Here is a 70,132-nt window from a genome sequence, read left to right on the forward strand (position 1 = left end):
GATCTGATTTTTTTTTTTTAAAAAAAAAAATAATATTTTACTTATTATTTTTTTTTTAAAAAAAAAAATAATATTTAATGCCTAAAATAGTGTCGTTTTGAGCTGTGATGGGTGTTGTAGTTTGGGGCTCAAAATTGTGTAGTTTTCAGGTGAAGGTATAATAGGCATAAAAAGTCAAAGTGTTTGAGTTTAACGTTGAAAACTATCAGAAGAGTCATAAAGTGAGAGTAATTCAAAGTTTAGGAGGTCCAAAGTGATAGATTTGAAAGTTGAGGGGAGTTTGTAAAATTGGCTAAAAGTTCAGATGATCAAACTGAAGTTTTTCCATTTTTTTGAAAAGCGTGCTAGTAATGGGGCTATATATAAAATCCTGATATTTGAGAAAAGTTCTCGGTCAAAAATGCTTTTGAAAAGTTTACCACACATGAGGCTTCAGTGTGGTAATTAACTAATATATAATGAAACCTTGCAGATTTGGAGTAATGATATAAAAAAATTAGAGTTTTTTTAGAGTTCTCCCAAATGTGATATGTCATTTAAAATTACAGATAGATCAATATTCAATAATGATCATCACAAATTTAATGATAATTTTAAAAACCAAATCACATTTAAGAGAACTCTAAAAAATTTATAATCCTCCTTATATCATTACTCTTCTTTTTTGTGACCATCCAAATTCAAACAACTAATCAAACCGTTAGAAATTAATGCTCTAAACTTGGATCAATGGGCTTGCGCCCACAGATTAAGGGCGTTGCCATATATACGGATACTATATATATATCCAAGTTAATTATTCTCTACATATTCATAAAATACCAGTAAATTGTACATACGGCTACTAATACTCTGCTCTAAATTGCTCGCTAGCTTATGTAATGACGCGTATGGCTACAGGAAGGGAACATCCCTGCAGATCGATTGGCTCCTAGGCCCTAGCTGTTGCTTGATTCCCCGGAAGGCCTTCTCCACTTTTTCCAAATGATGTAAGAGTGTTTTTTTATTTTTTATTTTTTAGAGTGTTTATAAATTGATAGGAAATAAATATTTAAATCCAATGTGGTCGATCAAAGTATTTATGTGCGGAAAGAAGTTACAAAAAAAGTTGTATGAAAGATGAAGAATTAATTTATTCATATTTGTGGAGGATCTTCAAGACAAACGGGAATAATGGCAGTTGTTTGTTCATGTTAATCTTCTTAAAGAAAGAGGAGTTAGCCTGGTTTTTTTTCTTTTCAAAAAAAAAAAAAAGTATAGAGATTTTTTATTAATCCTTTAAACTTACTTTGTTAGAATATATTTTGATTTTATATTTTTTAGTATAGGAGTGGATTTATATTTTTTTATATAAATTAATTTAGATTCACTTGTATATATTCAGAATATACTCTAACATACTTGATAAGTTTATTATAATGGACCACAATAACTAAATATTTACGTAAAATAGAATAATTAATATAAGCTTGGATTCCCTCTCTTTGCTCATGCTCGCATAATATTGTCACGATAATTTGATTTACGGACCTGACATTAGTCAAATTTGAGGAGATTAGATCCTACAAATAAGATTTCAAAGCCTGCTAATCTAGTGTACGTGTTGACCAATGTTCGAAGGTGGAATATTTGTCTTGCAACCCCCAAAAGTCTCGGTGACAAAGACGTCATATTTAAAATATTTAAAAAATGTTCAGCATATGCTATAACTCTAACAGGTCATATTTAAAATATTTAAAATATTTAAAAAAATGTTCAGCATATCCTATAACCCTGACAAAACTTACGGACCGATTTATACGACTTGTAAACTTGCACGAGTTAAATATGAATTTAATAAGTTAGAATTGGGATATCTGACTCGTTTAGTTAAATATGTTAAGTTAGAGTTGACTTATATATATAGTCTTATACTAGTGATTTAACACGATTGATATGCGACATACAAACTTATAATTTTTGACACGACCTACAAAGCCTAACACAAAATTAGCTGATTTAGGTTAATGGGTCTTGATGCAGGAGAATCAATAACTGAGTTATCAACTTATCATACTGAATTAATGGAACTAGAATATTTTGACAGAATATATTATAACAAAAATGACAAGAATCAATAATAATATTTGAAGATTATTTTTTTGTCTACAAGAATTTGCATAATCTGTTTAATTAAATTAATCGAGTTAATTAAGGTTAAATAATCTAAGGGGTTGTTTGCCAATGGACCCAAAAAAAATCCCCAAACTATTAATTTCAAATTCAACTCCAACATTTTTACTTTTTACATCATATTAATCACATTTTACTATTATTCAAATAAATAAAAAACTACAAACCTTTTTTTTTAATATATCAAGCATTTTTATCTTTTTCATACGTCAATCAAATCTTGCTATAGTTGTATGCCACTTTTTTTTCAAGCCGATAACAAACATAGTCTTATATCCTTATCTCGACACGATCCCAACACGGCACGCAAACACGCTATGAGCATGATTTGTCAAAGGAATTTATCCATCCTCTCCGTGTAGACGGTGGGGATCGAAGTTTGGGAATGTTTTATATATATGATAAGTCAAATTAAGGGACAGCGATCAACGATCGTGGTGGCTGTGTTGACTCTCTTGGTTGCTGCAGGCGATGGAGTAAAATATTATCTTGGACCCGCCTCCTGTCTGGCTGTCTTCCATTATTACCAACCTTTTTGAAATCTTTCTTCTTTGTTCAGAAGATGTTGTATGCATGTTGAAGTCTAGACACGCGTGCAGGAGACACTGCGATTATCTTGATGCTCAAGCAACCCAATGACTACGATATAAGTGGAAAGTGATCATAAATAACCACTAATGTGGAAGCAAGCAGTTTCAGACTTTCAGGGGGCGTCAACGTCGACGACGTCTTCCATCAAATTAACTACTACAACTGAAACTAAAACTACGTCGTTTCCTAATGCTAATGTAGTTTTAAGTTGATTAGAATAATATATTAAAGGATTAGGATTCAAACCAAGGGGTAGAGAGAAACTATCCCTTCATTTCCTCTTAATTACCTACTTACTCTTCTAACATTTTTCTTTCTAATTAACTTAACCTACTCTAGCTTTAAGACCGACAAGACACCATATATAGGGGTCTTTTGTTTTTTTGTCGTCTTACTTACTGCTAGCTGGTGAAAACCATTGAAGGAGGACATCAAATGAGCCGACCATGTTTTTTTTTTTTAAAAAAAAAAAAGAAGTTTGTAATTGAATGAAGAATGAAAGAGGAGAAGGAAGAAATAAAGAAAATGAAGATAAAGATTTAAGGGTGGTTCGATGATAGATACATGTGTTTACCATTATGGAAGAGCACAATATATAGGATTACATTGTGCTTTTATTAATCTAATTTGTTTGTGTACAAGGTTTTATTTATAAAGCTTACAAATTGTTTGAATAATCAATTAACTCTCTTCACTTAGAGTAATTCCATTCTCTAACTGCATTCTTTCTAGAATTTTTTTTTCTCTTTTCATCTAAACAACACTAAGAATAACTTCAAGAGGAGTGAAGATCTAAATCTAGATCTTCTCTCTTCCTCTTTCATGATAACAGTGCTTGACATTTTCTCTGTAAGCTCCACTGGTCTCTGTTTCTGGCGAGTTGCTTTAGATCTAGTTTATAGATCTAGATCTAGATCCAGATCTAGTCTCTTCAACCTTAGATCTGATCGTTTTCTTCAGCTAAGACGTATCTTTCGAAGGGATGTCTACGATGCCGTGCTTCTCCATTGCTGCTTGTGGGGGTTTTGTTTTTGCTTTTTTTTTTTTTTGTTTTTGTTGTTTGTTTGTTGTTATTGTTATTGTTTTTATTTTATGGTCCTGGCCGTTGGGCTGAGGACGTGAATAATGCTTCTGACTTTCGAGTCGAGAGGGGAATGGTTTGGGTGTGAATTTTTTGCTCATACCTGGGAAATGGCTTCCTGTGCTCCCGGAATGAGTTTGCGTTAGTAGATCTGTTCTATAATCTGAATATTAGCCTGGGATAGCAGATGTTTGACGTCATAAATTGGTTTTTCATTGTAAGATCTGTTATGTTTTCGATTTTTTGACGTGTAATCTTTTAGCTTTAGCTATGATTTTACAGAACTGTATGTTCTGTGATTATAAGAGCTTTTATGCTTACGACCATTATTAATGAAATCAAATTGAATTTCCCCCTAAAAAAAAGAGTTTAATTTCATCCTCACTTATCACAAAAGGCTTCTATCATTATCATATACTCCAATATTTGCAAAGTGAATGTTTGGGGAAGCTTGATTTTGAAAAGAGAAATGATTAATTTATTTTAAAATTTTTTATTTTTTATTTTTTTTGTTGAAACGGATCTGGTGCGGTAAGGACCGAATTCTGAATGTGGGCTCGGCCTTCAGATCTGTTGATGAAATGATGATGCACTAATGAAGTAGTAAAGATTGATCCTGACTGACAGAAGCAAGATGGTGATGTGAGTTCGTGTAGGGCTGGAATCACGTGGGATTTGCGGCAAATCAAACAGTGGGCTCGATCAACGGGTGACCAGAAATGGTGGCGGCTTGAAAGCTGCCGAAAAAGTATCAGAGACGGCGACGACCTAAAACTTGCCAGAGATGGTGGCGGCCGGAGATGAGCAAAACAAATTGGCCGCAACAATAAGCCAAACACACATTTGATCTGTTTACATCATGTCGTTTGACAGACGATGAAACACGCGCGAGGACTAGAAGTTTACGTTTCTGTTTGGGGTAAAACAAAACATTGCACTGTCGTGCGCGGCACGTGCTCCCAATCAGTGCTCGTCTGTTTGTAATGGGAACAAAACGACCAGTTCTTTAGACACGACCGAACACACATGGATCCCACGGTCCCACCGAAGACAAAACGAATTTTTTGAAGAAGAAATGCGCGCTTCCGCTCATAATAAAAAGGGGAAAATGCAGTTTACCCCTCTGAAGTTTCAGGAGTTTTTCAATTTTAACCCCAAAGTTCAAAAATTGGCAATCTACCCCTCTGAAGTTTCAAAAATTGGCAATTTAAACCCTCCGTTTAATTTTTCCGTCTAAATGGACGGAAATCTGTGAAATTACATCACTACCCTCAGTCTTTTTAAAAAAAAATTCCGTCCAATTTAACGGAAAAATTAAACGGAAGGTTTAAATTGCCAATTTTTGAAACTTCAGGGGGGTAGATTGCCAATTTTTGAACTTTGGGGTTAAAATTGAAAAACTCCTGAAACTTCAGGGGGTAAACTGCATTTTCCCCTAATAAAAACATTGCAACAATGTTAGGTTTTTTCTTGTGTTCTAGTAAAACTATATTGTTATTGGATGATTTTTGTTCCTAATTGCATTCTCTTTAGAATTTATCTCTTTCTCTCTTTTCATCTAAATAACACTAAGAAAAACTTCAAGAAGAGAAAAAATCTAGATCCTCCCCTTTCATGGTAGTAGTGCTCAGCGTTTTCTTTGTAGGTTCCACTGATTTCCGTTTCTGACGGGTTGCTTTATATATAGTTTGTAGATCTAGATCTAGATCCAAATCTAGTCTCTTCAACTTTAAATTTGATCGTTTTCTTCAGTTAAGACGTGTCTTTCGAAGGGATGTCTACGATGCCGTGCTTCTTCACAGCTGCTTGTGGGAGTTTTTGTTTTTGTTTTTTGTTGTTGTTATTGTTATTGTTTTTATTTTATGGTCTTAGCCGTTGGGCTGAGGATGTGAATAATGCTTCTGGCTTTCGGGTCGAGAGGAGAATGATTTGGGTGTGAATATTTTGCTCATAGCTGGGAAATGGCTTCCTGTGCTCCCAGAAGGAGTATGTGTGTTAGCAGATCTGTTCTATAATCTGAAGATCGGGTTGGGATAGCGGATGTTTGATGTCATAGATTGGTTTTTCATTATAAGATCTGTTATGTTTTCGATTTTTTGACGTGTAAATTTTTAGCTTCGGCTATGATCTTGCACAACTGTATGTTCTGTGATTGTAAAAGTTTTTATGCTCTTGATCACTATTAATGAAATAAAATTAATTTTTCCTAAAAAAAAAAAAAAAGCACTGCAACGTGGAACATACGTGGCGTGGGTTTGATAAATAACCTCCAACTCCCCGCACAAGACCACGAATAACCCAAGATGCACAACGACAACAGCTATGTAATGAGCAACCATCGGATAATAACGACGGCAGGCAAGAAAATCGAATTTTTCTAATACCAGAGAAAAAAAAAAAAAAACAGATGAGAATTTGGAGTCCACGAAACCATTAGGAACCTTCCCTTGTAACGTTTTTCTTTCTAACGTAACCTACTCTTCTCTTTAAGACCAACATAACACCATGGAAATTCTTTTGTTAATTTATTATTTTTAACAAATTAATAATTTGCAATACCATTGCTAAGATGGATTTTTTCTGCCAAAGAAAAAAAAAAATCTATAGCATACTGCTGTACTGCTATAGGTATACGACATGATTGCGACATTGTCCCAGAAACAATTAAGATATGACACAGTCCTGATCTACAGTCTACACCATATGTTTTTTACATGTTTATAACGAGGGAGAGGATTTAGCTTTCAACGACAACACTTTTCTCAAAAAAGTTAGACACTCAACCTATTTGCAAAAGATTTTTTACTCTTCCGGCAACCAAAAGCCGCCACTAGCTGCCAGGACTGGACTGGTGCAATGAAACAAAGAATTCAACATTCTCTATTACTTTCTTTTTCTTTTTTGTCCTTTTTGGTTCTCTACACGATTATATTGAAATTATTATTTTTCAGTTTTGTACACGTACAGTTTCTAGCTATCACCTTTTTTTCTTTTTCTTTTTTCAGTTTGGATGAAATTAATTAGCAGATTCCATTTTCTTGATCTTCCTGTTTCCATTCCAGGACATGAAACAAAGAACAAATTCCAGGTGCCATCGATCGAGTCCACCATTAGCCAAAACTAAAGAAAACTCAATAACTCATATATATCTAAGACGTTCGACTCTCACCCCAAACAGTGACAGCTAGCATGCATTTCAAGAAAAAAACTGCCCAAATGTTTGATTTGAATTATATATATGGTTGAAGTGCAACATCAATGCTGCTTTGCTCATGCAAACAGCTCTCAGAATATACCTTGTTAGGTGCAATTTTGAATATTGCATAAGCACCAATTAATTTCAGATGAAGTGGTAAAAAATCTAATTCAACATCTACGCATTACGTGGCCATCTCCATGTTCCACCAGTTTACGTAAGAAAAATTTCTGGCCCCTTCATGCACGCCTATCGTCATAAGTCTTTTAAAACGTTAATTGTTCAAACCACGAGGCAAAGACGTTGTCCGTAACTCGTGCTGGTCTATAGTTCGGTCTAACATCTCTTCTATCTTGATTGTTGGAATCCTACTTGGCTTAAGACTAAAAAGCTTACTACTTTTTTGCAGGCAGGTATTTAACGATTGTAAAAAAGGTTTGCTTAATACCCCTTCAGACTAGGGCCGAAAATTTAATCTACGACTTGTGAATATGACATGTAATTTTAAAGTTAAGATTTAGGTTAACTAGGTTCGGGTCATAAATAAATAACTCATTTAATAAATACGTCATGTCGTGTCAACCCACGGGTTCACAGGTTGACCCGTTTATTATTATTATTTTTAACTTAAATTTTTAACCCAAAAAATAAATAAATAAAAGAATTGTCATTCATTTGTTTTGTAGTGCATGCTATAGATGTCAATTGGAATTAAACAAGTATCTTAAAATTGAGCTAAATAAATTGTCCATATGTTTGTTGAAATTATTCAAGTTATTTTAAGATATGTTGAGATATACATGCTCAAGCTCAATCAACACTAAAAATAGATCCATGAATTAGTTTTTGTTGTTTCAGAAGCTTTCTATCAATTCTCTCAACCACCATTCTTTTTCAATTAAAAACTGCCAAATTATTGCTTGAATTTTGTCACTTTTGTTAAGCTATAAAAATTAAAATGACTTCACTGCCGTTTAGATTAAGTTGTGACAGGTCATGTCGAATTAAAACCTATTAACAACTAAATTAAACGTGTTCATAGATTGGGTTGTGTCAACCCGAAACGAAAGGTTTATCTAAATGAGTTATATGTGTCGTATTTTATTACCCGTTAAGAAAACGTGTTGTGTTCGGGTTTGAGTGTTTCGGATTGACATAAACAAGTTCGTGAGTCAACTGGGTTAACACAAACCCGACACGCCAACCCATTTTGCCAACCTTATTTTAGACCCTTCTCATTTATAAACATACATGGAAGGTATTATGTCACCTTATTGATGTGAGTTATTTAACTATTGTATTTAATTATGATGACAAAATTAAAGGATGGATTATCGTATGTTCTTTTAGTGCATATTATTAATTTACTGTGAAAATCATGATCGATAAAAATTTTGGGAATTATAGAACATTAATGTAGATCTGTTTTACACATTTCACTGAACACTTAATTACTCACTAGCCCTTTCCAAAGAAATGTTCTATTTGTAAGCACCCTTGTGACTGCAAGCGACTTGTCTTAGCTCCATACTTGCACCTCTTTGCTCCCACTGAAGTCTCCTTACCATCCTGCAGAAATAGTATACATAGAATTGTTGACGCTAGCATAAGCACATGCACATGAATAGAAAAAAAAATGCACATGGAGACCAGGCAAATATATACCAAAACACAGGCTCAGCAGTGCAAAATATTAACATTGTTTACAAAACCTGTCTATATTGATAGATTAGTGAGATATTAATCCCCTATAATCATAGATAAATACACAAGGACAAGACTACAACAGCATGATCGATACCAAAATAACATGAAACAGTTACGTTGTATTGATTCTCAAAATCAATCGCCATTAAACTAGCAAATCCACTCAAGAGTATTCACCATCAGATTGGTAAATGCTACAGGAATTTCAAAAATTACATTTTAGAAAAAAATAATTAAATTAAAGATATGGGCACATAAACTCACCAGTGAAGATTGGTTTGGAGACCTCAGAACCTTGATTCTACCACCTCTCCCATCAGCTCCAGCAGCAATCAGGTTACCCGTATATGAACCTTGCTTTGCTAATGATCCATTGCTTTGGCTCCGCTTGCACCATTTACCCAGATACCTGTGTGTTCCATCTGGGCCAAGCAATCCGCCAGAAAAACATATACCCCCTGAAAAAAAAAGTTCACAGTTTGAGTTTCTAATCATTTAATGTCTTCAGGCAATTGTTAATCGTTTCATGTCAAGCTTAATCCAAACTCAAATTGCACCAACGTTATACCTGGTTCAGAAAGTGGTAGTGGGGATGGAGACTCCTTTCTAATGTTAAGCGTGGGTGGCTCAACTTCTATAACATCATCAAGAAGCAATGTCACATCCTCGTCCAGGGCAGCAGGAGTCTTTCCCATATCATTACTGATACCACTTCTTGAACCCGAATGTTCTACCAGATTATCTAGTCCATGCACTCTAATTTCTTTGCTCATGTCAGAAGCTACCTGTGACCTCAATGGAGTGGACTTCTGCCCAGTTATATCTTCACTGGTTTGATATTTAGCATTAGGATCTGAAAGTCCAAGTGGAGCTGTAGAAAATTTTGAATCATCCTCATCTATTAAGAAGTATTCATCTCTCTCTTTATTTAGAGCCATGGAGCTAGTAGCTTTTTCAGTATAATTTACATCCATATTGTTAGTGAAACTGAAGTTTTCCAGTTTCCTAGAACACGATGGATTACTAGTCAAGCTTCCTGTCTGAACTGAATTAAGCATGGGTGCAGAAAGTTGTTTCTCTTGATCTTGCGATGAAAAATCATTGGCGGGCAAAGAATTAGAATTAGAGCTACTATTCACACCATTTTGAATAACCCCTTTGCATCTATTTTTCTTTGAAGCTTTTAGAGACCTCAAAACTTCGTTATCTTTCACTTCGAGAGCTGTCTCCAATTCTTGTAGCCTTGTCTGATGGCAAAAAAAAAAAAAAAAAACATATTAGGAACCAATCATTAAATGAGATTCACCTACAATCCCATCGTGGACTTACCTTTAATTTATTAGTCTTCTCTTTAGACTTCTCAAGTTTTCTGCAAAAGCGAGCCTCTCCTCTTCCAAGGAGGTTGCACTTTGCCATCAATTCTTTGTAACTCCTATCAGAATGGCCAGCAGAGATTTATATTAGAAAAGCATAATTAAGAGAGAGACAATACAAAACCAAATTATTATTACATATAAATATTATACAAGCACAAGGCTCATCAATATCCATAGTGATGTTAAATCAATAAATCTTAATTGAGAGCAAATCACTCAACCAGAACTAGACAATTTTCTCCATTCATGTATTGAATCAATTGCAAAATGACATTAGATAATCTACCTATTACGCACTACTAAGGATTTCCGTAGAATGTCTATGGTATCTTTGTTGTTGGCAGCATTACCAAAAGAGGCAAGCTTTAAAACCTCCTCTTCATCGAGATCCAGATCAGAAACCCTGCATTATGAACCATATAACCATGTGAGCAACAAAAAATATATAATATAGCCAACCAAATATTGAGAGATTGATTTGCACATAGTGCAGATGCACTCACAATTTGAATGCTGCAAGCTCTTTGGCCAAGCCCATATTCCTTTCTTGCAACCTCAAACATTCCGAAGTTGATTTATCAAGCTCCTATGACAGAATTGACCAAAACTTTAATCCAAAATGTAATAAACAAATTGAACACAGAATATATATATATATATATATATATAGAGAGAGAGAGAGAGAGAGAGAGAGAGAACAAAAACTAATAGCTCACCTGAGATTTCAGATGAAGTAGCTGTTGCATGGATGTTCTTTGTTTCAGGGCGTCATTCTTTAATGCTGCTTCCCTTTTTGCCTGCTCTTTACAAGAACAAAGCTAAAGAAAAAGAGTTGTCTCATAAGAACCAGTTGAAAACAAAAAACAGTAACTTTAGGTTAGAAGGCTATACATATAACTGCAAATTTGGATGTTGTGAAACTGAGAAGATGAAATCAAGACAACTTACTAATTCAAGTTTCAAGTTGAAAGTATTTCTGGGGAAAATTTTCCAATAAAATTAATATATAACCAATCTCTCCCATCAGTCGAACAGATGCGATATATATATAAGGGAAAATTTTGCAGGAGAATAACAAATGCCAAAGAAGAGTACAATATTTGCTCTGGCTTCGACCAACCAACAATCTGTTTCAACGCTAAAACAATGGAAGCAGATAAATTAAAGTTTGTTTCATTTCATGTTTCCTGCCATTTTAGCTTTAAGATATTACCTCACTCAACTATGACATATCTTTGTACGAGCAACTGTAGAGGTTTTCTTTGGAGAAACTACCCTCTCAAATTACCACCAAATTTGCAATATCCCTCAAACTCCAAAAAGTTGAAATATACTCTACCAATCTATCAAGCCCTTTCAATTACTCACTCCATTAGGACTTTCTGTTAAATCCTAACAAAGGAAGCAAAAATGATAAAAATACCCCTTTGGGAAAAAAAAAAAATTCAGAAAAAAAAAAAAGCAAAACAAAAAAAGGGACCCACGGCTTTAATTTTTTTAATTTGTTTAATCTAAGGGCATAGTTATATTTTCACAAACTTTATAGGTGCATAACGAACAAGAGTTGACAATCTATTAATAAACTACTAGTTGATAATCTATTTTTTAACCTCAGTCTATGCTATTAATAGAAAACTACACTTATCCCCTTACTACCCAATTTGCAATCTCCCCCCAAAATTTCAAAAAGTAAAACAGGGGTTGATAATCTATTAATAAGATAGACTAAGGTTAAAAAATAGTCAACCCAAAATTTGGATGGGAGACCAGATTGGGCTAAAAGAGGTAACCCCATAGCCATAATGTGTATGTGTTTCCTTTCAGCAACTTCATTTTGCTTAGAGGTATGGGGGACAAATGAGTTTGTAAAAAATCACATTTTGACTCAGATAGGTTTTGAATTGATTGGAGACATACTTCGCACCATTATCAATTTGAATTTGCTTTATCACACTAGAAAATTGTTTTTCAACAAAAAGTTTAAATTTAACAAAACATTGAAAAACTTCAAATTTATGAACTAAAGAATACAAACACGAAAATGGACTAAAATCGTCGACAGAGCGTACGTAAAAATGACAACCACTAAGAGAGGGTACAAGAGATGTCCACACATCTGAGTAGATTACTTGTTAGGGTTAATTGGAGGTCCTAGTAGAACTAGAGAAAGGTCATTGCTTTGCTTTCCCTAATTAACATGACACATAGACATTACTTATATTGATAGAGCCAACTCCATGCAATTGTTGTTGGCTCACAAGACACCAAAAAAAAAAAAATCTGAAGGATGGCCCGGCTGAAGATGCCACATTGAACCGATTGTCTTGAATCCAACAAGAGCAGCCAAATGTTTTGTTTTATTGAGTGACTGGGGATTAAGATGGATAGGATACAAGCCATTCTCGCTCAGTGCCTATGGGAGCATCGTTCCGGTCTAATTGTCCTTCACAGTGAAATCATTGTTGGCTTAGTTCAAAGAAACAATCATTGTTTAAGCAAAATTTGTTAATGGAAAAAAGATTAGCAGAAGCATTTGGACAATGGAGAATATTGTAAAGAAGAAAATTGGCTTTCGGAAAACAAATGAGCCAGTGTGTTGGATGGATATACCTACTCCAACAGTGTCATCACCTTCAAACGGCTATAGGATTGTGATATTATATGCATTAGATGTGATGTGAGTGTTGGCACCACTTTCTGCAAACCACTCCCAATTCTCAAATTCTGCATTTGTTTGGACAACCATAGCAGCAAGTTGTGTAGGTGGATGACGTCCTTGATAGGAGCAATCCATCCTATGATAACGATCAAGAGCTTTGTAATTGTTTTTCCCACAAATTTGACAGGGGAATGAGGTCCTTGAGCACTGTTTGAGGCATTGGAGAAATTATTGGGGTAGGAATTCGGTTTAGACATAGCAGGTGGTCTACATGAATCCCTTTGGAATTCATATTCAACCGAGGCTTCCTAGGACGACCAGTAGAAAAATTTGATGGGGTTGGTTTGTTGGTATAAAGAGCAGAAGAGCCTGCTTCTGGTAGTTCCATGTGATGTTACTGACTTTCAAGTAAAATCTCATGATAGACTAATTTAGCTTGAAAATCAGTAAACATCATTTCTTGATTACGAACAGCAAAGGAAACTGTTGTTCCTTGAATTACAAATTCCTTTCTCTTCTTCACCTACACTTTAGTGTGATAATGTTGGGGCCATTGCCTTAGCATTCAATCAAGTCTATCTCAAGATTTGGACAGGAAGGCGGTAACAAGAGTTCGAAATGTAGAAGCATCATCCAAATTTCAAATACAAAGAGTTGAAGATAACTCAACAGTGGAAACAGGGAAAGCACTATCTGAAGTTCAAAACCAAAGAGTTGCTGATAATCCAACATCTATCTCCAAAAGCTCAGTGACTTAGAGTGCAGCATTTGAATTTTTAATGCAGATTGTTATGTTTTGAATGTTGAAGGATATCATCGTGCACAGCTTGTATTCTATTTTGATTGTTGTATATCACGTTTTGTAACAAGCTCTCTGTACTCATCATTATAAATACAATTACATTTACTTTCTATTTTCATAACTTTCATTTCGATTAGATGTAGCTATACACACACAAAAAGACAAAGCTGACCTCGATTGAGCCAAATATACAAAAGAATAAAAAACTTTCTTGCCGTCCTTCAAATTCTTCATAAATGAAAAAAATCTAAACCAAGCCAAATAATCAATAAACTAAGCCTAATTTCTTCCATTTTCGCAAATTTTCTCAGCAACCAAACATAATCACAAAAAATTAATCAATTACCTCCTCATTGACCTCTTCGAGCTCCTTCACCTGGCGCTCTAAAACCGAAGTAAGCCCTGACACCTTTGTCTCCAATCTCTTAAGTTCCCTGCACAACTCTTCGGTGTCTTTCTCGCAATTGATCGGCTTCTGAGTGAGGACCGTATCGTTCGAGTCCCCAACGGACTGAAAATAGAGACGACTGGCATTGTTTGCCGAGCAAAGCTGCTTGCACACGGGGCAGGTACATTTCTTCGAGTTCGAACAGTACTCGAACCACTGCTGTAGACTAGGGTTTCAACCACGCACACAATCAACAAAAATAGTATCAATTTCAATTTGTGACTTTTCATTGGACGCACATATACATGTTCAAATGTGAGCGCGCGCGCGCGTGTGTGTAGAGAGAGAGAGAGAGAGAGAGAGAGAGAGAGAGAGACCAGAGCTCGTGGAAGACATGGCCACAAATGGAGATGGCTTGGATATCTTCAACAATGGGCTTGAGATCTTCGTAGCAGATCGAGCAAATGGTCTTGGCAAAGGAGGTGCCACCGACCATCTCTCTCTCTATCTATCTATCTGTGCTGAGTGCTCTGGTTCTTTTATCGCCAGTCCCGCTTTCACTCTGGTTAATCTCGGGAAAAAATGGAGCGAACTTTGAAATATGTCTGAGCGGGAAGAAGAGGGAAAATCGAGAAAATTTTGCACCCAAATATTACCCTTTTGATCGTTCTGCCACGTGTTCAATTGGCACGTGTACACTACCTTTCCTAAGCAAATCTTAAGGTACTTGGCGTTGAACCAGGCTTTTACCAATAAAGGTGAAGGAAATGAAAGGAAAATTTATGCTAATGATTTTATGGCCATGACCACCAGATCTCAGAGCACCTGCTTTACCGGAGCCCGGAACTCCGTCGACTTCGTGGCCTAAACATTATAAGCCTTATCGTCTGTTTAACGGCTGTACAGTGAACATTACCTTCGATCGACCTCATTTGTTTGGAACCCTCCGGTGTGGTTTGATCGGGGAAGTGAATCCTTGTGGATTGCGAAGCTATGAACAAGTTGGTTTGGTTCCTTTTCTTCCCCCCCCCCCTATTTTCAGGCCTTTTGCTGGGAAAGAAATTGGAATTGGGAAACAGAAAAGATGGAACACGTTTTCCTATCCCAAACTTTGTGATTTAATAATATAATTTTAAGGGTTTATTTTGTTTGTAATTTCAAAATGCTTTTTTAAAATGCGTTTTTAAACGCATGGTTAAGGTTAAAAGATATGATTGAGATTGCGTTTAAGGGGCCTAAATGTATTTAATACTTAAAAAATTCGTTTGAATAAAAAAAATACTCATTTAGTAAAAAATTAAAATCGTTTTAAGGGTCCAAAAAACTTAAAAGTAGTCAAAAACACATTTTTGACAAAAATTTAAAAATAAAATTTTTGTCAAAAAATATTTTTTGACTTAAAAGTTATATTTGTCAAATGCAATTTCAAGTTCAAAATATTTGATAAAATTAAAACTTGACCATTAAAATAGTATATTTTCAAAAATACTTTTTTGCTTATAATTTGAAAATGTATAATTTATAATTCAAATTACTTTTCTTTTTTTTTAAATGCACTCCAAAATTATATATTTAATGTGATTTGGTTTAAACTCTCACTTTTAGTATATGAAATTGTAGACTCACAATGCCAAACACGCTCTAAAACATGCAACTTGAAAGCGCAAATGTTTAAAACAGAATTATGGCACGGTAGATTTTAGTGTAAAATATTTTTTGATATTTAGTATGATCGAAAATAATCGACAAACTTCAAATATTTTTAGATTGACCTAAAAAACTTATTTACTTTTGAAAAATGGTTTATATTCTAAAAATTTCGTAAACCATTTTTGAGTTTGCATTTTTTTAATTTTTCAAATTGTTGGAGTATCACACCTTCTCTGAACCACTACTGAAGGTTGTCAGTTGTCTTTTACAATAACCCATTTTTCGTTAAGCCAAACATCAAAAAATATTTTTAAAAAAATCATTTTTTTATATAATTTAGTTGAAAACATTTTTTCCGACCAAAAAAAATATATATTACATGGAAACAAATGGAATTTAAGGGTATATTAGCAAGTAGCAACCATCCCTCTCCCTCTCCTTATTTTAATTTCTCCAAAAAAATAAAAAAGGTAAAAAAATCTTTTAAAAATTACTTTTTAATATTTACCAAACATACTCTATAAGTATTTAGTAAAATTATAATTCGACATTTAAAATCGCTATTTAGCATTAAAAACGCATGTTCTTGCTTATTTTTTGAAAACACAAATTTTTTTACTGGTTTTTGAAAAGCACTCCTAAACAAGCCTTATGCAAGCATTCCAACAAACCCTTGAAGCATGTGAATTAACGGATTTGGGTTTTACGAGACCTAAATATACTTGGAGTAATTGTCAAGAGGGCACGACACTCATTAAAGAACGGCTTGATCGCAGGGTTGCAAATCCCGCATGGAGGAGTCTTTTTCCTGAAGCAGAAATTCATGTGAACGTTGCTACATGGTCAGACCATGCACCACTTACTCTCCATCTAACTTGGCCTAAGGGGAGAACTTGAGGTCATTCTCACTTTTTCTTTGAAGCAGGTTGGGCATCGGAGGTGGGCTGTCAGGAGATCATTAAATCGGTCTGGGGGCAGAATCTGTCACACGGACCAAGTTGGGATCGTTTGGGGGCCAAACTCAAGGGCTGTGTACAAGCTCTGAAGGCTTGGCAGAGAAACACCAATAATAGCATGCACGGAACTATTCTGAAATTGCAACAAAAGTTAAAAACGCTGCAGGTCAGGGAGGACACATCAACCAACCTGGAAATAAAAAACATTCAGACCGAATTAAAAATCCTGTTAGACAAGGAGGAGATGTGGTGGCGCCAACGGGCAAAAGAAGATTGGTTGAAAGGGGGTGACCGAATTGTGCATTGTATGGATAAGGTGTGGCTGTATGACCCGCCAGAATGTATACAGGAGTATTTGCAAGCAGATCTTTCTGCTCTGCAGCTTTCAACATAAATACAAGACACCAACTATTGTCAAAAAAAAAATAAAAATACAACTTTATCTAAAATTACATTTTCCATGAAGAAAATCGCAACATGGAACCCACTTGAAGAGTACCATGTACAATCAATATGTCGACCAACTCTACTGAATAGGCTTGCTTTATTAATCGGACAGAATCACATGCAATGAACTTGTTTTACTCCACTGCAATTGTGATAGCCTCGTTGGAATCTAAATCCTTATTAGTCTTTCAACTCATAAATGAGTTGCACGGCACATGCGCAACACACTATGCAAGTTCATGCCCTTTTTCTTTAATAATTGTCAAACATATATATATATCACATAATTTCATCCTCCATGTATATATAATTGCAGAAAATAGGATAAAGTTTCCCCCAAACTGGATTGGAAAATTTTTTTTTCAATCTAATCTATAAAAGTGACATGTGTTTATTTTTTTAATAACATGTGAGATGTACGAGTTTTTAATAAAATGTATTTTAACTTTGTTCATACTATTAAAAAAATATGTGCATCTCACATGTTCAAATGACACATGTCACTTTTATAGACTAAATTGAAAAAAAATTTATCTTACCTAATTTGAAAAAAAACTTTATCCTATAAAATATATGTAATTATTCGGGAAGTTGATTGCAACGCTTCTTTCCCTTGCTTCTTGCATAAGATCTGACACATTAAAAAAAAAAAAAAAAATCCCATGAATATGATGCAAATATCATATCAACTATCAAGTTGTCAAAGTCGTGTTTGGTAGTAAAAATAGAAGGAAATAAGGTAATTAAACTATGTAATTTTTTTTTAATAATATCAATAATGTAATGAAATATCTATAGTATTATCAATAATAAAAAAATAAAAGATGGAAAGAAAAAGAAAATGGTATATAGAAACCAAGCTAAATAACAAACAAATAGGAAATAGAGGAAAATAACAAAGAAGTCCAGCTCGGTTGTCTGGGCATTCCAAATGACCACTTTTATCCTCCCTATCACGAACCAATAGCTAAACCATTGGAAGGTTAAAGTCGTCATTCGGGCAATTCCATTTTCATCGTAGTCTTCGTTTGGCGAACAGCCTGGTCTTTCCAGTTTCTCCCTCTACGTCGATCTAAACCCATCCAAGCAGTGAAGGGGCAATCAAACTCTCGGCGACCGTTTCTGCCAGTGTCTCTCTCGTTCATTCAGGCATCATAGAGGTGCTATTTCCGTTTTTGCCCTCTACGAGATCGGACTAATTAAAGAAAACGTTTATTTTATTATATAATTATCCCATTATATTTAATTTTGTCACGAATTTGTTATCTTTGTTGAAGGAATTGCCAGTTTAGATTATTTTCAATTGCATTACCCACGAGCTTCAAATTGTGCGATCCCATTCTTATGCTTCTTATGAGTTATTTGACTTGTTACAGATGAAAGATAGCAGAGATGCTGTCAAGAACGATAAAGCCTCAAAATCCTCAGCTGTTAGCTCTCTCCCACTCATTCTTGATGTGGATGACTTTAAGGTAGGCTTCAAAACGCATCAATTTATGTTATGCAGATTTGCTTATTGTCTTTCAGGTTTTCAATTTCGGCTAGGTCTTGTTAGTCTTACACATTTCTGATTTGGTAATTAATTCGATGATTTACTGTGAGAGATGTGCTTAGAGATTTAGGTTTGGAACTTGTAGGGTGATTTTTCATTTGACGCGTTGTTTGGGAACTTGGTGAATGAGCTTCTGCCGTCTTTCCAAGACGAAGAAACTTATTCATCAGAAGGGCATGGCAGCGGCGCTGGTGGGAATGATGCTTTGTCGAATGGACATTTACGAGGGGATGCCGCGAAATCGGCTGCCCCTTTGTTTCCAGAAGTGGATAAGCTCTTGGGCCTATTCAAGGATTCTTATAAGGAGTTGGTTGATCTTCGAAAACAGGTATGTTTTTGAAACAGTAGGTTATGGAACGCGGAGTATAAAAATAATCGTTGGTTTGATGAGGTTTTCATTTTTCTGTTTCTTTTCATATTGGTTGAAGGTTGATGGTAGACTCAACAATCTCAAGAAGGAGGTCTCTGTCCAAGATTCTAAGCACCGCAAGACACTCGCTGAGGTTAGTTAACTGAAGTGTTGCTTTGAATTGTAATTCATGTAATGAGTTTTCCCATGAATCTGAAAATTGAGTTACATATGATGGTTATATGTCCCTTGTGCTTTTAATGAATTTGCTTTGCTTATAAAAAAAAAAATGATGGTTGTCTGTATCTTTTCTTTTTCAGCTGGAAAAAGGTGTAGATGGATTGTTTGATAGCTTTGCAAGGTTGGACTCACGTATTTCAAGTGTTGGACAGACTGCTGCAAAGATTGGAGATCATTTGCAGGTAGAGTTTTCCCATGCTTCATTGCCATATGCTTATGATCCTTGTAGTTAATACAATTTTATCACCATCTCTATTGAAACTTTGTTATTTGATGTTTTCATTTATATGGCGTTTTCTTGTCAGAGTGCAGATGCTCAGCGAGAAACTGCTAGTCAAACAATAGAGCTTATAAAGGTATTGTCAATTGATCATTTAGTTTATGATATCCTTTGTTAGAACGTGCTAACTGCATTATTAATTTAATCCCTGCAGTATTTGATGGAGTTCAATAGCAGCCCAGGAGACCTAATGGAACTTTCACCTCTATTTTCTGATGACAGCCGTGTTGCGGAGGCTGCTTCAATTGCACAGAAATTGCGTAAGATGGCCTTAGTTACCCATAAAGTTATTTTTCATAATTTTCATGAGAACCTTTTATTCATTTGCATAAGCATGATGATGTTCTCTCTAAACTTAACAGCTTTTCATGACAGAATCAGGTATCATTCTGTTGTTACTAGAATTAGTTGCGAGCTCCATTTCAGTTAAAGCCAAAAGAATTTTGAGACTTACTTTGTTTGCATTCTTGTCAAAAACCTCATGATACTTCATGCTTTTTGAGGGTTTGCTTTTGGGTTGGGTTGGGTTGGGGGGGGAGAATCTTTTTCATAAGTTTTACATAAAATTTGGGAAAAGCATTAAATAAAAAAAAATTCGGTCTCTTTGTAAGTTGTTGTAAGACTGAGGAGGGCTGAAAACTAACGGAAAATGAATGTTTAGTAGAAAAATGTGTAACATAAACAGAAACAAATGATCTATCATTTTACTTTGTTGGAAATGAGTATGGTCTTTCATTTCTGGTAGGGAGATAACTATTTATCAAATGCTTATGGCAAGCTACAGTTCATATCAAGAATGTTAGAGAAGTTGCCGATATTATTTCTTCATAGACGAATTATCTGTGTGATACTTGTATGCTCTTCACTTCTTTGTAAACAACTTGCTATTTCTATTGATTTTAGGGTCATTTGCTGAGGAAGATATTGGAAGACAAGGAGTAGGTGCACAGCCAGTTATGGGGAATGCTGCTGCTAGCAGAGGATTGGAAGTTGCGGTTGCTAATCTGCAGGATTATTGTAATGGTAGGGTAACTTTTACAGAATAATGGACGTATTGACTCCTCAAGAAAATCAAAATCATATATTGTACTCTGCATAAGAGATCTAAGAAGTCCAGTGTCTTTTAAAAATGTTTAGAAAACCAAATGTTTTATAATTGCTATTTGATACAAGGTCTTTTGAAATTTAAGTTGGAAGTTAAAATTATCTTTTTACTTATAAGTGTGTGTGCGTGCTTGGAGTCATAGGCTTTCTTATCCTTTTTAGTGGTGTTTGTCCTTGTGTAGAACTGGAGAACAGATTGCTTGCTCGTTTTGATGCAGCATCACAGCGGAGAGAATTGTCTTCAATGGCTGAATGTGCTAAAATTTTATCTCAGGTAAATACTTTTGTTAGGTCTGATATGTAATAATTTAATTATTATTGATTTTAAACTTAATAGCTTCGTTAAGTAGCTCTTCCTTCCCTCCTTCCCACTCTTACTTCATCTCTCTCTCTCTCTCTCTCTCTCTCTTCATGGTTTTCTTATATACAAAGACTGAGAGAAGTCGATTGTGGGCATTTAGACTAGTTTGTAACGTGGTGAAGTAGTGTTAATGCATAGTAGTCTTCTCCAAGAGGTGTTAAACTTTTAAACTTTGCCTGTATTTATGGTTTTCAGCTTGTGTTTGCAATGATAGGTGTCGTTTTGTAGTTTTAAGCCACTATTCATGATATGTTCTGTACTTTCAGTTTGTTGAAGGTCCTATTTTCACTATAAGACCATTATCCGTAGTCTTCTTTTTTCCCCCTCCAAAGGGAAGCTTCTAATATCCCAATGCCCAAGTAGTCTTAGTTCATAGATGTCTAGACCATGCTGGGTGATTTTTATTGTTTACCAAATGGGTCAGCACATTAAAATGTGATTAAGTAGTTTTAATTTGGCTACTTGTACCTTCAAAACATTGATGATTGCCTTTCTAATTCTCTAAAACTTGTATAGATGTAATGTGCTCTACAGTTTTTGGATTCTGATGTTAACCATATTTTGTTGTTGCTGACTGCTTCATCAGCATCATAAGAATTTATGTAAAATGCCTGTAGATTTCCTATTTCTTCTTTACTAATGTTGTTGTCGTTGATTTTGGGTTTTGGGCCTCCTTCTGTATTTAGTTGGTTATTTCATTTTTTAAGATTTTTATTTGATGCATTTTCATTTTGGGCAGATAATTTGAATTTAGGATGTTGTAACATCATCTTAACTGAATTGGAATAATTTAATGAAGTCAGTTAAGGGATTATTTATTTATTTTTCCTTTCCTTTTTTCTTCATTATCTCACTGGTCTGCTTCTGCACTGCAGTTTAACAGGGGTACAAGTGCCATGCAACATTATGTAGCAACACGTCCTATGTTTATTGATGTGGAAGTCATGAATGCAGACACAAGATTAGTTGTTGGGGACCAGGGTGCACAAGCTAGTCCTAGCAATGTTTCTCGTGGGCTTTCTTCATTGTACAAAGAAATTACAGGTTTGAAGGATTGCCGCTGATCTTAATGCAAACGATTGAATTATTCAACAGAGTTGTTATGTCTTTATTGTTTGTCTTGCAGATACCGTGCGTAAAGAAGCAGCAACAATTATGGCCGTATTCCCTTCTCCTAATGAAGTTATGTCAATTTTAGTACAGGTATACAGGCAGTGGATTCATTTTTTTTTTCCTAGTTTCAATGAGTTCAGGTTGTGCATTCAAACTTTATTTTAGCATACAAAGATTGTATTTGTTAGTAAGTTCATAAATATGACTAGTTCTTTTTCTGTCGTATGCAGCGAGTTTTGGAGCAGCGAGTAACAGCTCTCCTGGACAAATTATTGGTGAAGCCATCTCTTGTGAATCTACCTCCTATGGAAGAGGGTGGACTTCTATTAGTGAGTATAACTACTAGGGCTTTGCTTTTTCTTCTTATACCAATCCCAGGTTGAACTAACAATCTCATCTTTATTTAATTCACATTTAACTTGATTCCTCAGTATCTTAGAATGCTAGCAGTGGCATATGAGAAGACACAAGAACTTGCTAGAGACCTACGAGCCGTGGGATGTGGTGACTTAGATGTTGAGGGTAATGAATTATTTTTAAATTGCTTGTGCCATTGTGCATTTTACCTGTGTTTGGATATCAAACTTCGGTAATATTGAAGGAAATGTACTAGAATATTGTGCTAGAGGAACATGAAATCATACAGGTTTTTCGTGGTATCTTATATGAGGATATTCATAACTCAGGATGCCTGCTATGGAATTAAGGAAATTCCATTGTTATGGTGAGTTATGTTGCAATGGCTGTGTGGGAAACTATTTAGGTGGTTCTGAATTGGGTATGCAAAGCTTCTGTTTTTATACCTGTAACATGCATTACCTTGTAAAATATACCTGGCAGTGTGTGATTTAATTCTAGCTGGCTCAATTAATTGATTCTAGAAATTTTTAGGTTTCATTTCGTAGCATTTGTATTCTGGTGGTAAAGATATTAAGTTAAATTGATGCACTATTCTATCTGGGAAGGGCTTTCCCTTGTGGGGAAAGAGTTGAACACCTTATTTAAAAGTAAGTCCAGAAGGGTGAAAAATGGCGCTTTGTGTAGAGTTTTTTTTGGGGGGGGGTCATATTTTAACACATTACTAGTGGATATTTCATTTGTATAACGTAACAAAGCTGCCAATCTTGAATTACTACTTATTTATTAGACAGCAGAGTAACTGCTTTCAAATGATACACTACTTTTAGTTATTTGCCTTGATTCATGTACAAGTTTTACTTTGTTATCTTAATAACAACTCTCTCTGTTGGTTCAGGCCTCACAGAGTCTTTGTTTTCTGCTTACAAGGATGAATATCCTGAACAAGAGCAGGCCTCTCTTAGACAACTATATCACGCAAAGGTCTTCTTCAATTGCATCATTTCTTGATCTAAGTTTTTGACTGTCATCTTGCTTTACTGGAAAAAAACCTGTAACGTGATAATACTACACAGATGGAAGAATTGCGTGCTGAAAGCCAGCAGATCTCTGAGGCAACTGGGACAATTGGGCGCTCAAAAGGAGCTTCGTTAGCATCTTCACACCAGCAAATATCTGTCACTGTTGTCACAGAGTTTGTGCGCTGGAATGAGGAAGCAATTTCCAGATGTACTTTATTTTCATCTCAGGTAATATTTGATCCTGCAATTAACATCATATGTAATTAGTGGGAGTCCTCATTTTATAGCTCAACTTAACTGGGGATTCAATATATAATGCTTGGATAAGTACCTGTTAAAAAGTTTGAAGAAAAAATAATAAACTGTACAAATGTCTCCACTTGCATTTAAAAGTCCTCCATTATAGTCGAGCCCTTTGGATCTCCTATGCCCTCACTGAGAAGGTTCTTTCACTTGTATCACAGTTCTCTTTTCTTTTTTGTGAAATCAGATAACGCATTCTCCAAGTTCCATTGCTTTAAGCGAAATTTTGGATAATTTAGTGGGTTTTGAATATCTGTTCAAGCTTTTAAAAAATAGGAATAGGAAACTCCTAAAATGACCATTGTAAATCAAAACAAGGATGAGGGTTGTTTTAAATGGATGGGCGGGAAGATTAAATAATTGAAGTTTTGGTAGGTAATAGAAATGATGTTTTGAAATTATATGTCTCTTTTGGATCGATGGTAGAAATTATACCAGTCAACAAAGCAGTGGTTCCCTTTGTAACATGTACCAGTAATTTATCTTTGCTGTATATTGTTGCTGGTGGTTAAGGTCTCAAGCTTCGTTTCTACTTTTTTTTTTTTTTTTTAATTCCTAATTTCCACACATACCCAATGAGTTTTGAGCCTATGAGCTCCCCCTCCATTCCATTCATATGGGAGGAGGTATCGTTTGAGCTCTGCTCATTGGTGAAGCTCTTTTCTACTTTTGATTGGTGTTAATTCATATTTTTGTGCCCTGTGGCTGGGTGAATTTTGTAGCTGATCTAGTAATAGATGTCTTTATGCTAAGATCAAATTAGGATGCCCAAAACATAATAGTAAAAATAAAGAATGGAACAGACAAGAACTCATAATGGCTTATGAAACAGACCCTATCTTTGATAACACTTTTCAAAAAGTGTAACGATAATGTGGCTGGGTAGCTGGGATTCGGATTGTGGGGTTGCGTCCCTGCCCTTGAAGTATCTTGGTCTAATATTGGGTCATCTAATAAGGCCAAGCAGATATGTGACAATGTTATTGAGAAGATAGAACGTCATTTGACTAGTTGGAAACGGTTGTATTTGTCTAAGGGTGGTAGGATTACCCATATCAAGAGTACCCTTTCTAACTTACCTACGGACTTCATGTCCCTCGTTCCTCTCCCTACGAGTGTTGCGAACCGTATTGAGAAGCTCCAATGCGATTTCTTATGGGGTGGGTTAGGTGAAGAGTTCAAATATCACCTAGTGAGTTGGCCTAGGTTTCTACATTGATCTCTGACGGAGGGTTGGGGATTAAGAACTTGCTGAGGTTCAATCATGCTTTCTTAGGTAAATGGCTTGGGCACTATGGCTTGATAGAGAGGCTTGGTAGAGAGTGATGGTGGACTCTAAATATGGAAGTTTATGGGGAGGGTGGTGTTCTATTGAGCTTATTGGGGCGTATGAGGTGGGTTTATAGAGGAATATTAGGGGGAGTTGGGGGAAGTTTTGCAACCACACCAGATTTTAGGTGAGAGATAGCTTCAAGGTTAGATTTTGGCATGATCTTTGGTGTGGGGATATGGCCCTTAAAGAATGCCTTTCCAACTTTATTTGGTATTGCTTGCACAATGGATGCTTCTATTGCGGCTTGCGTGGAATTTTCTGGAGGTGCCATTCAATAGAATGTGAGCTTTGCTAGAGCAGCTCATGATTGGGAGGTGGATGCCTTTGTCATGATGGTTTTTGTTTCCCTTGGAAGAGTGTTTGGTTGTCTAAGGTTCCATTGAGGGTGACCTTTTTTGTATCGTTGCCCTAGGAAATATCCTTTTCATGGACAATCTTCTGAAGCGGCACGTCATTGTGGTTGATAGGTATTATATGTGTAAAAGGAATGAGGAGTCCATGGATCATTCATTTCCCTTTGTTTTGTGGTGTATATAGAGGGAAATGAATGATAAACGTTTTGAGGATTGTGAGAGGACTTTGAATGAGATTAAGTCTTTATTTTTCAACACATTATCTTTGGACAACTATTTATGTTTTTCCTTTGGCGATTAGTTATGATTTTCTTTTTTTTTTGCTCATACTAGCTAGGTGGCTTTTCTTGTATACTTCTTGTGTACATAGGGGTGCCTTACACTTTTAATGATATCTCGATTATTTATAAAAAAAGAATGATGAAAATACTTTTTAGACATAGTTATCCAAACAAGTTTTCGGATGTGGTCCCCACAGAAAACACTTTTTAGTTTTCCTTTCAAAGACACTTTTCATAACACAAAACACTTTTAGAGAACTTTCCTCACCTTCATATAAGAACTTTCCTCACCTTCATACAGAACATCTTTCAGTTTTCAAACATTGAAAAAAAATTTCAAAGTACAAAACAGAGAAGAATTTTCAAAACCTCACCCAAATGCACTCAGAATCTTTCGGGAATTTAATGAAGGTTCTCTAGGGTTTGAGACTCATCAATATTGAGGTGAAAGCATTTAGAATAAGCTAAGAAATTTTCTGGATTTGATGTTTCATATATTTTAGCACTTTCCTGATTATTAATGTGTCCTTGTGCAGCCTGCTACCCTTGCAACCAATGTAAGAGCGGTTTTCACCTGCCTACTAGACCAAGTAAGTAGTTAAATAACTTAAAGGTATTCGTTGGATTTGTGTCATAGGTACTCATACTTTTCCTTTTTGCAGGTTAGTCAATACATAACGGAAGGGCTCGAACGGGCTAGAGAAGGCCTGACTGAAGCTGCTAATTTGAGGGAAAGGTTTATGCTGGGCGCAAGTCTTAGTAGAAGGGTGGCTGCTGCAGCTGCATCTGCTGTAATTACCAGATCACATAATTTGTGCATTCTAAACTGTGTTTGAAATTCTTCTGTCTAAAGTGGAATGTAGTGAACCCAACATAAGAGTGATTGATTGATGTGTAGGCAGAAGCTGCTGCTACTGCTGGTGAAAGCAGTTTCAGATCATTCATGGTTGCTGTACAACGTTGTGGTAGTAGCGTGGCTATAGTTCAACAAGTACGTTGGGTTGTATTTAATCACTATAAATATAGCTCACCAGATAGTGGCTTGATATAACTGAAACTTTCAATGATTTGTACATTTCCCTGCAGTATTTTGCAAATTCTATTTCTCGGGTTTTACTGCCCGTTGATGGAGCACATGCTGCTTCATGTGAAGAAATGGCAACTGCTATGTCCAGTGCAGAGACTGCTGCTTATAAAGGGCTTCAACAATGCATCGAAACTGTGATGGCTGAGGTCAGTTCTGAATATAATATCTTTTATGTAGTCCACGTACAAAGCAGCAAGTAGCTAGGCACAAATCCTTATCAGTTACCTGATGATGGAACCTCCTACTTTGCAGGTAGAACGATTGCTTGCAGCTGAACAAAAGGCAACGGATTATCGGTCACCTGATGATGGAATCGCTCCTGATCATCGACCTACAAATGCCTGCACGAGGTACATCCTGCTGACTTGGAACTTGTATTCTGAATTAAGAACTCTGACATTTTTGTGGGTTTTTCTAAAACGGCATGGATGCAAGTCAATATATGTATAATTTTTTTTTCTAGAATAATTTGAAATATAGTTTTGGTGGGTTTCTTCCTCCCCTTTAAAGTTGTGGGCTGGGTATGGGATTTCCTGTTAAACCCCAAATGAGCTTGGGCCAGGGATGAATTTTAATCGCCGTCTTGTTTATATTGTAAATACCCATATAGTTTAATAATACTTCAAAATATAAATATATATTTTAGAGTTTCCTCTTCATTCTCAACCACCTCCACCTCCGCCCCTGTGCCCTGCCCCTCTCTCAAGTTGATGGCTGACCAGTGTAGGAAGTGACATTGTCCACGGCGTTGAAGTTTTCTTTGTCCTTGTCTGATCGTCTCAACCAGGCCACAGAAACCTCTTTCCTCACCAGAGGGTTGGAACATTAGGGGCAAACTGATTTGAAAATGTCCTGCATCAGTAAGAGAGTTTTGATTCATAGAGCTTCAGTAGCCAATATGTGGGAATTATTGTTTGGATAGAGGCTAGGGTTCAGTAAGGTTGTTTCTGGTGAGTATGAGAGAAAGGTGGTGGAAATTAAGGGCTCGTTTGGTTTGCGGAATAGACCTAAGGAATGGAATGGCTATTCCTATGGAATAGTAATTCTTTTGTTTGGTAAGAGTCTATTCCTAGGAATAGTTATTCAAGTGGGAATCATTAATTTGTTACACAGGAATAGCTATTCCTCTAAAAAATGAGTGAAATAGCTATTCCTGAGGGAAATGACTAAGTTTTCCAGAAAACCTTTTTTTTTTTAAAAAAATATCTCCAACTTAAAAACAAAAAACAAAAAAAGAAAAACCTTGGGGTGGCCGGCCACCCACAGCAGGATTTGGGGGTTTTTAGTAATTTTGGTTCAATTCCAATTATGAAATATGTGTTGCTACCAAGCTAAAGAATTGGAATAATTATTCCATTCAGACCTCTTTTATTCCCAGTAATACCTATTCATTTTCTTACTGGAATACCTATTCCGCAAACTAAACGGGGCCTAAGGTTATGAGTGGGAGATTTGGGCTTGTGGAAAGTTGATTTGAGAATGAAAATCTCCAGGTTAAGGCTGAGTTGAACCCTTCCCCTTTTTTTGGTGCAATCAATGCCATACTAGGTAGAGGAAAATGTCAGGGAGAGAGCTATAGTGGTGGTGGGCTGTGCCTGATGAGGATCTATTCTTCAGCATATACATGGGGCGGGTATGGGCACCTCATTAGAACCCAATGCAAGTTCAGGACAGGGATGAGGGTTTTTTTCTTGGCAGGGTGGGACAGGGAATGCATGCCCTGTGTATTAAACCCTTCCCGTTGCTATCTCTATCATTTTCTTCACCATTTTAAAGTATATAATAAATTTGAGGTTAGTTTTTCACTTATGTTTGTCTTTCAGTGGTGACTCCATGTTATAGAACAAATCTGGCTACAGTAATTAAAAAAACTAATTTGATTACCATGATGTTTCTGGTGAGTAATGTTTTCTTTGCTCTTTGCTAGAGTGGTGGCATATCTTTCCCGTGTGCTTGAGTCTGCATTCACTGCACTGGAAGGTCTTAACAAACAAGCGTTCCTGACTGAATTGGTATGACTTTCATTTCCTGAGGTTTCTTTTGGCCATTGATTTATTTAAATCTATGGCTTTGATCCCTTGATTCTATCTTCAACCTTTCCTGGTCCAGTTTGCTTTTGTGCAAACGATTTCAAGCATGCATATGGTGAAATAAACAAGTGTGATGTGCATGGTAGTATGCAAAGAAGCTGTCACAGATGTAAAATCAGATAATTTTGTTACCTATTATTGTTTCATGATATGCAAATTTGTTGTATATATATATATATACACACACACACCTTAGACACGGAAAAGAATGAATGCTTTTAACTATTACATTTCTTCACAGCATGTACCAATGTTATTGTAAGGAAAATTATCCATCTGGTTGGTTGATTTTCCAGCAGTCTTTTTTTTCGGGGCGGGGGGGGCATTGGGTGTTGGTTCAGCAACATTGAAACAGTAATATCTTAAGTATTAACATTTCTGTTCAGATTTGAATTGGTCTCTTTTTTATTTTAGGGGAACCGGTTGCATAAGGGGTTACTTAATCATTGGCAGAAGTTCACTTTTAATCCCAGGTAACTGGCCTGACCCTATGGTTCATACCTTGTTAATTATTTTTTAAAGTTTTCACTTAAATGGCAAATGGTTGTTTTGCTTTTTGACTATAAGCTGCAGCTTTATTTGGTGACGGAGAGGTTTTTCTTTTAGTCTATTAAGTGTGGATGTTGGCAGAAGTCTAGTCTCGTATATTGAGAAATTGGAAGTACTTGATTATATATAAAAAAGAAAAAAATGGATTAAAACCAATTGAAAAAACCTTAGAAAAACTTTTACTAATATATATATATATATGACACTGCCTTTTTTTTTTGATAAGGTATGTATGACACTGCTGAAAGAGGAATAACAGAAAGTCCCTCTTTGGGTTAGGCTGCTAAGGAAGAGCACTTAGCCAACGAGTAGACGCACCAAATGCCAAAAGAGCAAGATCTATTTGTTCGTACGTAGCAACAAAAAGATTTTATGCAAAAATATAATCACTTTACTTTGTTGGTACTACTACACCTGCACCTGATGAACAGTTTGAGAGCGCAGGGGACACACCTATTGATTCAAAAGCCTTATCCATCCTGATGCGCCGTGCACCATCTTTTCTTTCTCTTAGCCTTAGATTAGAAGGGCACCTATGTGATGGTGGTTGAAGGAATCGGAACTTCTTCTATCTATCTATATATATGCACATGCACAGAGAGAGAGAGAGGGAGAGAATAACACCTTTTCTTTTTCTCTGAAGTCTGAAGGGAAACTTTTACAGTTTCTCTTGTTACTTATGTTGGCGATCTCTCTGGAAGTTTGTACTTTGTAGTGTCACAATGGGATTTTGTTCTTGCTTTATCATTATGTGGGCTTCTCTACAGTCCATCTTCTTCTAATTCCCTAAAAATTTGGTGTTATGATCTTCCTTTGTGGAATATGTTGTTTGGCTAATTGTGCAATTTCTTGTCGGATCTGTTGTATTCTTTCTCTTATCAACGCTTCATCTGTTATCATCTTTAATATGCAATAGTTCACTGACATCTTCTCCTTGTTTGTGTTTCTCTTTTTGCAGTGGAGGATTGCGGCTGAAGCGTGACATAACTGAGTATGGAGAATTTGTGCGAAGTTTCAATGCTCCTACCGTTGATGAAAAATTTGAATTGTTGGGCATGTAAGTTGCAAATGGTTTGCAAGATTTTCTTTTTTATTCATTTTGTATCTTAAATGATCGATGAACGTTTGTCTTCAGCATGGCCAATGTCTTCATTGTTGCTCCAGAAAGCCTCTTAACTCTGTTCGAGGGTACCCCAAGTATACGGAAAGATTCCCAAAGGTATTAGTGAGAACAAGTTTGAATGCATTTTTATGACGATTCCCTAAAATGCATATAAAATATTATTATTAATTCTAATAAGAAGCAAGAATTCCTTTTCATTAAATAGCGTGGATGTTTTACAAATGGTTGTAAATGTTCAGATATTCTGTTTTTTTTTTTTCCCCCGCCCCTCCCAAACATATCCAGATACAAGAACATGTTTTATCACAATGATTTTTTTGTTTGTTTGTTTGTTTGTTTAGAGTAATAATAGATGTTATCCTTGTGTTCACCCAAAATTGATGTGGCTTTTAAAATCACAATTTGATTAAAATTCAATAATGATCTATTATAAATCTAATGATAATTTTAAAAGCCACATCAATTCTAGATGGACACAAGAGTAACGTCTATCATTACTATTATGCTTTATTTTGTGGTGCGTCTTTTGCATTGGAGGTGCCTGTATTTTATGATTAAAGTTTGATTTGTCTGCCAACATAGGTTTATCCAGCTTAGAGAAGATTACAAGAGTGCAAAACTTGCAGTCAAACTTAGCTCCCTGTGGCCAAGCTCTAGTTGATACGGAAGTGGCATGCTGATTTAGATATGACCTCCAAAATTTCTCGAATAGTTCACATCAAGCTGTTACTAAGCTGTGGGAACTGACTTCTCAAGTTGCATTTATTTGGTGGCAGCTCGACCAATTTCGAGAACCAATTGAAGATTATATTAATGACAAGGCTGATGAGCACATCTTTGGACAGAAAATTGGGTAAAATAGAGTTTTTTTTTTTTTTTTTCTCTTTCTTTGGAGTGTATATTTTTGAAGTATGGATAGGAAGACCCAATAGCTTTATATTCTTTAAGGCTTTTTAAGTTAAATGCTAGGTTCAATCGGTTTTTTGTCTTTGGTGACAGTTCAGAAAAGGAAATTTCATCTCAGGTGTGCTCCCTTGTAAATGATACGTGGGTATGGAAAATGCCACTGAAGTTGTTCTTGTTGCCCATACTTGAAATGCAAGTGATGTAGTGCGTACTTGTGATTTCAATATAATTTGTTACAATGTGATTCTTTCATCTGCTTTTCTCTGGATCACGGCTTGTTTGGAGGGCCCTTCTTGCTTGAATTGTCTGCTGTAAAGGCTTCTGAGAAGAATCTCTCAGCCAAAATTGTTACGTACCCACTTCTCCACACTCGGAGGTGGCTTTTAAAACTACTATTGGACCAATAGTAGTTTTAAAAGCCACCTATGAGTGGAGAGAAATGGAAGTGTGTGTGGTATTACTTATTTGTTAAATGTGTTTTGGAGAGTGTTTTTTGTTTGAAAAAGTATTTTTAATGTTTTTTTTTATTTTTTTGTGTTTTTAGGAGTGATGTGTTTTAGGTTGTTTGTAAAATTATTTTTTAACAAAATTGACCCATATTGTTCTGTAAATGCAACAATGATTAGTTTATTTGAATATATAATAGTATCATGGAGGTCCTAGTTTAGAAATCTCTATAACTTTACTTATTGCACGTAAAAAAGTTAGTTTCTTTAATTGTTTCCATACAAAAAGTAATGTATATGTAATATGATGTAGTGTAATTCATTCTCCTTACGTTCTAAATGAACATAATTATGAGTTATTAGAGTATACGAAAAGGATAGGATAGTCTCTACCCTCTAATGATGGAGGACGCACAAATGAAGGTCGAAAGTGCGAGCACATGTCTAATCCTATCGACTTCATGAATAACAAAAGGGCAAAAGGGGTCGAGAAGACACAAAAAGTATAGCCACTGATTTTGACACATGGCAACGCCCTTAACTGTGGTGGGAGTCATCCTGTTTTTGCTAGTGTGCCATATTTCTTCTCCCACTACAAAGTGCTCTCTCTCTCTCTCTCTCTCTCTCTCTCTCAATGAGATTGAATAGAAAGAGATTGATTGATGAAATTTAGTGGGAGAGGTGAGTTGCTTGTAGATCGCTATCTTTTTTGATAGCTAATGTATCTATCACTTGCATGTCCTTGTGCCAAACCCACGATTTCTTCTCTCCAAGAATGGGCCACTCTCTCTCTCTCTCTCTCTTGCTGCATAAAAAAACACCAAGAAACGAGTGCTTAGGTATTGAAGACCTATAATGAGCACTACATCTTGGCAGGTCGTCGATTATTGGCGTTTCCATCGGACCCATACGCCTAGTCTTAGACGTAGAAATTAAACTGGACTATTCCATCACAAAATCCCCCAAGAAGACACAATTTTGAGAGGTTTTTTTTTTTCCTGGGTGTAAATGTTTGACCAATCAAGTGGGAATTGAACTACATCAAACTCCAGTCCTACCAACCAAAACCAAAACCAAAACCCAATCCAACCCCAGAGATTTCTTCCCATAGACCATACCACAATTGCTTTTTCACAACCCTCCATCAATGTCAATAGGTTACCAAAGTGCAAAGAAAAAAAAAAGGGCATCATGGCCGGTTTCTGTCATAGCCTTTGATGGTTGGTGGTCCAACCCTACAAGTGCTCTTTTTTTTTTCTCATCTACAAGAACTCCCCCCCCTCCTTCACTCCCTTGCCTCAACTGAAAAGATTGCTTGATTGATAGGACTTAGGCCTACTGGACGGGAATAATGCTCACACATGCAAATTGGTACTCTTCATATAAATTGTTAAACAGATTTTTGTTTGTGATTCCAAATTTCTTGTGGAAAATAATTGCATTATGTTATTGAACATGTGATTCATATAATATGATATATATTATATTTTAGTTTACTCATGGAGTACGTATCCCTGTCCTCTTCCTTTTTTTTGTTATTTTCCCATTTTAGGGGGGGAATCATGGCATGCTTTACCCACATCACACCACGCCTTCATCACACTACTACGAAATAACAACTTATGCCCTCATCCAAGAAACAAGATTTGTACCTTATTTTATTCAAAGAATATTTGAAGTTGTAATAACTTAATTAGTAGCAACTTGCATGGAGAAAAATCAATTGGGCACTATCAAATTGCTTAAAAAACGAGCAAGGGGACAGCCGAGCCACGAAAAAATAAAAAAAAAAAAACAAAAACTCGCATTTGGCTGAGTCAACTCAACCAAATTGTAGACTTGCCCCCATGTCACTGTCCCCACACGCTTGCATTTCAAAGCCTCGTGCAGCCCACTTACAAGATTTCCATTGTATTTGTACTGCATATTTCTTGGCATTTGCATTTTAGCCTCTCTATTTTTGTTTTTTCTAAGCAAATAATACAACACAACAAAACAAAAGAACTAAAGAGAAAAAGGGGGGGGTGAAGGTAATAAAGGATTAATTTGATTAGAGAAATGCTGACACATGTTAACACGTGATAAAAACCACACTAGTCATTAAAAAAATTTTAATACTCTCCGATCACATGTTATCATGTGTCAACAAATTATAGACCAAATGTAGGTATAGTACGGACAACATCAATAAAAGGAATGGACAAAATATGCAGATTGAGTATAAGTCAATTGAGATTGCAATAAACTTTACAAAAGAACTATAAAATTAAAAGTAATGTTCTTTAATAGATGGTTATATAACTGAATGATATAATAATTGAAATTAATATTTGGTCGGCACTTGTTAAAAAAAAAAAAATTATTGACACGTCATCTCAGTTCTATGAGAATCGTATAGTATTATATTAAATAGCATTACTTTAAAATTAATTAATGAATAAAAATATCTAATTGTAACGTAAGATGTAAAGCATGGAATTAGAGGGTTTTGATCAATTTGTGTTAAACAATAATACCATAGGATTCGAAGAGAGAGAACACGGTTGGCATTTAAGTCACAAGCCACGCGATGCTGGTAACTCTGAGACTCTTTACTTAAAGATGTGGGCCCCACAAAATCTGCAAGCTGTCACGCGACCTCACCTTATCTCGTGCACCCCCCCCAATCCACGCGCTCGATCGAGTCCTGGTTTGAACTGTATTTCAGCCGTTGATCACTGCTCAAATTTGGACCAAATTTTCTTTGACCAACTACTACTTGCTTCGAGTAGAGAAAGAAGCTCAACTCGCCGCCTGGAATAAACAGGTGGCAGTAGGTTAAATAGAGCAAACTAATCGTAATAGCCAAACCAAACCCTAAAGGTTTTGCCGTAACAGTGAATTAAATCCATTATAAGAACAACAAATACTGTAGTGGAGGCCATTGACAGATTCCTACGTTGGGTTGATTAAAGATCTTAATATATTGATTAACAAAATTTTCCATTAATTCATTATAAATACAATCCTTAATTAATTTAAGTTCACAAATAGATTGTTTTACAAACTATTAATGATTGATCCTGCCTAAAATAGATAGAGGTGAAAACGATTTTTCCTTTATAGTTTGTAGTAACAACAATTATAATATTTTTAAATGAACTTGATTGAGGAATTCCCATACTGGGGTTGATTCAAGATTTTAAGTTATTTGATTGGCAATTTTTTTTTTTTTTTTTTGAGTTATTTATTGTAAATAAAACCCTTCCTCAATGTAGTTGATATAGGATAATACTAGACATCCAAATACTTTTCTTCAAATTCATTTTTCCAAATGATCTCGTCCATTCAATAAATAAATAGATTTATATTGTTCTTTTTTTTAAAAAAAAAAAATGAATGTGGGGTCCAAATCATTTGAGAAAAAGTGTTGGGATGCCTAATAGCTCTCAAAGATATATTATCTTGCCATTTCAATGGTTTACAATCAAATATCTAAATTAAAATTCAGATTTAAGTATGAATGAACCTCGTTTTTTTCTTTTATACTACAATGAATTTTTGTATCAATTTTGCTTTGTAATTGCGTGATAGATAGAAATGGCACTAGATTATAATAATAAAAAAAAAAATAGGTTAGTCAATCACTCAATTTTTTATTTATTTTTTTAAAATTCTGTCTTTATTTGGATAATGATAAAAAAATGAAATAATCAATTGAGAAAAGTTTTTTAGAATTAGTCAAATTTAGGAATTCATTTTGGATAAGGATCCCTACAATTTCAAAGAAAGTTCTCAAATAATGTGAATTTAGGTTTTTTTTTTTTTTTCATCAAACAACGTGAAAGCTACTATATATTAAAAATGTGACATGTTATTAATGAAAATTAAGTATATTTTCATCCGAATTTTTTGCTTTATGTCATTAAAGAAAAAAAACATGTCTTTTGATTTACTTAAGAAGAAGCGTATCTTTAAAAGTGAAGAAAGAGCATTTTTAATCAAAAAGTTTTTTGGTTGTCTCGGTAACATTTTGCCTTTTTAATATGTAACATTTTTCGAGCGATTCGATGCCTAAATAAATTAAAACACGTTGATTTATACATTCAAATACTAAAAAAAAAATATACATTTGGTCAGATTTGAGAAACCACTTATTATTATGGAACTTCCTTCTAATCAAGTGGAAATGAAATGCAATTGATTGGATTCCAAAATGGTTTCAAAATGAGATATTAATTACATCTATAATAAAAATAATCATTTTTCATCCCAAATTCATCTTATTATTGCCGTCTTTAACTCGTAATATGATGAAAGGGAAAATAATTGCGGCACGTTGCAGGACGCGCGTGAGGAACGCGGTCTTACCTACCTATCCACTAATCCCCAGCATATAAAATTTTGATGGGAGCACCCGAATTCATCGGCGTCCACTGTTTCCCGTTTCCACTCCCTCTCTTTCATATTCTTTTCCACTTTGTCGGCATAACTCACGAGGCGCACATTAGTAAAGCGCGTGTGGGTCAATTTTTTTTGCTCATAAAATCTAGAGCCCAAAACACCCCTTTGACATTTTCCCAAGTCAACCCCCCCTTGCCTCAAAACCTGTTTTTAATATCAAAGAAAGCACAAAAGATAAGCATAGAGTCATAGAGATGCCAAATTGCCTTCTCTCTCTTCCTCTCTCTCTCTTTCTCTCTCTAGACCTGTGAACACCCACTTTCTCTCTCTATATATACATGTCTTTATGTAATTCTTTTCCTCTCATTACACCCTTATCGCCTAGCTTTTTTCTCTCTTCTCTCTCCCACCAAAAGTCAGCGCCTTGTTTTGTCCCTCTCTCTGTCTCTCTCTTTCCTCAAACAGTGGTAGCAGAGACAAAGGTACAGATTCACAGGTTTTGTCCAGGCCATGGAAGAAGATTGGGATCTGCAAGCTGTGGTCAGAGGTTGTGCCTCCACCGCCACCTCCTCCACCATGACCACCGCCAGCACCGCCAACCACAACAACAACGCTTCTTTTCTGGCAAATTTTCATCCAAACTCTTGCTTTTCTGGTTTTGGTGGTGAACAAGGAGGCCAGCTTTTCTCATTTCCAGATCCTTTTGAAGAAAGAAATGTTTTTGAGGAATTGCATGAGCTTTACAAGCCCTTCTTCCCCAAATCCGAGCCTCTCTCTCCACAAACCTCGCCCATCTCTCCCATCTCACCCTTCTCTTCCCTTTCCTCTCTCGCTGCATCCAAAGCACAAACACAGAGACAGCAGCAGCAGCAGCAGCAGCCTAAGCAGTCTCAAGCCGGGTCTGTGACCAACCCGAGGTCCAAAAGAAGGTAAATTAGCCTCACTTTCGATCTCAGTAAGCAAAAAAACAGAGATTTGAAAAATACCCATTTTGTAAAATAAGTTCTTTGGTTGATAATTTCTTGATTTTCCCATTTCAGGAAGAATCTTCTTAAGAAAGTTTGCCAAGTACCAGCTGAGGGTCTCTCTTCCGACATATGGGCTTGGCGTAAATATGGCCAAAAACCCATCAAAGGCTCTCCATATCCACGGTTGGTGTCTCAATCTCACCCATATTTTTCACATATATAATTCATCATTAGAAAGATTAGCCATAATCACTTTTGTTAGGTAAATACTAAAATCATTCGTTTTTTTATATTTATTTTTGTTACTAATTTTGTTCTTCTTTGAATAATAGGGGCTATTATAGATGTAGCAGCTCGAAGGGGTGCTTGGCCCGGAAACAAGTGGAGCGGAACAAATCCGACCCGGGAATGTTCATAGTGACATACACAGCTGAGCACAACCACCCAGCCCCCACGCATCGAAACTCACTCGCTGGGTCCACGCGCCAGAAGCCCCTCACGCCTCAAACGGCCACATCCGGCGACTCCAAGAAACTCAACTCGACCAAGCCCTCTTCCCCGGCAACCTCCATGGAGGAAGAGCTTGTTGTACCCCAGAGTACAACCACTGACAGCAAGGAGGAGAGAGAAGATTTGGTGGAGGACGAGGAAGAAGACGAGTTTGGGATATCGGATGTGGCTCTGAGCGACGATTTCTTTGTGGGTTTGGACGGGTTCGCCGGCCCGGCCGCCGGAGACTGCTTTCCCGATCACTTCCCGGCGACGTTCGCTCTCCCTAACTGGGTGGCCAACAATGCTGGCTGACCTTCAGCAATGTCAAATGCTGACGTGTTTTATGCTTTTTGTGACACAAACTTCTTAGCGAGAGAGAGAGAGAGAGAGAAAGGTGAATTTGTGTAAACGTTTTAGTGGAATCTAAATTTTAACGATGCTGAGTGAGCCTTGTAGATTTAGGGAAAAAGGAGTTATTCTCTGTGGAATGCAGAAGTAACGAGGTAGATAAATCATCATTTATCCTTTTTTTTTACCTCTTGTTTTGGTGAGAGTAAATTAAAACTTAGTGATTAATTGATTTGCTTTGTATACCCATCCTTGATTCTTGTGTCCTTTATTTATTTTTGTGTATGCTTTTGGTTTTTGATTGGTTCTCAATTTGCATTGAGCTGGATTACCAAACAAGATTTTGTGGAAATGGTGTACAACTTGTTATATGCCCATTGAATAGTTTGAAGTGAGTGCCATTCGACCAAGCTAGTGCCCATTTCCTACACTTTTCCATGATGGGTTCACATCTTTTGGAGTAGAGTAATGCTAGCCATACGTGCGTTTTATGTGCGGCTAGTTATCTCTGACGTGGTATTGTCACATCAATAAAAAAAAAATTATAAAAACACTTTCGAATCGTCAAATCATCATATCATATGAGAGAGATCTAGTGATCATAACTACAAGATCAGAGAGATTTGGTGGTCGTGACCACTCATAATAACTCTAAAAATAGCTTCAAAAGTGGTGTTACACTCTAAAAGTTTGGCGGCTGACAATGAGAAAGATTAGACAGATTTCTTTTTTAACGTAACAGTATCGAATAGTCACAATAGCTAACCATAAGTAAGAACATATGGCTAGCATTACTCTTTGAATCATGTAGTAGAGTCAATTTTCACCACTAAATGCAATATTCAACATTTGGGATTGTGGCACATATTGGTGAACATATAAAAAAAAAAATGGTGTGCTTTTTGGATGATTTGGCATGAGTTTGATTGTTGAATTTTTGGGCAGACGGCTGGCTGGCCAAATTCTAAGGCAAAGGGATCCGGACCCCTCATTGGACATGCGTATGGAGGGCACGAAGGGGGTCCAATGGAAACCTCATTCTCGTCAACAAATTGGTAGCAAGAATTGTGAATGTTGTCATGTCAGCATCTTTCCAACATGAATTCTACACCCTTTATTAGCCTTATTAGCCTTATGTAGTGGACGTTGCCTTGCTACCATTGTGAAGAGCTACGACAGGTTTTGAGAATATTTAGGAATTTAAGAGTCGCCCACTCTTATTCGAGCTTTGGTCTTAGGACAAATTGCTGACCTTGAGAAAAATGACAAGAAATTTTTTTCTCTATTGAATTGAAGAATTTCTTCTTGTAGTTTAGTTTATTTAAAAATTACATGTAAAATCATATACATTTTGAGTATGATTTTAGGAAAAACTTTACTTATCACATTTAATCTTTCATTATTTTTATATTCATACCCTTAAACTTTAAAAAGTGTTAGGGTAAAGTCCACTTAACCCCCTCAAACTACCAGCATAATGATAATCTACCCCCTAAACTATTAATTGCGGCAATTTACCCTCAAAACTACAAAAACAATGACAATATACCCCAAATTTTAACAACATGACAAAATTACCCTTACTAAAATAAAAAAAAAATACCAATTTTTTTTTTTCAAACTTTGAAGGACATTTTTGTCTTATTGAAAATTCTATAGGAGTAATTTCATCATTTTGCTAGAATTGTGGGGTACATTGTCATTGTTTGGTAGTTTGGGAGATAAATTGTTGTAATTGATAGTTTGAGGGGTAGATTGTCATTGAAGTGATAGTTTGAAGGTGTTAAGTGAACTTTACCCAAAGTGTTAATATAATGTATTCATCATCCTTTAATATATATATATATATATTTCAATTTCACCAATCCATTAAGATTTTTCGTTAAATTCTGTCAAAATTTTCAAAATACTTTTTTTTTTTTTTTTTTTGATTGAAAGTTTCAAGCGTGGTATTTTTCAAATTCTGTTAAATTCCGACCAACACCTAAATTGTTGCAAATTTTTTCTTGAAAAAAAAAAAAGAAAAAAAAAAGGAGAGGTATTTTGAAAATTTTGGCACCCCTCCGTTATGTTGAAATTGAAAAAATAATTGAAAGATGGATACATTAAACTAACATTTTTTTTTTTAAAGTTTTAAGGCTATAATTGTAAAAGTAATGAAAGATGGAAGGTAATAAGTGAAGCTTTTCCTTTTTATAAAAAAATAAAAAATTGGAAAAAAAAGATGTGAAAAATAGAAATAGTTTTAAACACTTTCTGCGTTGGTTAAACACATAATGAAGGTTGTTACGTCAGCGTCATACTAAAATAAAGCGGGAGCTATTGATTTGGCGAAAAATGTCATACCATTATTATAAAGGTGTAAATAAAGTGTGAATATGTTGGATTTTAGGGTTCCACAATTATCGTCCGCTTCAAAAAAACCAAAACAAAGTTGATTTGACTCGACTGTTAAGGATGCACACAAAAGTTGTCTCTTTTCTGGTTTTTTTATTCTCCGTGAAATTACAGGAAATATATGAGCCACAGGCACATTACATTTTTTAAATCATTTAAAAAGTTTTATTTTTATTTTTAATAGATTAACACAAGTGTATTTGCAAAATCATAAATAAAGCCTCAAAAAATAACTATTTCCTCCACATGTTCAATTTCTTTCAAATTCACAAAGATTGGTACGAGTTAATTGTGTAATAATTTGGTATTTAGTTCAATACTTTCAAAGTCTCTTTATTATTATTTTTTTTAAGGGAAATCATCTCATTAATTGATGAAGGATCACGAGTATAAAGTTCTTACATCACAAAGCAAAAGTTCTGAGAAAATCGTAGCCGAAGTTACAAGGTTATAAGTCATAGATACATACATAACAATTTGACATTCAATGCCTATCTATAACATCAAAATCTGCTAACTCATAACTAATCTTCAGTTGTAACAACAAATCTGTTTCAAACAGACTCAACTCAATGCATAAGTAGCTCATATTCCTCGGCCCTGGAAGTGGAAAATCCCATACCGAAACTGATCCTCTTTAACCCAAAAGCCAAAAAATTGTTCACATCCACAATCCAAGGGTCTGGACAATCCTTATTCAAATAAGTTGCAAATAAACTGCAAAAAAAATAAATTAAAATACAGAAAAAAAAAACACAAAACCAGTAGACATCAACATTGGTGAAGCTCCCATGTCGGAGCGTGTAGGCCACACATTGGTGCATGGTGGCAGTGTTGCAGCGAGGAAGGCGGCGACAGGTGGTGAAGAGGCTGGAGAAGGCGGGATAGAGGCGCGTCGTTGTCCTGGCAAGCCCAAAAGGAACAGATTTAGCTTAGATCAGACTAAATTTAAGACCCCTAAGGCAACCAGAACAAAGGATAAAAAAAAAAAAAAAAAAAAAAAAAAATGGTGCATAAGAGCAAAAGAAGGGGGGGATGGAAAACCATTCCCCCTCCCTAAACCATAGGTCTCTTTATGATTGCATGTTTCATTTTTTTTTTAAGTTATGTTAATTTTAAAATTAATCTTAAACTATATATTTATGATTCCCACAGGCGATGATGCCAAAAGCTTAGTGAATATAATATATAATAAACATAACAAAAAACTAGCCTTGTTGATTAGAAAACTCGACATAAAATCGTTCCTCATGAATAAAGCACATAGCATATCTTTCAAAGTCAACACACCTCTAAAGGTATATTTTGGTTCAGCCTCACCACTCTCAAGTATCTTAGTTCTGCCGGTGGGCAACATTAAATTATTCAATACTATAATATATAGGTTTGGCTTGGGTCCCCTTATAGACTTTGATCTGTCCGGATTAAGACACGTATCTTATAACAAGATATAAAAGACACGTGTTGTAATTTTAACATATCCAGTTTCAACTCGATCTGCACCCAAATTAATCAAATTCATATCAAATATGTCGGGTAACGCTACAATCTACCCATCATTATTCTCCACATTAGACTATGTAATTGTTGTAATCGTCATCTCAAGTGACTTGCCGGCAATGTTAGCTTGTGAGATAAACTTACGTACAATTTTAACCATGTGTATATAAGCTTTTGGACTTTCTTCTGTTGCAAGCCGATTTTTAAGAGTGAGCTCTACCCAAAATTTATATCATTTGGTAGTAGATCCAAACATCAGGGCACGAGTTTGAGTCACGGAGGGTCTCATAACTAGGGGTGAAAAAGCAGCTAACCACTAACCGCTTTTGAAGGCAGTTAGAATAAATCGCTAACCGTTAACTGGCCGCTTATATATATATACATGAAACGATGTCGTTTTTGTGTTTAAAATTTTAAATATATATAAAAATCTAGAAATGATGTCGTATGATATTATTGTATTATAATATAAACGACATTGTTTTGATTTTTTTTAAACAAAAAAATTAAAATTAAAATTTTTAAATTTTTTTTCTTTTATAAAGCGGTTAGCGGTTATTAGAGTTACTAATAACCGGTTAATCGCTTAGGTGATTAGTGAATTTTGCTAACTGCCTAAGCAGTTACGGTTAATGGTTTTAGCCAATAACTACTAACTGAAACTATCTTTTCACCCTTATTCGTCACACCAATTGATAATTTTTAGATTAGAAAATAACTCTTGGGCAAGTTATATCATTCCTTCTCTATATATACACACGCGAGTTATTAAAGTCTCTAGGAATCTCTCCTTTTACTTATGCTGCATAGACTTTTGAAATTCTCTCCATGATGACGAAAACTTGTCAATGATACTTGCCACAACGAGGTTTACCCCCAATCCTAATAAAACTTCAACCCTAATTTATGTCACGAGTATTTAAAAGTCTTGAGTTGGCCCTTTAATACTTTTATCATCGAAAAAGTGATTGGTTCCATACTTCTTTGCACTTGCCTCTTCATCTGATATTTGCTCTATAATGCTTATTTATTTATTGGTAAGGAAGAAATAATATCATAATAATCTTAAAAATGAAGTTAAAGGTTTCTCTAGTTTATGAGTGTGAACACGCACGTGTGTGATCTCATGCTGGAGATTATCATACATCATCCTGTTTCCCTCATCCCATGTGTGTGGATTGATAAATACAATTATTGTCGGAATTAGTTATTTAAAAATAATATTAATTGTTCATTAGTGTCTCATTAAGCCATGGAACTATCACTTTTAATCAACTAATTTTTAATTATTATTTATCAAAAATATCTCATCCTGTTTCCCTCACCCCATGTGTGTGGATTGACAAATATAATTATTGTCGGAATTAGTTATTTAAAAATAATATTAATTGTTCATTAGTGTCTCATTAAGCCATGGAACTATCACTTTTAATCAACTAATTTATAATTATCACAAAAATCTCATTTAGTCATTATTTATTTATCAATTTTAGTACTAAAATAGTCTAAATAGTTAGAAAATCAGTCATGTCAACTTCACACCAGTAGGAGCCAATATATCACATGGAATAACTTAATTTTCCAAAATGTCCCAACAAAATGGCAAAGAGTTGAAGAACTAGATGTTATTTCAACAACTAAAATGGTTGGCTCTGCAACCACCCTCTCATCTCATGTGGCGGACATGGAGCCAATCAGTTTGAATTTTGCTAAAATGTAATGGGGATCCATTAGTTTACTATTACCTTCTCTTACTTATATATATAAACCACTGTTACCTTCACTTGGATCAAGAGTAAAAAAAAATGGCTTCCTCTTTTTTAATCAACAATGAACATGCTAGCGGTTACAAACGTCACCATTATTCGACATGGTTCTACTTTTTCAACATTATTTGAAAGAGTAATGTTATATATCGCATTTTTATCTCACAACTATTTTACAATGTTGATGTAGTTCCAATCGGGTCTCGGCAGAGTCTTGTCTGGGCCCTGGCGGAGTCTTGTTTGGGTCTGTTGATTTGAAAATGAGAAAGTCAAACTCGAAAAATGGTTTACGATTTTCAAAAATGAAAATAATTTTATGGAAAATAAAGAAGCTTTTTCGGTTAAATTGAAAATATTTTCTGTCGCACAAAACACCGAAAAATACAAAACATTTTTTAGAAAGTCATTTTATGCCAAAATAAACAAAGATTTCAAAGATTGGTTGGAAATTCTGATCCAACTGTAAATTTCAAAGGTTGATTTTTTTTTTCCTAGAGCTATAACATAAGGATGAGCGTAAAAGAATACGCTTTTAAGTATGGTAGGATGATAGGATCTAAGAATTCATCCAGTACCATTAGATCAGAAAAATGGTAGCCTTGTCTTTTGTTTTTTTTTTTTTTTTAATGAATTGTCAACACTATCCACCAATGGTTGCCCCTATACGTGTATAATAATAATAATAATAATTAGGCAAATATTCTGCTGTCAATATTATGCTAACAGCTTGGAAAAGATAAGATTATGCTAACAGGACGCGGAATCTCGTATAAAATGACTCATTCTGTGCCCTTACGTAATGTTAAGAGTCCAAAAAACTGTGAATTGTGAAATGTGATCCCTCGTATGCCTTTTTGGTTGAATGATTGACCATTGTAGATCAAAGACCTACCATCTTATTGATAGATTAATTTATTTAGTGAACAAACATTTAATTAGAGATGCAAATAAATAAATAATTGAAAAAATTGTCACAATCTTGGTTTGCCCTCCTAAGATAAATGCAGCCTCCGCAGTTGTAGTTCTTACTAGTTTGTTCCTCTAAAGCTTCACTGTTGACAGCAATCATGGTTGTTTGTGTTGCTCTGCTTCTGTACTTCCCCTGTTGTTTGCAGCCCGTCTCTGCTTGTATCTTCTACGGGTTTTTAACAATAGTTCCAAGTTTTTTGAAATGTGATAAAGATATTAAAATATAATGATAAAATGTCAAGAAAGAGATATGCGAATGTGGCTTGAAGCAGAAATGGAAAAGATGAAATAAAAATAGCCACATTCATATCATAATTTCTAGTCATGCAGACCAACAAAAAGGAAATACTACAATATATGTGATGAAATGGCTGCCAAATCAAGCATGTTTAGTTATTCATAGGTAAAGGTCAGAAAATGAAGCTTCAACAGTAGCTTATAATCAACCATCAAGTGTTGTACAATTCACCCTTTATAGTGTCATGTAACTCCCAACAGGAAGATGTCTCGACTGCATATAACTTATTAGCAACACGTAATGGAATATACCTACCTCTTTGTTCGGTTAGTCCAACATGAAAGGATGGAACCCACAATGGACATGCATGGATGCTGCAGCAACGATGTGCTCACATAGACCCCCATGAGAAACTGAGTTTCTTCAATCAATGTTCTGTGTGAAGCCCAACAGACGTTCCAACCATAACACAACAATAAGGCCAGAAGATTCTTCCTTCCGAGTATGGCCAACAATAACACAACCCATCCTCCAGCTGCTAAAGCCATCCTACTATCCAGAAGAAGCAGAAACCTCATATCCTTCAACAAAATTTTTCAACTTTCCTGTTTCACCAACTGCAGAAAGCCATTCAGTAAGCACCTCCATGGTTATATAATCAGGATTACACGCCTGTTCAACCATTCTGTCCATAAGTTCAAATGCTTTCTCTAATAAATTTTTATCCCGAAGGCCTTTGAACATAGCATTGTATGTGGTAATATTGGGCCTCACCCCCTTACATTTCATATCGTGCATCAGAGAAAGAGCAAGCTCTACGTCATTATTCTTGCAGAGAGAATCTATTAGAATATTGTATATTACAGTGTTGGGAGCAACTTCTGACGCAGAACTCAAATCCCTGAAAATTTTCATGGCTTTGTCAATTTTGTTGTTTAAGCAATACGCATGTATCAGTGCTCCATAAGTGACAACAGTGGGTACTATACCCTCCTTAACCATCTTTCTCATCACTGTATGGGCTATTTTGAAATTCCCAGTTTTGCTCAAATATGAAATCAAAATGTTATATGTGAAGCTATCAGGCTTAACTCCAGCTTGCTCCATTTCCTTGAGCATCTCATAAGCTCTATCCAACTTATTCTTCTTGCAGAACCCACTGACGAGATTATTGTAGGAGACAGTGTCAAGGCAGAACCCAGCTTCTTTCAACTTTGATACGACACAGCTGGCATCATCCATCCTTCCAGCTAGGCTCAAACCCGAAATCAAGGTATAATAAACAATTGCATCTGGGGTGCATCCAACTTTTAACATTTGATTGAAAAATTCCATTGCTTTATCAATGTTGTTGACATTACAAAATGCTTTAATCACGGTTGTATATGTGACTGCATTGCCTTTCAGACCATTACTTTGCATGTCATTGAAGAACTCAACTGCGCTATTGATCCTCCCATGTCTGCACATACCATCAACTAAAGTATTAAGGGTGATCGAATTGGGAAACACTCTTTCCTTGTTCATCTGATCAAATAGCTCATGTGCCCTCTCAATTTCACCAGCTTTGCAGAACCCGTCAATCAAGCAATTATAGGTAACAGTATTTGGCACACATTTATTCAATCTCATCTGGTCCATCAAACTCAAACCTTCTTCTTGCCTCCCAACTTTACAAAGTCCATCAATCAGAGTATTGTACATGATTACATCAGGTTCAACCGACACCCCCTCACTCCCTCCTTTCATTTTCTCCAGAAACTCCAATGCCTCATCGACCCTCCGAGACTTGCACATACGATTAATAAGAATCCCAAAAGTTACCACATTGGGTTGTATATCCATCTGTATCATCTCCGTAGTAAGCTTATTCATCCTCTCAAAGTCCTCATCCCTTGCCAACCCTGTCAAAAGCGCATTGCAAGATGCAGTTTCCACTGCACCACCGGATTTCATCACATGATGTAAAACATCCCAAGCACGGTTTGTGTTTCTATTCCTACACAATTTAGTAATCAACTGCGTAAGTTTAGGACTATCCAGAAACACACCACATTCACCAAATTTCGACACCAACCCAACAATCTCCTCGTCATTGAAAGTCCTCCGTGGCCACTCCCTCCTCAACAACGCCGCAAAAACAATATCACCCGTAATATCATTGGGCGGACACTCCGCATTTGGTTGAAGCATTTCGTCAACCACATTATGCGCATAATCCGCATACCCCAATCTGAATAGCACATCAATCACCACATTGCAAAAATGCGTATTTTTCAAAGACGAGTCTAGTTCGTTAGCCACACCAAGCACCTCGTCCACCATCCTGGCCCTTCCCAAGCACCGAACAAGAAGTGTTGCGCCATTGATGGTAAGCGGGACGTTCCGCTCTTTGGACGTCCTATACAGCTCTAACAGTTTCTCCTGCGAATTGGGTTCGCGGCTAGCGAGCTCAAAAATGGCCTGGAAGGTCGAGGACAATGAATGTAAATCTTGCGAAGGTGCATTCGACTGAATGTAGTCGAAGAACTTGAGCGCTTGGGAGGAAGAGTTCAAGCGGCGAGCGATTTGGCGAAAAAGGCCAGGAGAGGAAGGAGAAGAAGAGGAAAATAGGAGCTGGCGGAGTTGGGTGGAGCCGGAGTTCTCATTCTCTGGGGCTTGGAGGAGTTGGACTGCTTTGGTTATCAGTGAGTCTTCGTCTTGTGGTGGTGGCGGTGGTGGGGGGTTGGGTTCGGTGCAGAGGTGGCGGAGGAGGGAGTACGAAGGAACTGTAGAGGTTTGGGGTTCGAGAAGGCGGAGGAGGAGGAGTTGGGATTGTTTAGAAGAAGAGAGTGATCTGTTCATTTTGTTGGGAGAGACGATGGTGATTTTGCTCTTTCGCGTTTTCTTTGCTTTAACTGCAACTCTCGTCGTTTTAGAAGACTCAGAAAGGATCCTCTCAATTCTCTCTCCTAGTAATTTCGGAGTTTTTCAATAACTCTATCCACATTCTTTAGACTTTTATTATATGGAATAAATTTTTTCGAATTTCAATCATTATTTCTACATTGAATCATAGAAAATTTACCGTATTGGTTAAAAAAAAAAAAAAAAAAAAAAAACTAATGAAATTATATGAATTTTTATTATTTTAGTAACTTTTTGTTTTGTTTTTTTATTTTCATCAATTTGAAAAACAAATGGCTGTCTTTCAAAAATTTAAAATATTTTGTATGAACATTAACCTGATCTGGAAGTAGGCACTCAAATCAATATTTCTATTACATTTCTTCTTATTTTCTTAAAATTCAAATAGAAAATGAGAGAAGGAGGTGTAAGGTCTAAGATGCCTGAACAGTTGTGCCTGTTGGGAGAGGTATAAGGTCTGAAATGCTTAAACAGGTGAATCTTGTATCTCAGGCTGCTCTAAGACAGACCCACCGGAGCACCCAAATGCCACACCCTCTCTCTCTCTCTCTCATTTTCTGTCTCAATTCTCTTTACTTTAAGATTAAAGCAAAAAATTTCAAGAAATGAGGATCCAGCTCAGGCATTGTTAAGGATTTTCTTTGATGTGATGGGAGTCATTAGAAGGAAAAAATCCCAAAGGAAAATGGGACCAACGAAGACTTTGGAAGGTGCATTTGAAATTATGTGGTGGACACAATCATCCGGTGAAGCTGTGTTTACATGATTCATGTGTTATGCACAAGCATTGCAATCTGTGCGTTGTACCTCATGCAATCATTCTATCAGTGGAGCCATTATTATAATTCTCTATTCTAGCGACCCACGATGATTGTTAGTGAAACCAGCAGGTCGGCCACTCATATTTTTGGCCTACCTCAACTTGTAAACAATGGGAGTGCAACTGGAATAGGTACCAGGTCCAAATCTTGTATACCAAAAAGAAACAATCACAATTTCTATGCTTGATTCGATACCCAACAAAAAGTTCGACAACAATGAGTTCGGCTTGCCTCCGGTGATTCTCCCGTACAAAAATCAACGGTAGAGATTACCCTCAGCTCCCCTAATATTGCAATTTTACCGTTTATTTTTGTACGGATAGAAGATCTCGAGTGATTTCGAATAATTTACATACCAAATACCAATCACATTCCATGACAGAAGGAATAAAACAAAAAAGGAGATCCTATCTACCTGCTTGATGACAAAACGTTTTGGTGTTAAATATTCACTTGGGCTACTTGTATTGCTGAGGTATGAAATCATCTAGCGACTGCTTTGAGTCTTTTTCTGATGCTGCTTGCTCATAAGAGACGTCATCTCGTAATCACCTTTTAAGCCTTTTTTGCTATCGCTTCCGGGCTCCAACAACTTTATGTAAGAATAACTTTTTTTATCATGCCTAGAAGTTGGTTTCCAACGGCACATTCTAGACACCTTTCTTCAACGTTACAAAAGGAGAAAAGGGAACTGGGGAAGGGCCGCAGCACTGATACTTCTTTAATTCCAACTGCTAACCACTAAGAAGGCAAGAGCCCGAGTATCCACAGCAAATAAATTAAGATAAAACCCTTTTAAGAGTTTATATTTGACATGTTCTTCAAATCATAAACATGACAGGAAGGAGGAAAAAATGAAATGCTAACAAACTGCCAACTACATTCAACTGCTGTAAAAAAGGACATTCTCATCAATTAAAGAAGTAGCAAAATATAAAAATGCGAATTAAATCAAAATCCCACCACCGGAAGAAGGCTCTGCCAGTGGAATTATCTGAAAATAAACTACTTGCACGGGATTAAGCAGTGCCAATCTTCTCAGCTGCTTCGGCTGCTGCAGATGCTGCCTTGTCCAAACCTAACTTCTGCAGCTCATTTGAGAAGCTGTCAACATCACTCGCACTGATTTTATAGGGGCTGTGGGCAGGACCAGGAAATGAACCATTTGTGACTTCTTCCTTGTACTCCAATAGAGCTTTGTTGATGACATCTCCCACATGTGCATACTTCTTACAGAACTTCGGTGTAACCTGCAAAAGGAACAGTCTCTCATGACTGGAACATTCAAATGAAATGGAAAGGAGGGAAAATTTAGCCAGAGTTGCAGTTTTGGAGCCAAACCTTGGCATGATGGGGATGCTGAAGCATTCCAAGCAAATCATGGTAAACTAGAACCTGCATCAATGATACAGTTTTATTATGGTGAAACATAAACAAGTAGTGGATGTACACCATTATTTTGGCAGGAAATCATTTGGATTTGGAATTATGCAATGCCCACTATCATTTGCACATCAGAATGGGAAGCTAGGTTGTTTCTACCCCAATCTCTTTGTAGTTACACAGAAAGCAGCGAGCTTGAGATCATAACATAACATCAACGAAACCAAAGTAAAAAAAAAAAATCAACACAAGCGGAACCACAACCAGGATGAATCTCCCAACTGACTCTTTTCTAAACAAACCCCCGCCATGCACGCAAACACCAAAAATAAAATATAAGCAACAAATGTGCCTAAAGTTCACTCTCTGCTTTGCTTTCAAAACCAATTAGAACACTGAAAAGATTATTCACTTCTAAACTAACAATAGCTAGAGTAGTCTCTACTGTTTCCCTTTTGTTTTTCTTGCTTTAAGAAGGAGATTCTTTGTTTTTTTTGTTTTTTTTTTTTTTCTTTTGGAATCTCTATCACTAATGATATCATCTGTGTCTGTGGCCTAAAAAACCTTTCTTTTGAGCACAAAGGAAAATATTCATATTATTGCAGGAGTTGCCAATTTAAGTTACTGCAAAAGTTACAAACCCAAAGAAGCAAAGGCCAAAATGCCAATGTAATTAACTTGAACTGGCTTCTTACCAAACGCAAGGCCTCAAAGGACTGATTCACTTCTCTTACAAAGAGTAGGCTACAACATCTTCTTCAAGAACTTTGTAGACGATTGTAAATTGTTTTAATACTAATCTAATATACACATGACATAAAAGTTTGAGAAGTGGCTATTTCTTATAAAAGATGGTTCAAACACGGCCTAAAATATTTCCGTCAAATAAGAAAACAAAGAATAGCAACAACAACAGAAAAAGAAATCCAAAATTATTATGAATTCTACAAATAACTAGTAAGCTCTGTACTAAAAGTTTAAACAAACTGATGGAGGCTTGAAAATATCAATGCCTATGCTCTATTTGATACAATCAAATTTTTTTTCTAAACTGACATTTTTTCCCTGCTCAATAACGAAAACTTTTATTTGACCTTCTTGTATCAACAGAAACTCTTTGTAAAGTTGGACAACAGTTTTTAAGGTACCATGACAGTCCCCTATTATAACCATCAAGAGCCTCCTATTACACTTTGAAACACCAAGTCCCACAATGGGAGGATGATTAGCTCGCATAGAGTAAGATCAGTGAGTGGATTATAAAAGAGTTTATGGGTTCTAAGTCCTACATTGGTTCTTTACTAGGTGATACTGAACTTTATAAGCGATTTTAGGAAGCTTCAATTACAACTTGATTAATTCTTTTGGAGTAATAGAACTGATGTGGTTCTCTCTCCTAAAAAACACTTAGTATCTTAAACACCAATAATCAGAAAATTCCAAATGCAAATGCATATCAAATCAACATATTTACTAACAAAATATAGGTAGAACCACATCTTGTTAAATAAACTTAACTCGATTAGCAGTAAGCAATTCAACACCAAGAGGGAGTACGTACATAGACATCTCAAGCACACACATACCAGCAAAGAGCTATAGAGCTCGATAAATGATCTAACCTGCCCGCTGCAAAAAGGTCCAGCCCCAATACCAATGGTAGGAATTCGAAGAGCTGATGTAGCTGCGGCAGCCACCGGCGGAGGCACACATTCCAGAACAACAGAAAAACACCCCACTTCCTGCAAAGCCAGCGCAGTCTCCACAACCTGCACAGAACAATTCCTTTCATCATAACAACAAAATACACAAAACACAGTTCAAGTGGGATGCCAAGCCTTGATAAGCACATCACAGTGTAGATTAAGAGTTCAAAATCTGACTTGCACAATAATCATCGTAGGATCTGGCATGGTCTACTAACCGGAATAGGATTCTCTCTATTTTATGGCCAAAATATAAAGTTTGTATATCTAATGATGGATATTATGTCAATGTTTGCACGTTTTTAAAAAAAATTAAATAATATGGTATGATGTACTCATTAAGATACGTCAATTTTCAATTCTGATCATGAAATGTATATTCTCAATTTCAAATGTAATGGACGCATATGGAACAGGGAATTACACGTGTCAGGAGAATTAGTACATATATGTAGGCGGACACACACAAGTGAGAAAGTGAGTTAAGAGACCTTGAGAGCACTAGCAAGATTCTTGCCCTGAGGCCTGAATCCCCCAAGAGCACTAATGGCCTGAGGTGTGAGTCCCACATGTCCCATCACTGCAATCCCAGCTTCAACAATAGCTCTTGCTGCAGTGATTCTCGAAGGCGATCCTCCTTCCAATTTTATCGCATCCATTCCTCCTTCCTTCAAAACCCTCACCGCCGTATCAACTGCCTGCCCATAATCAAAACTGCAACAATCACCAATCATTGCACACTTAAAACGGAAATCCCAAATCATAATCGTTAGAACTAAATGATTAAATTTCACCATTTCGTTTCAGCTCGAGGTTTTGGACAACTAGGAAAACAAAAACCCTTGTAAATTTTGGTTTTTGTTACATCGATTCCCCATTACCTGACTGGTGCTGGATTCGTAGGTCCCAAAGGGCAAGTCCCCGATGAGAAGCGGGCGGGTCGCGCCACGCGCCACCGCGCGGCAATGAACAATCATCTCGTCGAGCGAGATAGGGAGGGTTGTGTCGTGGCCGTGCACGACCATGGAGGCCGAGTCACCGACGAGGCACACGTCGATGCCTGCGGAGTCAAGGTGCACCGCTGACGGGTAATCGTAAGCGGTCACGACCGTTATGGGCTCGCCCTTCCGGTGCTTTTGCTTCAAGTTGGTCAGCGTCACTCTTTGGTTGGGAGTCTGGGGCTTCGGGCCGCCGTAGACGGTGCTCTCGGGGATATTGCTCATGCGGCGGAGCATGGCATGGGACTTCACGGCGGACTTAGCTCTAGAGAGGGCGGCTATGAAGCCCATTTTCGATCAATTCTTCGAGACACCGTTAGTTAGAGAGGTGAATGAATGTGGGAGCTTGGTATTTTGTTTGGTTGAATTGATGGTCTTACATATCTATGCGAATGATTGAGGGGGTAGGCGGTTTGGGTGCGCCGCCTACGCCAACTTGAACGGTGGCAAGGCTGCATTTTCCAACTACCTCTTTTGTTCGTTTTCTGTGCCGAGCGTTTTCCACGTGCTCTGTTGAAGCCTGTAAAGCTGTAAACAACACTCTTGAAAGCCACGACTCTCATTCGAGGCAACCACCAATCGGTGGTTGTTTATAATTTGTCTATAATTCTTTCTTTCTTTCCGACTTGTTAATATATAGCATTAGCAGCCTTTGGGCAGTCTCTGTAGTAAAATGCTCAAATATTTTATTCATTTTTCTTTTTATTTTACTGTTTTCCTCATTCTCAACAAAAATCAAACCAATCGAAAGGAAACGGTGGAAATTGGAATGAAATAATTTGTCAATAATTTTACTTGGTTCTTGATCAAGTAGCAACCCTGTAATTCCTTACAAAGATAGGCTGCAGAATGTCATCCCCTTCATAATAAGAATGCTCCAACTCTTCGATCCTGGCCTTGCAAAGTCTTGAGTCTTGACAAAGATCTCCAATTTATTACAACACATTACAGAATGCAGAATTGGATGTGTCTTTAATTAATGACTGAGCATTGGTTCCACCGATCCCAACTCTGAATAAGGCTTTTCAAATGAGATTATCATATTGTAACCAGAGGAGCAGAAATTAGTATGGGTAGAGGTCAGGACCTAAAAATTTTAGTTGATGGGGCCAGTAGACAAAGAAAAAAAAAATTTTTAAAATTTATAATAATTTCTTTGTTTTTTTTTCTTTGCTTATGAATTGTGGGAGGAGGAGGGGGCATAGCCTATACTTGTCCCTGATTGTAACCTATAATGTTTGTTTTTTTTTTTAAAAAAAAAAACGGTTAATAAAGTAGAATTAATAAAAGTTAATGAGATTTGGTCCACTTAAGTATATTAATTATTCTCTTTATTTTTTCTCAATATGAGATATAACACTTGCATGTGCCAAATATTGCATATTTGAATTCCTTAATTTGCATTTGCTAAGCTTTTTTCTTTATTATTCTCTAATGTATTATTTAGTTTTGGTGTCTTAATGTTTTGTAGATTGTTAAGAGAAAATTGCAAAGAAGCGGGAAAAAGTGGAATTCTGGAAATGGGATCGAGCGCATGGCACCCACGCTTGAGCGCATCTGTGCTTGAGCACATCAAGGGCGCGCTCGAGCGCACTCTCGCATACACCCAAGCAAGCAACGCCCATACGTTGCGCCGCAGAAGAGCTAATATTTACATGAGTACGATCAAGTGTATTTGTCTGACCTGGAAGTGGTGAAACCCTAAAATTAGCTTATAAATATCATAATTTTCTAGGGAAATTGGAGGAAGCCGCCCAAATGGGGCCATTCAGTGTAATCTTGACGTTTTTTTCCCTAAATTCATTTCCCTTTGTAAGTTTATAGTTTTCATGAATTCATTTATCAATTATATAATGTTTGTAGTCATGAGAAGCTAAATCCTTTAACTAAGGTTAAGGATGAAGCCTCATAAATAAGTAGCAACAGTTAATTTTTATGTACATTGATATTTTCCATTGATAAGAATCGTATATATTATTGTTCTATTTCTATTTCAATTAATTGTTAATCATTTTTAATTGATTGCTTGTTTTGTTTGTTATATATTGGATATTCATTGTCATTTGTTCAACGGACACATCGGATCTTTTGGTTTATTTTGGATATCCTTTGTGATTTGTGCAAAGCACAAATACATCGGATGATTTGAACTAAATCGAATATCTTTGTGATTTGTACAAAGAACGGATACTTTTGATGTTTTGATACATTTGTTTTTGATAAAGTATAACATACATAAAATGTGTCGTTTGAAACGTCGAAAAATATTGATGAACGTGAAAATTGTTGCTATGAATTAGTGAGGGCTGATTCCAATACCTTAGTAGTTTATCCACTGTTTAATTTCATTTTGTTTCAATTCATGTTTATTTTGTTTTTAATTTCAAAAATCACACAAATTTGGAACTAGATTAAAGTAAGATTGATTTAGATAAAAGTTTATTTACATAGACACAATTCCTTGCAAAAAGTTATATATTGCAAATGACTTGTGCACTTGCGAGTAACATTAAAACTCATAACAAGTTTTTGGGTCTTCATCTTGTGATTAACATTAAAACTCACAAGATTTAACATTATTCATGTATGAGTAATGATGTAAACCATGATTTTACCCCCACAGTAATCTTGCAAAGCTAGTGTAGCAGTTCTAACCAACTCTTAGGATAGTACTTGTTAAAAATTGAATAAATGTATTTTGGATCCTTGTGGTTTGAAGTTTTGACAAATAATTCTAAGAGTTTCAAAGGCGGTTAATCACTCCATAGGGTAAACAAAAAAGAACAAATTAGCCCCTACTATTAGAAAAGTTCACCAAATTCATTATTGTGCTAAATGGTGGTGGTCGAACTATGCCCATGGACTTGGAATTCTTCGGTCACCCTTTCTGAGCATATCTTGAGGTGGTTCATCCATCTCTAAATGGCAAAAAAAATAATAAAATTAAATACTACTAAAAAAAAAATAAGGGTGATCAAACCACCCCCAATGGCCATGGGGTGGTTCGACTACCCCTTTGATCGGCTTGATTTGTGTCGATGTAACATATTAATGGATTCTGTCAATTTTTATAACAATATGGACTAATTTGTTCTTTTTGCTTACCTTAGGGAGTAACTAATCACTTTTTAAAACTCAATAAACTATTTATCAAAACTCTAAACTACATGGAAAAAAAAATGCATTTATTCCTTAAAATATTGAATTGTTACGTCAACATTATAGATAATTTGAGATAGTTTTTAGCGTTTCTATATTACTTTGCGCGCTTCATGTGATCTTTGCAAGACTGAGCACGATCTCTCCCACAGCTGGGCTAAACACTAATAAATTTTGACCCGCATGTTAATAACGTTTGCGCTTTTAGGTAAACATTTAAAAGATACATTAAATTCTTAACATCATTAATATCGGTTTACTAACTTAAACTAAATTTCATGTGTCTTTTAAATATTGAAAAAAATGTAAACTCAGTCCCTGTGATTTACCTGATTTGCAATTAACTCCTTGTGGTATCAAAATAAACTCAAAGGTCATTGAAGTATACCAAAAAAAAATTTAGTCCCTACAGTTAAATTTTGTTTACTAACTTAACAGGTCTTGATAGCATGAAACGTTAAAGCCAATAAAATTATGATACATGTCCTATTTAAATCAGTGTCACACTAATGAAATATGTTAAATTAGTGGACAAAATTTGACTGTATGGACTAAATTGTTTTTTTGGCATAACCTTTGAGTTCATTTTGATACCACATGGAGTTAACTGTAAATCAAGTAAACCACAAGGACTAATTTTATATATTTTTTTTAATATTTATAAATACTTGATAATATTTTAAATGTGTTAGAGAATATTTTATTAGGAGGAAATTTGTGTCCATTACAAAATATGAGCAAAAGATAAATCAAAACATTTCTAAAAAAAAAATAATTAATAACGTTTACCTTGACTTAAAAGGCTTCATATCTATCAACTAAGGCTATCTTACATCATCTCATCGCAAACCCCAATCGCTCAGATCTACCCACGTGTCCGCATCTATTCAAAATTAAGCGCCGCACATAACGCTATTTACACTCTCCCCCTACCAAAATGTTCGCGACTCACGCGCCACCCTCCTTGTTAAACTCACTCCACCTCTCTCGCACATATTATTTGTCCCCTCGCAGTGTTTTGCTGGTTGCAGCCACCAGACTTTTCTGCTTCCAGTACCGCCGAATTAGAGTTCCCACGGTTACCTGCATGGCAGGAGATCACTCGAACGCCGGCGAATCCTCGCCGGACCACGTCGCCGGAAGCTGGTACTCAGTGCCGGAGCTCAGGCTCCGAGACCATCGCTTCATTGTGCCCCTCGACCACACTCTCGATCGTCTCGCTTCTCCTAAGATCTCCATTTTCGCTCGCGAAGTAGTCGCAGGTATATACGTCAACCAAATGGTTGAAGCGAGGGTTAATTCGTATTACTACCTGTGAATTACCATCTGATCAGTGTCCTAGAACGTAATTATGAGATTGAGATCTATTTTATCTTTGTGCTTTTAAATTTGGTGGCTGATAACACAGAGGAAAGTAAAAGAGAACAAAATTTTGATTTCTTTTGTTGTGGATTCAAATTAGGAATGGTTAAGAAAAAACAAACGAATGACGGTGTCGGTGATTATATTATTAGGATTTAGTTGAGTGGACTTTTGTTTATGGAACATGCTCTTTGATTTATAGTTCTTTGTTTTATGTTGTTTTTTCTGTTAAATTTTGTTTCAGCAATCAAATGTGCATGAATTTTGGTAGTAAATGAACCCAAATTGTCAAATGCCGTGGACCCCACTTAAAAGAAAGTCAATTTTCTCTTGACTTTTAAATTCAGACTTCTTCTCCAACTGATTTTGTCAATATTTTATATGCCTTGGTGCAAAGCTATTTAGCTTTGGTTTGTCAAGTGCGTACTTTATCTCTATATTCGACCATAGCCCAACTGTCTAAGACCAACAACTTCCAAAGCATATTGACTACGTAACTTTCCATCAAATTAGTGAACTTTTTGTGCTATTACCAGGTTATTGTCTGTTGAATGGTTGGAATCCTAGATAATATTAATTAAATTAGTGGCTAGTTCATTAGTGTTGCTCTCATTTTGCTCCATCCTCCTTTTTTTTAAATAATAATAATAATAATTTTTACAAGGTATATATCTGGGAAGCATGATTTGTTTGTGTCGCCAGGCAGGCAGTTAATACATTTTATCACTGGAATTCCTACATGAAGATATATGTACGCGTCTTAGTTATTTTGCAAACTGAACTAAAAAAGCTGCACTGTTGCATTCTGGCAACTGCAGCAGGAACGCATGCCTGTGAAATTCAAGATGAATGGATATCTTTTGCATAAGCGTGCTAGCAGTAGCTGCCTATGGATTACATAGATGTGAAGCTTCCATTTTATAAACTTCAATGACTATTTTCTGTGTTTTATTTGTCTTATCTATTATCACTGACTATTTTCTCTGGTTTAATTATCTAACCTGTTTCTTATTGAATGGTGGATATAGATGTGTCATTGGCAAGCAAATTTTGTTTTTTTTAGATTCTAATTCCGTAAAATGCTTATATGGATTGATTATTTGGTTTCTACACGAATGTCTAATTTAAAAATATTTTAATAATTTAATCACTAATATACATCTATTGTCTGTTGCTAATATGGAATTTTGTTGCAGCTGGGAAAGAAGATAAACCACTGCCATACTTATTATTCCTACAAGGTGGACCTGGATTTGAGTGCCCTCGACCAACCGAAGCTAGTGGATGGGTACAAAAAGCTTGTGAAGAATTTCGTCTCATATTGATGGATCAGGCACGGTTTTCTGGATGCTTATTTGTATTTGATAACTATATTATGTTTTCTCCTGCTGATGATATTTTTTTGCAGCGAGGAACAGGCTCATCGACTCCTTTGACAGCATCATCTATGTTACAATTTAAGTCCGCAGAGGATTTGGCTGACTACTTGAAACATTTTCGAGCTGACAATATAGTAAATGATGCTGAGTTTATTCGAGTACGTCTTGTTCCTGATGCTGGACCTTGGACAATTTTGGGTCAGGTATAAAGATTATTATTGCCTTTTGGTGTTTGTTAATGCATGTGATCTTTCAGGATACTGCCATGGTTCTGCCCCTCTGCAGGGGCTTCAATCTGGTCACAAGTGTTAGACCTGAGAAAAGAGAAAATATACTAGCAAGTAGAAAGAATGTTTTCTTTTGTGTCAACATATCTATACATATATGTATTAGTATACATGCAAACATCTATGCATATGTGCAAGTATATGTGCATGTGTACATGTGTGTATGTGTATTAGGTTTTCTCCTTGTAAGCTAATATATTCGTATTGCCCTCCAACCTAGCTATTAGTCACTGTCACATTTTTGCTTGTAGTTCATTGAAGCAAATCCGACTCATTAATTAGATGACAACTCATTCTTTTTTCTTGTGCAGAGTTATGGTGGTTTTTGTGCAGTTACCTATCTGAGTTTTGCACCACAAGGGCTGAAACGTGTCCTTCTAACTGGAGGAATCCCTCCAATTGGAAATGGATGCACAGCAGATACCGTGTATAGGGCATGCTTTGAACCGATTACGCATCAGAATGAGAAGTACTACAAGAGGTATCCTCAGGATATTGAAATTGTTCGTGAAGTTGTTAAGTATTTAGCTGAGTCTGAAGGAGGCGGGGTGAGGATCTGCCACATATGATTTGGTTATTTTTCCAAATGCAGAAAGCTCATGCTAAATCTTTTGAATATCCCCCCTCCCTCCGTTCTCCCTCCTCCTTGTTTTTTTTCCTTCTTCTCTTTTTGTATAGGTGCTTCTTCCATCTGGGGGTATCTTAACCCCAAGGGGACTGCAAACTCTTGGTCTCTCTTGTTTAGGAACTTCTGCTGGTTTTGAGCGGTTGCACTATATGTAAGGCACCATGAATACTGACACAGTTATTGTGAACTTACAATTTTACTATGTTTTCAAGTCAACTCTATTTTTTACCATGACCTATAGGCTTGAAGGGGTCTGGGATCCTGTAATAGTTCCAGGAGCACCAAAGCAAATCAGTTACTACTTTTTGAATGCTGTAAGAGAATTACTGCTTTCTTATTTATTTATTTATTTTTTTTGATAAGTAATGATGTTATAAAAAGCGCAAAGGGGCGCAAAGGGTCTTGAATCTCATTCTTAGAATCAACCTCAAGTCATTCTGTTTATGCAGTTTGAGAAGTGGTTAGCTTTTGATACAAATCCACTATATGCGCTTCTGCATGAGTCTATCTACTGTCAGGTAAAAATTCTTTATTATCTTTCTATCTACTGTCAGGTAAAAATTCTTTATTATCTTTAATTCTCCAAATCAAATTTTATTTTACAAAAAAAAAAAATTCTTGAAAATGTCTAATTCCTCTCCACTCTACTCTTTATAAGGGTGCTTCATCACGGTGGTCTGCTCACAGAATAAGGAGTGAATATGAGGAGAAATTTGATGCAATCAAGGCTTCATCAAAAGGTTGCCCTGTGCTTTTCACGGGAGAGGTACACATTACACTAACGTTTTACCTTAGAACTGACAAGCAACCATATATTTCCCCGCAGTTATTGGAGTCTTGTGTACAGAATAGTAACTGATTGGTAAATGTTAGATGTTGTAGGGATGAATATGCATGCTAGATTACAAGCAGACCAGTCATAGTAAAATGACCATATCTTGTGATTCCAATTTCGGTTCAAGACAATTTTGATGGCGTTGGAAAACTTATTCAAAGGGCTACAAATTCATATTTCATGAAGATTTTTGAATTCCAATATTTACTAGGTCAAAACTGCCCGTCAATTGAAATACGAAAGTCTGTTTCAGGAAGTTCGATTGATGTCTCAGTTGAATCTTAATCGACTGGGATGATCAGGTCCCTTTAGTATTAATTCCTGAGAGCCTTGGTCATAGTTCGATTAACCGAGGATGTTTCTCTAGTTTTTTTCTCGTGCGATGTCAAAGCTCGTTCGACCGAGCTTAATGCTTGACCTACCGAGATTCTGGCAGGTTATTTTTTTCTTTTTTCTTTCTTGGGCCTGTGACCCTATTTATATCTAAGCCTCATAAGGATGGGTTGGCTTCCCCTTGTTTATTTTTTATTTTTTAAATCAGTTTTTCAATAAGAAACACTCTAGAATTGGTTTTTCTTTTGCTTCCCTGCAAATCCTTGAATTTTCTTGGTTTTGTGGAATAATTGTGAGTTGTGTGTTTGTTAATTTTGCGACCCACTACACCACACACAGGATTTTCTGAAAATCATAGACTCAGAAACTTATTTAGGAAACCATGAACTGAAAAGCTTATTCACATATTCGATATATGGATATGCATACCTCTTTGTTTGGATGCACCAATATAAACAGATCTTTTGCACCTAATCCATGTACTTCACCACCACCTCTGTCTTATCTTAGCAGGGTGGGATGTCTTTATGCTCTTTGTACTGCTGCTTTTCTGTCTTATGTTGCTCATGGGGGTGGGAAAGTTCTCCATATCTTATTTAGATACTATAAACAGTTGCAAATATTGTTATTTAAAACTTATGTCGATTTAAGATTTGCTTGCCTTTATGCATCCAATATTTTTACAACTATAAAGACTAGAACTGGTTTAGGGGGTGGACTGATGATTTATGTGTAACCCTGCTCGCAATGACCAAATATAGTGGAAGCGTTTATTTCTGCCTGTTGCCTTTCCCATCCATACAAAACTTAGAAATTCCTTTGGAAGAAAAGAACTTGCATAAAAAAAAAGTATATACAAAGATAAACTGATCACATGATGCACAACCAATGCTAATATTATGATACCCAAGGGCGATGAGAGTTTTCTTTTTCTTTTTTTGTTGGTCTACCTGGTGAGCATCTGCTGATTTTTCTTGACCTTTATTCATGATATGGATATTGTTGTGCACTCTGAGACTTTGAACATGTTTACATTCTGTTGCATCCAATATTTTAGTTGCTGTAAATGGTTGTCTTTGTTTAGGTATTAATGGTTCTAGTCAGCAGTACGCCTAATAGTATGAGCCAAATTGCTAAAGTTACTTTTTACGGTGCAAAACCTGAAGTTCATTGGATTGGCCTTTACCATGGTATTGCTTAATAGTGTTTGATTATTACCTGAATGCATACGTTCCTTGGTTGTTCTGCAGATGATCTTCCCCTGGATGTTTGATGAGATTCATGCTTTGAGGCGATTCAAAGATGTTGCTCATATACTGGCTGAGAAGAAGGATTGGCCTCCACTATATGACACTACCGTGCTGAATAATAATAAGGTGTGCAGTCTTGATGTTCTAGTCAATTTTCTTAAAATTGTTATTGGCCAGTGGAGATCTGAACTTTCCAGCAGCCCAGATTTTTTGTTCATTATACACTCCCTTAATGATGGAGAAATAAGGTCTTTTCATCATTTGGGTTGTCTGTTGATTTATCAGATTATTTCTTTCCATGCTGACAGGTACCTGTTGCAGCTGCTGTTTATTATGAAGACATGTTTGTCAACTTCAAGCTGGCCATGGAAACAGCTTCTCAGATAGCAGGGATAAGGCTGTGGATCACCAATGAGTACATGCATTCTGGTCTGCGCGACGCAGGGGGCCGGGTTTTTGAGCACTTGATGGGAATGTTAGATGGAAAGAAGCCTTTGTTCTGATCAACATTTCCACCCCTACAGCACTATTTTTATTCGAGTTAAATTTACCTGGTACCCTATTTCCCTCAATAAATTAAATTGACATGTTCCAATTGGTGGATCAAAATTCATGTCTTCGAGATATTGAATTGGCAACCATTGTACATATGGATGCACTTTATAAGGTATATTCAAAATTTGCAGTTGCACTATCCAAGTATCAGGGTGTTTAAAGCTGTTAGGCTGTGAGTGTGCTACATCTGAACATATTGAAATATTGCTGAAAGATTACTGCAGGCTTTCCTTAAAGAGATTACTGCAGGCTTGTTTATTATTTTTTTCTTTGCATGAGATCTCGAAAACGTTGCTCAAGGAAAAGAAGAATTTATTAGTATCACGTAGAATAATAGTATTCTCAGTGCTCTGCAAGCAAAGTATGGGTAATGCTAGCAATTAGGGGTGAAATAGCGGTTGCGGTTAGCGGTTAGTGGCTAAAACCGCTAACCGCAACCGCCTAGGCGGTTAGTAAATTTTACTAACCGCCTCCGCTAACCGGGTAGCGGTTAACCGCCCGGTTAGCGGTTAACCGCTTTGGAATAACCGCTTTTTTTCTAACCGCTTTTTTGGGCTTTTTTCTTTGGACCGATTTTGGGCCGGGTTTGGGGGTTTTGGGCTCACTTTAAACATTTTTTTTCTCATTTTAAACATTTGTTTTTTCCCTTTTCATGGCCATTTTAGCATTAAAAATTGCTATATACCAAAATCTTGTTGGCCACCTTCTACAAATCTACACATCATATAATATACAAATAAAATTACAACAAAATCATCACTTCACTTGTAGTCTTATACATAAACTCACAAGCAAGTTCATAAACTCACACATAGAAATAAAATAAAACACAAACAAATTCATAAACTCACAAGCAACAAAAAAACCAACATATATGGTTAAACTTGAAGCTTGAGGCCCATTTCAATCAACCAAAAAAAATTCATAAACTCACAACTTATTGTTATTATATATATATATATAATATAAATATATATTATATTTAAAAAAAAGCGGTTAGCGGGTAGCGGTTAGCGGTTTTTACTAACCGCTTTCAAAGCGGTTAGTCGGTTAGGCGGTTAGCGGTTAACGGTTATAGCAGTTAGCGGTTGCGGTTAGGCAGTTTTAAATTTCACCCCTACTAGCAATTCTCTAATTTTACTTCCACCTCTTTTACTCACAAAAAAAAAAAAAAAAAAAAGAAGTTTGCATATCCTCTCTTGGTCAGTGCCACCCCCAACCACCATGTCCATGCGGGCCGTGGGGTGGTCGTGATCAATCACTTCCGATGACTCTCGATTCTAGAGTGGTGTGACTGCCTGTAAAAGTTTGCTTGGGATGGTTCTATGGAAGAGGTTGGATGATTTTGGTTTTTTTTGAGACTAATGTAGCATTGTCATGTCAATAATTTTTTGGGGCTGATGTGGCAGTAAGGGTGTGGGAGTTATAAGTAACATTTTTTGACAAGTATTTTATTTTGGTTGGATGGATCCCTAGTGCAAATGTCTTCACAATGGAATATGATCTTATAGTATTAATTTCATTGTCTAATTATGTATATGATGAAGCTAATGTTATCACGTCTTTTAAAAAATTTAATTAATGTAGAATTATGTATATCATTAGATTCGCCAACTTTAAATCTTGAGCATAAAATGAAGAGTAATGTTAGGCTTACAAACAAATTTTACAGAAAAACTTTTATAAACTGATGTGGTACAACATGATTGGATATAAGATAAGTTCAAATTTTGAAAAACTTAATCATTTTGTAAAAAATTTTCTGTAAAATTTATTTGTAAGCCTAACACTCCTCTAAAATGAATATGAAATTGAAAAGTTTCCTTGACAATGGCCTTTAGACCTTTCAACCAACCCAAAGAAAACAAAAATGGGCCAAACCCATTTCTTTAGACCACTCAAAACCCCCTCCCAAAAAGTCCCAATGGGCCAAGCCCATTAGTCGAAAGGTAATCAACAAGCCCGGTTTCTTTAAAACAGATCCAGTGGAAAACCCTCACTCCCAGTCCTCGCCATTGCCAGTCACTGGCAACCCCTTTCAGGTAAAACCTCCACGCCTTCTTCTTCTTCTTCTTCTTCTTCTTCCTCCTCCATCTCAATTTATTATTAATGCTCTTTTAAGCTCACCTTAGGGCACTCACACAGCTTCAAGTATAACAAGAACAAAAATCAAATTACAACCTTGTGCTTTCCTTAAACAGATCGAGAATGCAGAGATCTTTAGCATCGTTGGCTCGGCCGCTCGTAAGAGCGCGAGGGTTCTGCACGAAGCCAGAGAAAATTGTGGCGTCCGTACTGTTCGAGCGCTTGCCCGTTGTCATCCCGAAAATCGACCCTGCGGTTTACGCGTTTCAGGAGTTCTCGTAAGTCACTATTCGGTCATTTCCAATCTCACTCTCGTAGTTTTCTTGAGCACAGAGACTCTCAGAGTCTAGCTTGACATTTAACGAAGACTTGATAACACGATATGGCCACAAGTATTGGATTAATTTTGCTTTGTTTCTTTCGTTTAGCTGACAAACAGAGGTTTGGGACAGAGAAATGAGAGATTTTGTTCCTTTAACAGTAGCTCATATTGGGATTTGCCTTTTCTTCTCTTTGGTTTAGGTTTCGTTGGGGACAGCAATATCGACGGAGATATCCAGATGAACTCTTAGATAAGTCTAATTCTAGGTAAGATATTTTATTTATTTTTATTGTTTAAAACGTGGGTTATTGACATGTATAGCATATTCTTAATGGTGTTTTAATTTGGATTTCGTGCACTTGACCATATATCTCAATGATTTGTTTGCTGGTTCTACTTGAATTCTTAAAAGTGTACTCATCGTAGTTCTGTTCCTGGGTGTCTTGTCTCTATGACTCAATGTACCAACTTTAATTGTTGAATGAGCAGTGGTGTTTCCTGATTATTCAGCAAGTATATGGCGTAGTACCAGGGTGGAGAGAACTTTAGGAGAGAGGGGGGGGGGGGGGGGGGGGTGGGCGGGCGGTGGGGGTTGGGGGGCAAAAACATAAAATTTAGAGAGATTTTCAAAACTTCAGTAATGGAGGAATCCTAACTTCTTGGTTTCAGTGGTTTCTAATCGATGCGCAATATAATGATATCTGAGTTGCTGCATATGCTTTCTTTCAGACTAAGTTATCACTTGGTCTCCACCCCCCCTCCCCAACAATATCAGGACCTCAAAAACAAAATTCTCTTTTAGTCCTATCTTATGAACTGTAAGGTGTATGAAGTTTCATATTTTATTCTCGCAGACACTTTTATAGTAATTGTAATGTCATTGTAAACTTTCATATATTTAATGCTAGTGTGATGCTCAGGCTGACTCAGGCTTCAGTAAATTAAAAAAAAAAATGTAACTGTTTATAACACTTGAGCTCCTTTTTCTGTTTCATTTTCTGCTGTTTTGGGTATTGGGACTGTCTCAAAAGAGGTAATTAAACTTGCTGCTTAATTGGGATTAGTTGACTTGTTTGACTGTTGTATAGCAGAAATATTGTTCTGTATGCCTATGTTTGTATATGCTTCTAGAACTCTGGGATGTAGAGCACATTTCTGTTGCAATACATTTGTATAGTTCATTGTGTGAAGCTTTTAGTATGCATTATACTATACAGAAAATATGAATATGTTGTATTAAGGGTATAAGTCAAGTACATTCTTGACTTACTTTGTTAACATTAACATGTGAATATGAGTTGGGTATCAAAATCCATTTATTCTGTTGCTTCTTTGTAAGTACTTGTTTAAGAATTTGCTGGTAAGTTATAATTTACGTATGGAACTCTCTCTCTCTCTATCTCTCCCTCCCTCCCCCATCTTTCTTCTCATATAAAGACATATAGAGACAGATACTGATAGGATTTTCTTTCCTTCCCCCCCCCGACAACTTTATATGTGACACTGAATTTCATCGACAGGGGCAAAGGTGACTACCAAATGGATTATGAACCAGCTCCACGGATCACTGAAGCTGACAAAAAGAATGATAAGAAGTACGAAGCAGATTTATTATGAATAGATTTCTTTCCATTTTTTCTGAGTAAAGGAGCATGAAAATGTGATGCTATGTGGAACAATCTTACTGCTCAAAAGTTTTTGGACTCTCTATATTCACTTTAAAGAGAACATGGTTCTTTTCCTCCTCCTCTGTCTTGGTCCACATGCTACACCATTTCATCAACAGTAGAGCATACTTTTGTTTAAGAGATAGCAGGCATTCGTGTGACAACTATATGCTGATGAGATAGTAGGCATTCGTGTGACAATTTCTGTGGTGTTGCAAGTAGAGTTTGTTTTTGGTTGTTGCTTTAGCTTTTACCTTTCCAGTGAAGCAACCTCATCTGTTATTGTGACATGTATATGGCCTTGTTAGATGGTTTTGTGTCTGTATGTGATTGATGAGAAGTTTTGTATAGCTTTACTCTTGATGCCACCTAGCTCATTTGGACTATGAATAGGCATTGTAAAAGCTGACATATTTCCTTGATGTAGCCAAGTTAAAACAAAAATTCACTTCAATGCATGAGGATGGTGGTGAAGGAAACAACCAATCTCTTTCTGGCTGATTGTTAACCTAGCATATCACATTTCCTCCCCATCTTCTACTAAAGGGATTTCTAGAGGCCATATATGTTCCTAAGTTATCCATCCCAATGAAATTGTCTTTTTTGCTTTAGGTCATTACAGAGGGCACTCGACAGAAGACTTTATCTCCTCCTCTATAGCAAAGCATATGGAGCTACTAGCGAGAAGCCTGTCTGGCATTTTCCAGAAAAAGTTTATGAATCTGAGAATACATTGCGCAAGGTGAGTTGTAATTTGTTTTTCTTCTTCTTCTTCTTCTTCTCAATATAAACTCATAATGTTTGCAGTGTGCAGAGTCTGCACTAGAATCTGTGATTGGAGACCTTTCCCACACATATTTTGTTGGAAATGCTCCAATGGGTCATATGGTTATACAGCCAAAAGAGAATGAGTCAGACTTTCCATCTTTTAAGGTACATTTTTTTATATTAGTTTTACTTTGCTCTGGTGTTTGCTAACGTGTGTGTGGTGTTATGCTTGATATCCTTGTAGATCATTGAATATCGATAATGTTTGCAACTGTTTGTCTTAAGCCCTTGCTCATCTTTTCTTTTTGTCAGCGATTCTTCTTCAAGTCCCAAGTGATTGCAACCACCAAGTTCGAAATTGGAAAGTGTGAGGATTTTGTTTGGGTGACCAAGGATGAACTTTTAGAGTATTTTCCTGAGCAAGCTGATTATCTTACCAAGATGATCATCAGCTGACGCAGCAATCTTGTTCAATTCCCAATACACACAAAGGTTGCTTTTAGACAATAGTAATGATCAAGATGCGTCTGTTTTGGCTTTAGAATTTTTGCAATACAGGCTTGACATAGGATGAGGCTGCTGGATGCAGTTGAGATTTGCTAGGCCAACAAATGGGATCTTTTACTGATTCAAATCGGATTTAGGAGCTCCGATATTTCCTTGTGCTGTTTTTGTATGTACTTCACTCTCCTCTACTGCAATAAGAAAATTATCAATTTCGGTCTTATTGAAATTTATGTGGGTTCATATATAGACATTGTCAAGTATCTCATTCTACGATTGTAAACTAGTAAAGTGGGTTTTTAAGGATTCATATTTTGTTGTATTTTCATAATCAGATTGCCCATAAGGCCGTAGTAGAGTACGAGGGTCAACCGTCAACTTTGATGAGTTGGTTAGAAGTCCTTGTAGGTGACCTAATCACCATCCCATAAAGTGCATTAGGAACCCGCTCATTAGCACGGATGAAGAATAAAAGCCTTCAGATTTTGTTTAATATTCTTTTGTTTTGCCAGAAAATATTAATTAAGATCTTTTGCACGCTTTCGTCTGTCACATGCTCAAATGAGTTGACCTTGTGGCTACGAGCCTTTGATAGCCAAGCAAAGGGAGGATCTTATTCTGGATTGGGTGCACATCTCTTGAGTTCAAGCGCCATCCATAAATATTGGTTACCAAACACACTTGACCTTCCCCACACCTCACTCCAATGGACAAAAAGTAAGGAAAAAAAAAAAAAAAATCCCACAAAATGTTAAAATTAAGGTTGGTTGCAGCGTTACTGGACTTTGATTTGCAAATGCATGTGGATAATTGGGGTGAGGGATGGGAAGGCATATTCAAAGATTTTGAAAGATAATACCATTGCTTCTCTTTTGAAAGAAAATTGGAAACTGAAAAGAAAAAAAAAGAAAAAAGAAAAAAAAAAGCCAAGCAACTCAGTACGTACGGTGTTTGGATTATATGAAAGTATGCAAATCGTCATGAAATAGTCAATTATGAGTTTTGCATGTTTTCAATAATTCCAAAAGCAGTTAAAAAAAAAAAAAGAAAAGAAAAAAGCAAGAAAGAAAGAAGGGAACAGAAAAGGACTGCTACAGATGATCTGAATTGAAACGGTCATGATGACAACGTAGTCCGGTTAGAATAAGTTAGTAAACAATACTTTAATGAAGCTTAAATTTGTAGTTGTCAAACATGTGTCGTATAGTTCCACAATTAACCTACGCCATATATATTACTTGTACATATAAAACGTGTCCGAAATATATATATAAAGACCATGCAAATGCATGCATTGATGATAACGATATACATGCTAGGTCACGTCTCCTTTCTCTCTTGCAGTGGCAGTTGAACAGAAGTAGTTGGAATGTTGTTGGCTTTACCTTTGTTGCAAGACATAGAGAATTACAGAGAGAGAGAAAGAGAAAGACAACCCCCCTTTTAACCCTACACATCTCTCTCTCTCTCATCTCTCTCTCTCTCTGTGGGTCAGTCCAACCCCTTCTCACCTTCCACCAGCTTTTCTCTTTATAAACCTTCCAGTATTCTCTCATTTCCTCTACCATCATCATCAATACAATGGAAGGCCAGAACCCTCCCTTCCTCTTCACGCCCTCCCAGCTTCCATCCTCCTCATTAATGCACCCTACTTCAGACCCAGAAATTGACTGGGTCAGCCTTCTCTCTGCAGGCCCATCTGGGCTCACCGACAATATGCCGATGATGATGGAAAGCTGTTCCACAGTACTATCCGAAAATGGAAGTTTGGAAGAAAAGGGTAATAATATCAAGGATAAGAGAAGAGGTGGTAGGATTAAAAGAACAACACGTCCTAGGTTCGCGTTTCAGACTCGGAGCGCCGACGATATTCTCGATGATGGCTACCGGTGGAGAAAGTACGGCCAGAAAGCTGTGAAAAACAGCATTTATCCCAGGTGCATGTCTTACTCATTATTATTAAACATATATTATTCTCATACCTTAATTAATTTACGTTGCATGTTCCAAGCTTTGCCATTCTCTAGTACTATATATATATATATATATCTTTACTAGAAAACTAGCTATATCATCTCAGCAATCCAACAATCTAATTATATCATTTTGTACTAGGAAACTCACGAATTAAAGATTAAATAAGAATATTATTTATTATTTATGTGTGATTATAATCAATTAAATCATCATTTATTCCAAAAGGTTAATTAGACTTATAGAAAAAAGTAAATTCTATCATTTAATTAGC

The 70,132-nt window shown here is 36.2% G+C and overlaps 8 protein-coding genes across 9 annotated transcripts in view; 5 read left to right on the plus strand and 3 right to left on the minus strand.

Moving 5' to 3' along the window:
* Positions 1-8,403: 8,403 nt before the first annotated feature.
* Positions 8,404-15,050, minus strand: LOC132186250 (uncharacterized). The gene is made up of 9 exons (XM_059600125.1): positions 14,350-15,050; positions 13,931-14,198; positions 10,840-10,941; positions 10,627-10,709; positions 10,410-10,526; positions 10,077-10,179; positions 9,316-9,994; positions 9,012-9,205; positions 8,404-8,609 (listed from the first exon to the last, which is right to left on the minus strand). Exons 1-9 carry the CDS (start codon positions 14,466-14,468, stop codon positions 8,499-8,501), a joined length of 1,776 nt encoding a protein of 591 aa, XP_059456108.1. The 5' UTR covers positions 14,469-15,050; the 3' UTR covers positions 8,404-8,498.
* Positions 15,051-18,007: 2,957 nt separating this feature from the next.
* LOC132186249 (exocyst complex component SEC10b) lies at positions 18,008-31,680 on the plus strand. Its single transcript, XM_059600124.1, has 25 exons — positions 18,008-18,185; positions 18,402-18,497; positions 18,663-18,905; positions 19,006-19,080; positions 19,247-19,348; positions 19,472-19,522; positions 19,601-19,706; positions 20,350-20,469; positions 20,733-20,824; positions 21,787-21,955; positions 22,038-22,114; positions 22,255-22,353; positions 22,456-22,546; positions 23,280-23,365; positions 23,458-23,631; positions 26,210-26,263; positions 26,336-26,464; positions 26,572-26,664; positions 26,760-26,906; positions 27,013-27,110; positions 28,688-28,772; positions 29,265-29,323; positions 30,358-30,456; positions 30,535-30,618; positions 31,105-31,680. The coding sequence occupies exons 2-25, from the start codon at positions 18,402-18,404 to the stop codon at positions 31,181-31,183; spliced, it is 2,508 nt and encodes an 835-aa protein (XP_059456107.1). The 5' UTR covers positions 18,008-18,185; the 3' UTR covers positions 31,184-31,680.
* Positions 31,681-36,562: 4,882 nt separating this feature from the next.
* Positions 36,563-38,251, plus strand: LOC132187281 (WRKY transcription factor 22). Its single transcript, XM_059601545.1, has 3 exons — positions 36,563-37,186; positions 37,298-37,408; positions 37,558-38,251. Exons 1-3 carry the CDS (start codon positions 36,768-36,770, stop codon positions 38,027-38,029), a joined length of 1,002 nt encoding a protein of 333 aa, XP_059457528.1. The 5' UTR covers positions 36,563-36,767; the 3' UTR covers positions 38,030-38,251.
* Positions 38,252-45,059: 6,808 nt separating this feature from the next.
* On the minus strand, positions 45,060-47,892 carry LOC132186975 (pentatricopeptide repeat-containing protein At5g28460-like). Its single transcript, XM_059601106.1, has one exon. The coding sequence runs from the start codon at positions 47,777-47,779 to the stop codon at positions 45,488-45,490; it is 2,292 nt and encodes a 763-aa protein (XP_059457089.1). The 5' UTR covers positions 47,780-47,892; the 3' UTR covers positions 45,060-45,487.
* Positions 47,893-49,427: 1,535 nt separating this feature from the next.
* On the minus strand, positions 49,428-53,317 carry LOC132188680 (3-methyl-2-oxobutanoate hydroxymethyltransferase 1, mitochondrial-like). Its single transcript, XM_059603200.1, has 5 exons — positions 52,634-53,317; positions 52,244-52,450; positions 51,669-51,815; positions 50,005-50,058; positions 49,428-49,913 (listed from the first exon to the last, which is right to left on the minus strand). The coding sequence occupies exons 1-5, from the start codon at positions 53,039-53,041 to the stop codon at positions 49,683-49,685; spliced, it is 1,047 nt and encodes a 348-aa protein (XP_059459183.1). The 5' UTR covers positions 53,042-53,317; the 3' UTR covers positions 49,428-49,682.
* A 3,514-nt stretch (positions 53,318-56,831) lies between these two features.
* On the plus strand, positions 56,832-62,799 carry LOC132188590 (uncharacterized). Of its 2 annotated transcripts, none has more exons than XM_059603089.1 (10): positions 56,832-57,171; positions 58,468-58,604; positions 58,680-58,853; positions 59,249-59,485; positions 59,616-59,716; positions 59,807-59,879; positions 60,015-60,083; positions 60,224-60,331; positions 61,984-62,109; positions 62,292-62,799. In XM_059603089.1, the coding sequence occupies exons 1-10, from the start codon at positions 56,847-56,849 to the stop codon at positions 62,484-62,486; spliced, it is 1,545 nt and encodes a 514-aa protein (XP_059459072.1). In that variant the 5' UTR covers positions 56,832-56,846; the 3' UTR covers positions 62,487-62,799. The 2 variants fall into 2 exon arrangements, with proteins under 2 accessions (XP_059459072.1, XP_059459071.1); XM_059603088.1 differs by having other exon boundaries at positions 56,835-57,171; positions 60,015-60,119.
* A 1,718-nt stretch (positions 62,800-64,517) lies between these two features.
* LOC132187157 (uncharacterized) lies at positions 64,518-68,107 on the plus strand. Its single transcript, XM_059601359.1, has 7 exons — positions 64,518-64,580; positions 64,740-64,901; positions 65,146-65,211; positions 66,466-66,540; positions 67,225-67,354; positions 67,420-67,545; positions 67,693-68,107. Exons 2-7 carry the CDS (start codon positions 64,747-64,749, stop codon positions 67,834-67,836), a joined length of 696 nt encoding a protein of 231 aa, XP_059457342.1. The 5' UTR covers positions 64,518-64,580; positions 64,740-64,746; the 3' UTR covers positions 67,837-68,107.
* A 1,358-nt stretch (positions 68,108-69,465) lies between these two features.
* Positions 69,466-70,132, plus strand: part of LOC132186595 (probable WRKY transcription factor 43) — a 1,742-nt gene continuing 1,075 nt past the window's right edge. The window contains exon 1 of the mRNA XM_059600575.1: positions 69,466-69,821. Within this exon, the coding sequence (XP_059456558.1) occupies positions 69,466-69,821 (356 nt within the window). The remainder of the gene's footprint in view (positions 69,822-70,132) is intronic.

This window comes from Corylus avellana, chromosome ca7, assembly GCF_901000735.1.
Source record: "Corylus avellana chromosome ca7, CavTom2PMs-1.0".
NCBI classification, from domain to species: domain Eukaryota; kingdom Viridiplantae; phylum Streptophyta; class Magnoliopsida; order Fagales; family Betulaceae; genus Corylus; species Corylus avellana.

Coding starts and splice junctions, on each gene's coding strand:
- LOC132188680 (XM_059603200.1), bottom strand. CDS start 53,041: ATGGGCTTCATAGCCGCCCTCTCTAGAGCTAAGTCCGCCGTGAAGTCC. Junction 51,816..52,243: donor ATCTTGCTAGTGCTCTCAAG/GTCTCTTAACTC, acceptor TGTTCTGTGCAG/GTTGTGGAGACTGCGCTGGC. Junction 50,059..51,668: donor GACCTTTTTGCAGCGGGCAG/GTTAGATCATTT, acceptor TCATTGATGCAG/GTTCTAGTTTACCATGATTT.
- LOC132187157 (XM_059601359.1), top strand. CDS start 64,747: ATGCAGAGATCTTTAGCATCGTTGGCTCGGCCGCTCGTAAGAGCGCGA. Junction 65,212..66,465: donor TTAGATAAGTCTAATTCTAG/GTAAGATATTTT, acceptor TTTCATCGACAG/GGGCAAAGGTGACTACCAAA. Junction 66,541..67,224: donor GACAAAAAGAATGATAAGAA/GTACGAAGCAGA, acceptor TTTTTGCTTTAG/GTCATTACAGAGGGCACTCG.
- LOC132188590 (XM_059603088.1), top strand. CDS start 56,847: ATGTTCGCGACTCACGCGCCACCCTCCTTGTTAAACTCACTCCACCTC. Junction 58,605..58,679: donor GTCTCATATTGATGGATCAG/GCACGGTTTTCT, acceptor ATTTTTTTGCAG/CGAGGAACAGGCTCATCGAC. Junction 59,717..59,806: donor TTTGAGCGGTTGCACTATAT/GTAAGGCACCAT, acceptor CATGACCTATAG/GCTTGAAGGGGTCTGGGATC.
- LOC132186250 (XM_059600125.1), bottom strand. CDS start 14,468: ATGGTCGGTGGCACCTCCTTTGCCAAGACCATTTGCTCGATCTGCTAC. Junction 10,942..13,930: donor TCGAAGAGGTCAATGAGGAG/GTAATTGATTAA, acceptor CTTTTTCTTTAG/CTTTGTTCTTGTAAAGAGCA. Junction 9,995..10,076: donor AGAAGACTAATAAATTAAAG/GTAAGTCCACGA, acceptor TTTTGCCATCAG/ACAAGGCTACAAGAATTGGA.
- LOC132187281 (XM_059601545.1), top strand. CDS start 36,768: ATGGAAGAAGATTGGGATCTGCAAGCTGTGGTCAGAGGTTGTGCCTCC. Junction 37,187..37,297: donor AACCCGAGGTCCAAAAGAAG/GTAAATTAGCCT, acceptor TTCCCATTTCAG/GAAGAATCTTCTTAAGAAAG. Junction 37,409..37,557: donor AAAGGCTCTCCATATCCACG/GTTGGTGTCTCA, acceptor TTTGAATAATAG/GGGCTATTATAGATGTAGCA.
- LOC132186975 (XM_059601106.1), bottom strand. CDS start 47,779: ATGAACAGATCACTCTCTTCTTCTAAACAATCCCAACTCCTCCTCCTC.
- LOC132186249 (XM_059600124.1), top strand. CDS start 18,402: ATGAAAGATAGCAGAGATGCTGTCAAGAACGATAAAGCCTCAAAATCC. Junction 19,523..19,600: donor AAACAATAGAGCTTATAAAG/GTATTGTCAATT, acceptor TAATCCCTGCAG/TATTTGATGGAGTTCAATAG. Junction 30,619..31,104: donor ATACGGAAAGATTCCCAAAG/GTATTAGTGAGA, acceptor CTGCCAACATAG/GTTTATCCAGCTTAGAGAAG.